The sequence below is a fragment of the Stegastes partitus genome, unplaced genomic scaffold, assembly GCF_000690725.1.
Source record: "Stegastes partitus isolate 25-593 unplaced genomic scaffold, Stegastes_partitus-1.0.2 Scaffold232, whole genome shotgun sequence".
In the NCBI taxonomy this organism is placed as follows: domain Eukaryota; kingdom Metazoa; phylum Chordata; class Actinopteri; family Pomacentridae; genus Stegastes; species Stegastes partitus.
Window position 1 is genome coordinate 564,597 of NW_007577963.1, and position 59,769 is coordinate 624,365.

Below are 59,769 nucleotides of genomic sequence, written 5' to 3' on the forward strand. Positions count from 1 at the left end.
TGTGTGTGTGTGTGTGTGTGTGTGTGTGTGTGTGTGTGTGTGTGTGTTGCTGTGAACAGAGCAGCTGAAGGAGCTGAAGCAGGAGTTCATGAAGCAGGAGGAGCAGCTGAGAGAAGTGAAGAAGAACAGCACTACCTTGGAAAGAAAGCTGGAGTATGAAAGGTATGCCAGCGTCTCCGTCTGCCTCCGTGGGTGCCCCGGGGGAGATGACTTCACCTCCAGCGGCTGTGAAACGATATGCAAACACCTCCCAATGAGGAGCATCCACCTTTAATGCAGTCGCTGAATATTCATATTAATCAGAGTCTACCTGGTCGCTGGTTGTCTTTATGCTCTCGTTCCTTCTCCTTGCTGGGATGTTTTCTTGTCTTCTTTGCACTTTTTAAGGTGTTAACTTCTGTCTGTCTGTGTGCACATGATCCATCTGGAAACCTACAATCAAACTGTGTTCACTAGTTTACAGTGTGGACGACAGATTGCACAACTCAAAGACGAGTATGAAGAAACAAAGAAGACTCTGGAGGAAGAAGCATCCAAGCTGAGACAGGTTGGTTCTGATGGATCTCCACCGACAGACGGGTGGCGCTCTGCTGCACGCTGCATATATTTATCAGTCATTGCTCTGGGAGTTGAACGTAGATCTACTGATAGTAGAAGCTGACTTCATGTCCCCACGTCTGTTCACCTTTCAAAGCTTCTCTGTCATTAAACAGTGTTTTCTCCTCTTTTTTTTTGTTCTTCAGAGTGTCATGGATGGCCAGAAGGGCGTCGGGGCAGGTAGACATGTGGATGGAGCACCTGGTGTGGAGCTGGGCGGAGAGCGCCACACGGTGGCCACTCACCGACATGACAGGCAGTCAGATTTAAAAGGTACAGTGCAGGTCGACACCAGCTTCATGCAGCGCAGCGAGGCGCTAACCTGCTGAGTACACGGTTTGATGACTAGAAGAAATCAGTTTGTACCTGCTCGTAGAGTCACTCAGGAACGTTTTTAATGGTATTAGTGTATCAGGGACCTCAGGAGTTCAGCTACTGGACTGCCGGTCTAAGTCCCACTCACTGTGCTCCGTTACAGAAGAGATGGGGAAGCCTGGCAGTGACGCTGGGATGCCTGGTATTGAAGACAGCGAGGTGGGAAAAATCGATGACATGCAGTTTGGTAAGCAGTGAACCTACGCCGTCAGGAGCAATGTGTTTAGTTTGGCTACCTCAGTGAATTAATTAGTCAGAGGAATCCTACAGAGACATGTGGACTCTGTATGGGCGTCTTCTCTACCAGTGTGGAGGCTGATTCCTGTTGTCTGTGTCGTCTCACGTACACACCTGAACTTTATAAACAGACGATGCTGATGGGATGAACAGACCAGCAGACCACATGTGTGTCTGACGGTCACCTGTGTGATGTGTGCTTCTATAGCCGGGTCACGAAATGACTCGTCCTCATGTCAGGGAATGTGGAGTTAAAACCCTGTTCTGGAGTCACTGCTGTACATTTCTTCTAAATCCTTAACGTTCCCTAACAACACGTCCTCCTCTTTGGCCTTTCTCGCTTTGCCACTCGCCTCCAGCCTTGAAGAAACCAGCCATCACTCAGAAGCACGACGAGGCCCCTGACGCGGTTGTGGGAGCCGGTGCCGGGCCTGGACTCGGGGCAGCAGATGGACCCGGGGGCCAGGGACTGCTGCTGGACCAGCCCAGACTCCAGCAGGACCGAGTGGACGGCCGGGCAGCAGCCATCGCGCCTCCAGGCGTCAAACAGGCAGACAAACCGGTGGTGTTTGAGGAGGACAACAAGGCAGGTATCAAGGCGGACGAGCTGGGAGAGCAGCAGAGGCAGCTCCGAGGTACAGTATGCACCACCCTGGCACCACCCTGGTACCGCTCTGTTGTTCTATTAGTCTGCCTCCTGAGCCTTTAGGCGTTTGATAATGAGGTGTTAGGCTTCACTCATTTTAATTATGTTACTTTCACTGAATCTTAAGCGAAGGAAGCGGCAGAGAGCTGTTATCACGGTACACGAGCTGGTGTCAGTTTCTCTGATTTTAATGAGTTTTCCCACTCGCGTGTAGCAGCCTCTCTCAGCTCCACCGCAGCATCACAGAATACAGATGTAGTGGGTTGATCACACTGTGCTCTGAGAACACCGGGTCAGAATGAGGGATGTTTAAGAGGCAGTCACTGGTCCGTGATCTAGACACAGTCATGCTCTAAGTGTCTCTGTTGTCGTCAGTTCCCGATAACGTTAAAGGTGACGGCGACCTCCTGAAGAGGATTCCTCTGCCGCCCAACCCTGCCCAGGTGCCCAATCCCATCCAGCCTCACCGCGCCAAAGACCCAGCAGAACCAGTGCACCACCGCCAAAGTGAGTCCTTGTTGCGCATTTTGAAAAAGCACATATGGGACATGGAAGAAGAGGCTGTGTGTTTTTTTTATTAGGTGCCGAGTTTTACAGTAGAACCACCTGGGTTCTGGTAGCTCTGTCTTTGTGCCCACAGCTCTCTGATGTGTTTATGCAGACAGTAAAGTCCAGTCTGCTGTGGGCCATCTGTGTGAATGTTGTCCACTGCTAAGTGGACACAGCCCTACCTTCAACATAACACCTCTTCATGACACTTAAAGCTCCTGATGGTGTGAATGTCAGTCATGAGTCTGGTGGGAGTAGTGTCAGGGAGCAGACAGAGGAGGAGACGAATGGCACACACCTGGCTCCCAGATGATCCTTCCTGCTGCCTGGCTTCTGCTCTGCTGCCTCTTCACCCTCCTTCTTCTTCTCTGGTTTTTAAATGTTCTGTTCTTTCATCTCTCTCCTGCATCCACCTCACCATCATGAACACAGCTCGCTCACTCAGTCCACGTCTTCATTTCTTCTTCTTCTCATCTTCTGCCTCTGATTGTTAAATAATTCGTCTTATTATTACCCAGCACCCACCGAATATGTGGTTTTTGCTGGTGCGTGGTGCTCACTAGACGATATCAGATGAGAGACTGGGTGCCTGGTTCAGTGCAGCTCGAGGCCCAGCCAGCCAGAACCAGTCCCGCTTCAGACCTGAACGTAAACCGCCTCAGTCTGGGGTGGAAGAGGTCGCAGCAATGACGAACACAATTTAAGTTAATTAAGTGTTTTTTCTAAATGACAGTTTTAGAAACTTTAATATAAGTAGTTTATTTATCACATTTAGAGCAGCTGTTGCTGTCTTCCATCATTTAAAGTTAAAGTGACTGTTTTCTATAAAGGCCTCTGACCCGGTACTGGACGACTCTGACCCAGTGCTGGACGACTCTGACCCGGTGCTGGATGACTCTGACCCGGTGCTGGACGACTGACTCGGTGCTGGACGACTGACTCGGTGCTGGACGACTCTGACCCGGTGCCGGACGACTCTGACCCGGTGCCGGACGACTCTGACCCGGTGCCGGACGACTCTGACCCGGTGCCGGACGACTCTGACCCGGTGCCGGACGACTGCCCAGCAGGCTAATTGAGTTAACACATATATTTACCATCTCTGGCTGTTAAGAACAGTCCTCCTGCCACAAAACCAAACAGAAGATGGGATGTGGTTTTCCATTTGATTGATTTATCTGATTGATTATCAGATGATGACTTAATTAGTGCTTTTCAGACTTTGGTCCTGGTCACAGAGGAACCCTGCTTATCTCCTCCTGGCTCTCTGCTTTCATGTCCATGATTGACTTTTCTTTCCACTTCAGAAACACTCGTCTTTAAATTAGAAGCTGTCACCTGGTGTTCACTTCGTCCTTTGTCCTCCTCGTCATGCAGTCACTCCCTCCTTCATGCATTCATTATGCAGTGTTTCACCTCCCTGTCTCTTTACAACTGCCTCCGCTTCCCTCCCTCTCCTGATGAGGCCCTTCTCTGCCTCCTGCAGGCCGGTTCTTTGATGAGAACGAGTCCCCAGTAGATCCGCAACACGGCTCTAAGCTGGCGGACTACAATGGGGACGATGGGAACGTGGGTGAGTATGAGGCCGACAAGCAGGCCGAGCTGGCCTACAATGAGGAAGAGGATGGTGATGGTGGGGAGGAAGACGTTCAAGGTGAGCCAGGCCGGGGGGCTGGACTGCCTGTCCAGATGTGTATCCACCATTCCTCCCTTGCTCCCACCCTCCACCCCTGTCCTGCCTCTGCCCCACTGCATTTGTCCTGAGTAGCTCACAGTACCCTGAGTTTGGGCCTTGAAAGCACCACAGATATTCAAGAATTATGATTTAAAAAAGAAAAACTAGCTTCAGGGTCAAAGCGGGACGGCTGCGTTTGCAGTTCAGGATGAGCAGCTGTTATTGTTGGACTTGCTGGGAACAGTAACAGCCTCAGCAGCCTTTGCTCCGTGGATCAGGACAGCTTGACCCGGAACTTACGGTTCTGTGAGAGTAATTCAGTTTCCATCTAGTTTGTTTCTGTCCTGCCTGTGCTTCGTTTAGCTAACCACCTGTCTGTGCCCACCAAGCATCTGACCCACATCTAGACCCGTAGATATATTTAGCTCACTGTGTTCCTCAGTGTGTCTGTGTTCTCCTTGAAATATTAAAATGCATGTTTTCTTGTTGTGGTTGTTTCCTGCCACCAGTTTCCATTGCCTGTTAGACCTGAGTGTGTAATGTTTAATACTTGTGCTGAATTTAGAGGAAAAAATGCAGTTTTAATCCATCAAAGGAAAATAATAACTTCAGTCAGTACAGACCAGTGATCAGAGCACAGCTCCCTTATATATATTTATATATATTTATATATTTATATATTACATCTGTCATATGTGACAGCTTGTATAAAGTGTCAGATTTTAGTTAAAACTACAGGATGTGTTTGTTATTTACAGCTAATCGATGTGGAAACGGTTTTGTCTGATATTGTATTTCTACAGTAATGACGTGTTGCTGAGGCGGGGGGCAGAGGGAAGGCTCTGTGTCACACTGACTGACATAAACACCCCCAGACATCCGTTAAAGCCTGAAGGCAGCATGGAGTCACTGTGTCATTAGTGATCCTGTAAATTGCAGTAAATCCTGAGACTTTCACACTGAGCTGTGTGACCATTTCCTGTGAACCAACAGAACCAGTTTCCTGATGTGATAGCAGCACCGGAGACGCCACCGCTTTCATGATCACTCATGTTTGTGTTGCTTCTCTTCCCAGACGACGACGACCGGGACATGCAGGGCGATCGGGCTGTGGATTACGGGAAGAGACACCAGGCCAATGACATTCTCTGAATGGGAACTCGTAACTGATTAAAAACACTCAGACCTTCCTCTACGATCCAAGTCTTTCTTTGACAGAATAGTTTGAACCATCAGAACTTGTAGGCGCGTCCTCAGTGTCACGGACTGTTCTGAGAAGAGACACTGCAACTAATAAATTAATTCTGAATAATGTAACATAATCGAAGAAACAAACATCCTGTTTTCTGAGCTGCTGTTGGTTTGCTGATGGTTGTAGGAGATGACAGTAGAGCTGATGTACTGTACACTGACTGTTGGGTTTTGTCTTTTGATAACTGCCTCGGTTCGTACCGGGCCGGCCCAGAGGAGGCCTGTCCACTCACATGGGAACTGTTTGTTTGTTTGTTTGTTTGTTTGTTTTTGCTACTTTTCTGTTCACTTTGGTGTTGCTTGATATAAACGGACTCTTGGCCTGGGATGTGGACCAGAGACCAACGCGGCGTTCTGCCTTTCTAACATCATTCTGGGACTCTTACTGGAACTGGGTTTTTGGTTGACAGGAGCGGGAACACATGACAAATGCCAAGGACTCTGCTCACGGCCTATTAAATACCTTCTTTTCTTTGTGACAGACAAAGTGCTCCTCATTCAGTTTGTTTTTTACATGATGCCATTGCATGCATTTGAAACTTTTTATTAATCGAATTCAGCAGAATACTGATGCTTAAGCAATACTTAGAGCAACGTTAGGATCCTCCACGGTGGGATGGACACGCGTGGAGCTGACAGACTGTACACATGCTTCCATTAATGAGCTCTCCTGTACATACTGTAGTTGGACCATTTGTACGAGGACACCTGCCTCCTCACCTTTAGGGAAATCTGTGAACATGAAACCAGTTCTGTTTGTGCAACCAGGAAAATTGATTTCTCATGGAAAGGCACATTGAATGTAATTTAATTTTATTAAAGGTGATGCTTCGTGTCATTTGTCACTTGTTCCGGTGCTTCAGCGCAGATGGTCATAGAGGGGAGTTTGTTCTGGTTATTCAGGCGCCTACAGCCCATAATCATGATGCTTGTCTCTTGTAGCGATGCTAAAACATCTGTTGGGGATATACAGCAAGAGTCATTCATCTTTTGTAAATTCAGTTTTTAACTTAGAGCCGTGAAGAGCCGCGCAGTGGAAGAAAGAGGTGAGCGGCGGCCTGGCGGTGTTGTTGAGAGGTAAGGGGGTGTGTCTGTGTCCCATACGGGTATCTGCCTCGGAGAGACCGAGCAGAGGCGGGAAATGGCGCCTGGTAACACAACGGTGTGTCATTTCGAAGACGGCCCTTGAGTAGATATACAGAAAAAGTCGGGACGGATCACGAAAACAAGCGGTGCCTGTGTTGTGATGGTGAATCGGACCTGAGTCGTTGCCTCCACACACTGCGGATCACTGTAAAGTAAGTCGGCGCCGTTAACCAAACCCCGTCCTGTGCGTTGGTCTTCTCGGGGCTCGCGTTTATGTAATGTTGGCTAACGACAGGATAAATATTTTCCTTCCCCGCCTGTGCACATCTGTTAGCCCGGAGCAGTTTTCAAGAAGGCTAGGTAGGGTCAGCGCTAAGCTAGCCGCGCTAGGCTAAGTCACATAGCTAAGGGCAGCTACAGCACGGCCTACCGCGGACCTGGCTAATTCCTGGTCGGCCCCGACATTTTATTAATTTTATTTTTAGCTTTCTTCTACACGTTGTGCTAAGCAGTCCAATAAAAGCTTGCTAAGATGTTCATCCTACAAAGTGTAACTGTTTACACCTTATTAAATCAATGGACAGTCCAGTACAGTGCCGCCAGGTTGGGTTTGCTAGCTTGCCTTGAGGCTAGCCTCGTCCAAATTTGGCATTCCTCAGCTGAAGTTTGCTAGGTCTGCATTAGCTCGGCTAGCCCCGTCTTTTCCATTTAATATCACTTTAACGGATACTGAGCTTGACATGCTTGTGTGCCCCAGCTAATCGATGAAATCCCATCAGCTGCACTGTTAGCTTAAGATAACGTTGAATGGATTAGCAGATAATTTGGATAGCGTTACTGTGTCGGCTGTTGTGATTAACGATGTTTGACGAGCTTCACTGTCAAATAACACCGACGCTGTTCATAATGCAGGCTGATAATCGAGTCAACTCTTTATCCAGACTTCACACAATCTAGCTAACTAGTGTCCCAAATTTAGCCAACTTGTCATTTTACCGTCATTTCGCTGAACTTACGATGCCGCACTGGCTTGCTAACGGTAAGTTAGCCAGGTTGGGCTTGGCTTGTTGCAATGCTAACGCTACCTTTAGCAAACTGCTCTGTCAGGTCCTATTAACGATGCAACGGTACTTTTAACAACTTGTGAAATGTGGCAGCGTAGAAAGAATGTGCATTAGAGCAAAGTTGTGTTGCACACCGCCATAAACGGCAACACACGACCTGTTGTACTCCGTTTAGTTGGCTAGCCTAACCGGGCTAGCCGCTCGATTAGCTGCAAAGCTCGGCGATCACGATCATTTAGTGCAACTTTCACAAACGTTTGTTTTCGCGTGATTGGGGCGTCTGGACCACATGTGCAATATGCCCACATGCTATGTATATATTGTCGTTTCTGATCTATGCTTTACCAACTTGATGAGCAACTCAGCTAGCCTTAGCCTCGGGGTAAATGTTGCAGCGGACGGGTTGTCGGAGGGGCCTCGCTGGTTTCTCCGCCGTGTTTCCACTGCTAGCCTTTGCTAGCTCGCTCATACAGTCTCGGTTGCATGCATGTTCTTATTTCCCGCTCACTTGCTCGTACCTAGCTATGTGCATGTTCCTTGGTTAGTGGCTGATTGCCTGGAAACGCGGATCTTTAGCAGCTATAGTGTTGCTGTCACTCGAGCTTTGGCGGGGTTTGATCACACAGTAAACATAACGGGCATTTTATTTTTATTCTTATTTAGCGGCGACAAGGAAATCTGGTGTGTTGTTCACACTGACATGTGCGTAAGACGGGCAGAAGGAAGACACGACACATGGTACAGCAACAGAGAACAGATTATAGACATCATGTAAAACGCAGATGAGAAATGTGCACATCAAATAGACTTTGAGTTAATCGCATTACACGAGGAATCCCGTTCAGAGAGAGAGAGCAGGACTGGATGTTTGCATCTGACAGGTTTCACTCCTCACATGATGTTATTGGATGAGAGCACAGAGAAGTGCAGGAGATGTTAGGTTACTTATCAAACATTGCACAAGGACACCATCTGCAGTGCTGATGTCGGGCAACCTGTGGGATCAGGAACTCCTGTGGTGTTAGTGAGGTTCTCCTCTGATCATCTCAACAACAAGCTTCATCTTTACTGGAAGGCTCCTGTGATGCCAAATGTGTTGAGCTGAAGGATTTCCTCTGACTGTGTCGTATCGCATCAACTAATAGACCTGAGAAAGGACAAAGTAGTTTATGGACCACCTCAGGACTGGAGTGAAACCAGCCTCTTATGTGCAATAACATAAAAAATATAAAAGATGTTCTTCCCAGATGTACTTTAAACAGACATAATTTGTTTCTAAAGGTTGTGTCAGTGCCGTGATGTGTGACATGCAAACTGTGAATGGTTTTAGTTGTATGTTGAGGGGAAGCCATGTCTCTGAAGGCAGAGGCTTTAGGAGGTCGTCTCCTCCACTGAAGACGAGGAAACATGATGTACGATATCCCAGAGCTGTTAGTGGGTGTTTAAGAACATTAAAAATGCTTAAAGGCATTCAGCTGATAAATGATTGAGAAAGCAGTTGTTTTCTACACAGTCAAACCAAAGCAAAGCTCATCGAAGCACGTTTAAGTTTCAGAAGTACAAATGATCTGTTCAGATTTTTCTGAATGTGTCAGAAAATTAAATATTGGATTCTGTGAAACTGTATTCCAACGTTTAATTGAGGTTGTGTTCAAACATCTCTCCTCATACATGTACTAGTTTGTCTGACTGTTTTTTTTTTAAAGCACAAACACTAATTGTTGAATGTGTTGATAAGTCAGAGCATCTTTCCAGACGAGTACATTTGACTGATGTAGTTTCACTGTTCGTTATTTGACTCTGAACAGTCGCAGCTTTCAGGCTCGTCCCACTTTCCCTGCTCGCCTCTAACTTTAATTTTCCCGTGTACTCTGACACTGCTGCTGTTTTTTTTCTTCCTCCTGTGCGTGGGATTGGGCAACAGCACGTACACTTGTGCTGTGTTCGTGGATACACCCCTTCTGTAAATGTAAAGCAGATGTAGTGAAGGACACTGACAGTATGTGAGATGTACAGTATGTAATGAGAAGGCGCTGCTGTGCGTTGAGCGCTCCTGACAGGCCGTGGATATGTCCGGACACATTTTTAGTTATGTAAGCGCGAGGGGCTGGCACGCTGCACTGAGGCTTTATGTTCACTGTGAATTGTTTTTAGTTTTCATCGTGAACGCTGAAGCACATGCTGACCAATAAAGGAGCTCATCATCATGAGCTTGTTTCTTCTACAGATATGTTTAGGTTCAGATCAGATTTATCTATTGATTTATCTCAGTCTTTGTCAGTGGCCGACAGTTTTCTGTTTTCTGTTGTTGACCCGACTTAAACTTGGACCGTACTGGACTAGCCAGTGTTTGGGAGTGCTCGGCTGTGTGCGTATAGTGTTCGGTCCGGGGTAATGCTTTTTTTAAAAATGCACGAATGGAAGTAAAGCCAGCTGTGGCTGCTGCCGTGATCCACTGATGTAAGTGAAATGGGATCTTGAATGCATCCAGATGTTGGCAGAAAGTGCACCAGCGTTACTCCTCTACACACAGATACACTCCACGGACTGATCCGTCTTAGAAGCTGTACGTGTGCAGCGGGTCAGAACAACCTGTTGGGCCCGTGTTTGAGTTTATTTCCTTGACTGTACGGTGATGATTGTTTTCCCTTTTCTTCCCCTGCCTGTTTCTCACTGTGTCTGTCCTTATGTCTGGTTCTTGTGGAGCAGCCTTACATGTGACTGCTAAAACAATGAGGCTGAGAATGCGTAAGGCGTCTCAGCAACCGAACCCCACGCTGGCCAGCCGCCCATCCAGAACCAAGCGGAGGCATTCAGAAGTAGAAGAGGACACTCCTACCAGCGGAGGGAGGGGATTGTTCTCAACCATCAAGAAGTTCATCAGAGGAAATGCTGTGAAGGTAACTACCTCTAGTGATCGCATCGCTCCAATATGAGCGTGGTTCCTCCGTTTAGGGAACGTATTGTAGCTGGAGTGGAGGTTCTCCTCCTCCTCCTCCTCCTCCTCCTCCTCCTCTGTGTGTTAGCTTTAACAGTGTTAAACCAAAGCTTTTGGCACTTCTCAGATTTAAAGCTGTACTGAACAATGTGCTGTCCAGGTCTCAGAGTTAAATGCAGTGTTTCTTGGTGCAGAGTGTCATGTTTCCCAAGAAATGTCTGCTGGAATGCAGCAGCTTGTCTGAGAACTCGGACTCTCGTCTAATTTTAGCATCTGGCTCACGGAGCTGGTGTGCAGGGACAGGAGGTAGCAACAAGTGGAAAAGTCAACTCGGCTAAAAGAAGTTTTTCCTGTGGAAAGGCGAGGGGGCTTTTTCACATTTTACATATTGTCATGTCCTTCCTGTATTTTCCTCATTAAGCACCAATGTATGCAAACTGCTTTAAGTTTTAGCGGCATGTGTTTAAATCCTTAATGAGCTTAGTGATGAAGTAATTAGCTAAATGACTTTCTGACTGTTAGCAGCTGATAGTGTCTGTGAGCTGTATGAGACGTGGTCCACAGGTTTGTTTCATGTCACATTATTCAGAACAGGAGTAATAAGATGCTGCAGGCGGTGTGAAGGTGTGGAGCATCAGGTTTAAGGTTATGCAGATGGTGTCTGGTGATACAAACACCATCAACGATTAGTCACATGTAGAAAAACAGTTTTTGACAGTATTGTTAAATGACTAGTTTCTTTTAGGACCACTGTGTTGTCATTTTAAGCTGTTGAATGGTTTGTAGGCAGCGTCCATAGCAGCCCGTCTCTGATCACTACAGTTCTACAGCAGCTACAGGTGTGGATGTGTCTCACAGCGTGGTCCAGTTTGGATTAATGAGCATGATCATCCCTTTACCTTCACTTTGGTCGGAGGACACGAATGCAGCCACCGTTCAGGAGCATTCGTTTTAAACTTCAGTCATTTGAGCCTGTTTTGTTTTTGGTGATTTATTCCGAGTGTTGAATCTGTTTTCAGGTGCAGCAGGAAAGCCCAGCCAAGAAGACACGCCTCCACTGTGATGTGGACAACAACCTGATCACCTCCACCACCCCAAACACCAACACCCCTCGGAAGACCATAAGCAGAGTCGGCAGGAGAGGCTCCGTCAATGGACGTGAGTGAATAAAAAGCCTAATCATTGGTCTCTGCTTCCCCCTCGTCTCTGTTCAACCTGTTAAATCTCACCTGCAGAGGCAACCAATCATGACAGGAGTAAGGAGAAGCCCAACGGTAGTCTGGAGGAGACGACGGCCGTTGAGGTGACCACCAGCCCCCCCAGAACAACCCTTCTTGGGACCATCTTCTCTCCTGTTTTCAACTTCTTCTCACCAGCTAAGAATGGTAAGCAGGCTGTGAGGTGGCCTTTATGCTCTGTTGACTGGAGCTGTTCTCGTATTGTACATCACAAAGTAAAGTCACGACGCCGTTGTTCTGTGGTTTATGACAACAGTATGTCGTCATCCTGCTGCTCCCCCGTGACATAGCGTAGCTCGCTATACGTTTCTGTACGACATAGCGGTGATGTGTGGGCTTTGTGTCAGTTATGTGGACATAGAAAGCGTCTTAAACGCCTCCCTGCTGTGTTTGTTTTTCAGCCTCTTCTGGCTCAGACTCTCCAGACCAGGCGTTGGAGGCCGAGGAGATAGTCAAGCAGCTGGACATGGAGCAAGCTGTTGAGACTCCGACCAGCACGGCGACGTCCACACAGGAAATGTGTGCCACCACTAACTTCTACTCTAGTGTATCCCAGCTGCCACCTCTGCGGCCTCCACACATCCTGGAGGCATCTCCCACGACGGAGGAGGGAGAGCTGGATGCCGATGCTGACCTTCCCCCCCTCACAGGTAGATAACCAACGAAACGTGCTTCTGAAGCTTTAAGGTCTTCATTTAATGTTGATGTAACGATGACGTTTTTGACACCTTTGCTCTTCTGCTTAGTGTTCCTTCGTCTCATCTTGCTTTTTCAAATATTCTTCCTCCAAGCTCCAGGCTCCAGTCCAGACATGGCGTATGTGGACGCTCCTCCCACCGCAGTACCACCGGAGGCATCCTATGAGGAAGACTGGGAGGTCTTTGACCCGTGAGTAGAACACTGCAGTCATAAAACACTCCTCCCTGGAGCCACACCTCACTGCACCGAGCAGATATTTGGAAAACAAGGGAAGCTGCATAGCAAGTAAAAACTAAAGGTTAAGGCAAACGATGTCCAGACCACCGAGCTGGCAGCCGAACCCACCGTTTGCTCAGGTTTCCAGTGTGTAAAACACAAGCAGGACATTGGTCACTGACAGGCTTCTGACTGAGAGCAGAGTCCAGAGGCGACAATTTGATGTGGGTGAAATAAAAATAAAGTTTTCTCATCAACAGCTGTTCTACATTTAACGCGACCTTATTCTGAGCACATGTTGGTTTAAGCTGGAGTACATGTTGGCTAATATTTACCTATTACAAAAAAATAGTTTTATTCTTCATTCAAAAGAACGCGAGTAGATAAAACATCTTGGTTAAATGGTTTTTGACCCTTTTTGACGTTGGTCTCCTCCTTCACAGCTTCATTAATCCACTTTGCTCAGAAAGTTGTTGGTTCAGGTCACGTTTACACGTAGCCGGGCGTTTACAAACAAATAAACGGATCTACGCTTTCAAAAATAGCATCGTTCTCACCAGATCGCTTTCAGAAAACATCTTAATGTCCACAAACCTGCAGAAAGAGCTGCTATGAGCTGCCAGACCTACAGGGGGCAGTGTAACGAGATAAAGCCATGCTAGCCAATCAGAATCCTGGAAAATACACAACAACGAAAACTTCCTGTTACTTTGAATGATAGTGGGGTGGTTTGTTTGGACCTACAGAGAGGTGGAGCTGCTCCTACATGTGCTGTTAGAACCAGCGCCGCTTTACCAGCATCCATCCATCCAGCAGCCAGACTGGAAACATGGTCGCACACATGTGACCTCAGACTCCGCCTCCTCCTGTCTACATGCAAACGTACAGACAGAGTTTTTCCAGATCCCCACTTAGTTTTCAGATGTGATGGTTTTCGGTGACTCGTAGCTTCGTCTGCGTGTAAACCAAAGACCCAGACACGTCGAGGTATCACCGCTTTAGCTGCGTGTAAACGGTGCCTCAGAGTTCTGGTGTTTTAATTAGTTTTGCTTTGCAGGTACTTCTTCATCAAGCACGTCCCTCCGCTGACGGAGGAGCAGCTCACCCGGAAGCCAGCCTTGCCGTTGAAGACGCGCAGCACGCCTGAGTTCTCTCTGGTCCTGGACCTGGTCAGTTACACACTGTTTTATTACATGTGTTTTTTTTAATGATTGAATCTCGGTGGGGATTTTAAAACACGTCCTGATGTTTCCCTGTTCTCTCCTCGTGTTGCTCAGGATGAAACGCTGGTCCACTGCAGTTTGAATGAGCTGGAGGATGCAGCACTTACCTTCCCTGTCCTCTTCCAGGATGTCATTTATCAGGTGAGCTCTACCTACAGGATTGCTTCCCTCCTTTTTCCCATGATGCCACTAGAGGGGGCTAAAGTCATGCTTCTGAAAAGCCTCCTGTGGAAGCAGTTGTACTCGCAAAGACAAACTAATCACTCATACGGAGAACTGTTCAGTCAACACGTACCAGAACTAATGCTGCTTTGATTCAGTGTGTGTTATACATGTCGTGCTCACCGGCGGTCTGTGGTCTTGTGCAGGTGTATGTGCGCTTGAGGCCGTTCTTCAGAGAGTTTCTGGAACGCATGTCTCAAATATACGAGGTAAATATAACCTGGCTGCTCCGGTCAGTTCGTCCTGAGTGCATCCGATGTTAAACACTGACCGTTGTCCATGTCTCTGTCCCAGATCATCCTTTTCACAGCTTCTAAGAAGGTGTATGCAGACAAACTGCTCAACATCTTGGACCCTAAGAAGCAGCTCGTGAGGTACGCCGTGTTTTGTGTCAGTTGGTCATCATTACGCAACAAAACATGAAAGCTGACGCGAGCCTGAATGAAAGCAGCAGCGATGCTGCCGTGCGGTGCTGTTCAGGTGTCAGTGTGGTGTTTTTGTGAATTATTGATTTTGCTGACCTTGTCACTGATTGATTTTTTCTTCTGGCCCCTCTTTCCTTACATCCCCTCCTGTAACCGTAGACACCGGTTGTTTCGGGAGCATTGTGTCTGTGTCCAGGGAAACTACATCAAGGACCTCAACATCTTGGGCAGAGATCTGTCAAAAACCATCATCATCGACAATTCACCACAAGCCTTTGCATATCAGGTACTGGGACTAAATGAACAGGACACACGCTGAAGTTTACAGAAACACAATCATGTATGAGTGTGTGTGACCAGGTTCATCCTGGAAATGCAGAGCTGGCCCCAGGATGAGGCCAAACCCATGTTAAACACTCCATGTTTCTGGTTCTTTGATGTGAACAACGTGGAGCTTCTGTACAGCTGGTCTCTGTTAAACTAAACATCAGCCTGGTTCCTGAACAGAAACACTGGAGCCCGTTTCTACTTTTCCTGTTACTACAACTACAGCTATTGTCTGATTAATTACTGCAAAGCAACTCAAAGATGTGATTGATCAATTATTGTGAGCTGCTGAGCTGAATCTAACAGACACCTAGAGCGTCCTATTTTTATTTTATTTATTTTTTGGGTATGTAGACATTTGCTTCCTCAGTGATGCTCTCTTCACTGACTACAGATGTTGTAGACCAGGGATCTCCAGCTGTGGTCCTCGTGAGCTGCTGTCCTGCAGGTTTTAGATGTGACTGCAACACACCTGACTCACATTAACGGATCTCCAGCAGCTTGTTGTCAAGTTCTACACAAGTCTGTTACTGATCCATTAGTTTGAGTCAGGTGTGTTGCCGTAACATCTAGAACAGTAGCTCATGAGGACCACAGCTGGAGATCCCTGCCTGAGACCGATGGGGATATCTGACATGTGACTTCTTGGCCTGTTTTTATTTTTCCTTCATACGTTCTTTTGTTAAACTGCAGCAGCCTTTTCCAGACATCAGTGGGAGCGTTTTTCTTTCTGTTTGTGCCAAAGGTGTCCCTCATGCCGTCACAATCAGCCTGTTTCTGTGTCTTGACAGCTGTCCAATGGGATTCCCATAGAGAGCTGGTTCATGGACAAGAATGACAATGAGCTGCTGAAGCTGGTGCCCTTCCTGGAGAAGCTGGTGGAGATGGTAAGGTGTCCTCCTGTCAGGGCAGCAGAGCCATACTGGACCGTTTCAGTGCCTGTAGTCTGACATGTTCTTTGTTTCCTCCTCTGGTGGCTCGTCGACCTGCTGAACCCGTCAGAACGAGGATGTGCGGCCGCACGTTCGGGAGCGGTTCCGGCTTCACGACCTGTTGCCTCCTGATTGAACTGGACCGCCGGTCTCAGAACGGGACGACGTGAAAAGACTGAAAACGACACGCGTGTAAAAAGCCTCTCTTTGGATTACAAACTACAACATTGCCATTACTTTTAAAACTTTAGCCTTTTTTTTCCTCCTCGTTTTGTTTTTAAGTACACCATTGCTTTTTAAAAACTTCAAAAGAAAAACATTTTTAAAGATCTGGGTGAAATTTTCTAAAAAAAAAAAAAAATCTCTGAATGCATAGCTGAAGTCACACGTCCTGTGTACCGGCCCAGGTCGACCCGTCTCTCTGAGCGACTCTCCAGCTGTGGAGCCACTCGGCGGCTCCACGCTGCATTCTGAAGTCTTGGTGCTGGTTTAGTGGATGTGAAAACGCCACCTGGTAAAGAGGAACTCGGCCCGACAGAGTCCCTGAACCCAAACCGACCCCTGGTGCTCACGCTGTTGACACTCTGGCTACAGACCCGTTGCAGCAGGACCGACCGGCCCGGCGACCCATCTGTGCATGTGTGTATGTTTACTCCTAGCCACACACACACTCACCGATGTGGGCGAGCCACAGTCTGTAGCCGTTCAACCATATGCATTCCTCTGTAGCTCTGTCCACTTTCTATCGTCGGTTGCAGTTTTTTCTGGTAAAACTGGTGTTTCATTGTTTTTAAGAAAAAAAGACAAAAAAAGCTAGAATGTTTTATTCTGTTTGTAAGATATTTTAAAAGGGGTCATGTCCTTCTGTTGTGAGCCTTTTCCCCGTGACGAGAACGTGGGCGCGTTCACGACGGTCCACCGCAAACGAAGAGGAGCTAAATCCACGACTTAGTTTGTTCTAACAACTCGAGGTTTGAATCAGCGTGTTGGCTTCACTGTGGACACATCATGGCTCCTTAATTAACGTTAGGATTAAGATCTTCTTACCTGTAAATCTGACATATTGTAATGGTTGGAGGGCATTCGTTGACATTAACCTTTCTTTATTACTAGTATTTGATTTGTCATTCATGTGTAATCAGTATTGTCTCTTACTCCTAATCAAGTATTCTGGCTGAGCTGTTTCTTTGAGCTGTGATCCGATGGCTATGTCAGTAGCATTACCGCTAATGTAGCACATCTCTAGCAGTGTGTCCTGAAGTCCACGGCCAGAGCCTGAACCAGCCATACATGTGGAACCAGCAGCGTCCTGTTACCGTCAGCCCCTCTAGCCGTCTGTCTCATACGTTTTTAGTGCTTTTAAACATTCGTTCTTTCTTTTAGCACAGTTTAAGGTGTCGTGTTTCAGGAATGGTAACTATATGAATGTGTTGCTGCCCAGCTGCAGGCGGGACTTTTACTCCTCTGTTGTTTCAGCTTAATTTATTTAACAGTGAGACACACAGCAGGTGGAAATGTAGATGTTGGCGACTTCACCGGCCTGAAGCCGGGAGGTCCATCATGTTAGTCCGATGTTACCAGTCAGCTCCCAGGCCCTCTAGAGGGAACCTCTGTGACAACTTGGCATGCGTTGTTTCTCTTCAGTTCTTGTTTGAAAGTGCATTTTAAAGCAGAAGTGGGAGTTTGGGTTGCCTGTACAGTGCCATACGAGCCCTCTCCTCTCCACCTCCCCCCCGTGGCATCTCCCTGCTCTCACCCTCAAAACGCTTCGATGGAAAGAGACAATCAGACCTCACAGCTCTGCACAGGCAGAACCACGGAGACGCCCATCCTCCCTGTGTGTTAGCTTCTTTTTTCCAGTGTTCAGTGTGTGTTGTGTAGTGTGACTCCCATGCCCCTCCCCAGGTGTAATTATCCAGGTGAGTCCTGCCCCAACGATCCCTGCTGCTCCCTTCAGCACAGGTTCTGTTCAGAGGTGGTTCCCATCTGCTCAGTGCTGGCCCGTCTTCTGCCTTTTCTCACCAGAAGTTAGTAGCTCTCCTGAAATCAGAATTTGTTTTTATTCAAGTGAAATCGTTAAAGGGCACAATGGTGTGAACTCGTCCCGGCGAGCGCACATGTCCAGACTATGAATGTAAATTGTACATGGGGTGAAGGCTCCGGCGTCGTCCCAGAGTCCACGTTGTGTTCTGTCTTCAGCTAGAACAGACCGATGATGGATGGCAGCTCATACCTGCCGTCCAGACGTCTAACAGAAGGCAAAGAGAACACCTGTGGACCTGGGACGGCGCCTTGAGGTCCCACCATGGTAGCCCCCTCCCAGTCCCACCACCTCCACCATCCTGACTGCCATCTCCGCGTATGCGAGCCTCGCCCTGAGCGCGTCCTCGGTGGGCCGTGATGACGTAAAATGATCGGTCACGGCGTTTTGCTGAAGGATCAGCGGGAGGCGTTCCATACTGCTCATCCTGCTCATCTTTATGTGCATTACCAGTTTATTGTACACCGAGTGTTGTACAATACATGCAGCTTCATGTTAAAAAAATCCTTAAAGTAAGGAAAATCTTTTGTATTTTTGATTTCAAAAGGCATGTCATATCTACTTTTTAAATGTATTAATGAAGATTTAACTTTACATCAGATGGAGTGTTTTGTTTTTTTCTTACAAATATCTGTATGTTTAGTTTAGCGCTATGTCACTGAACTGTTAAACTTAGCATGTAGACAATACAGCTTGCTTTGTGGGAAAGTCCTGAATTAAATTTTAATCATGGAACTTTTTCTGCAGAAAAAAAAAACAAAAAAAAAAGCAGTCGTGTTAATGACTTTTATTTTTTTCTTCCCGATACCCGTTAAGCCATTTTACTTGCAAGAATTGCTATTTGTGCTGAAGATGTATTTAAAAAGCTGTTTTAAGACATCTTTGTTATCTGTCAGGCTGTATGCTATTGTAAAGTGTATATACAGTTACATTGAATTTCTGAAACAAAGTTTTAAAGTTAAAAACATCCTGCATGCCCGTCTGTTTTTGTTCCTTCCTGGCTGTCTGAGCTGATGCTGAATATGTGGAGCAGGTTCTCTTCAGGGTTCATAGGAGACCTACAGCCTGCAGGTCTTTACTGGTAGCTGCTGGGTTTTATTTCACCAGAGTTACAGCTCGTTATATTACCTCCTATAACGATTGATGATTAATAATGGTTTTTAAAGAGAGATTTTACAGTGAAGGGGTTTCATTTGAGGCCTTTAAAGCAAGAAAACCTCGGCTTTGGTCAGATTACCTTAAAGCCAATTAGTCACTTAAAGAGGCCTTTGTTTATCATTATTCTAAAGCTTTAGTGTGTTTCCTCTGTTAGACCCTCTGGAAGTGAAGCAGAAGCAAATGTATGAAGGCCAGTAACTATAATGTGCCATCACTTATCTCCTCACATTAATGATGAGTTCCTAAACATGTCATTTTAGGCATCAGGTTTCTTTGTGTGTGTGTTTTAATAACTCCCCCATCAGCAGTCTCAGACATCCTTCAGGCTGTATGCGGGTGTTAAAAGCTGTCTGCCGGAATATTTGAAGCACAAGTCATGTAAATCCTCCAGCAGTCGGCCTGGTGTCTGGTGTCTCCTCTGACAGGACTCGGGTTTCAGGCGGAGGAGTTAATCAACACAGCCCGTTAATAATGCAGCGCCGTGGCCGTGCTTGGTGCTGAAATCCCTTCTGCCTTTCACAGCCCTCGTTTCGCACCTACTGGTTCTTTTCTTCCTCCTTTACCGGTGTCCTTAATTACGCTGCTTTCAGACCAGGTGTAGAGTTGCAGGTCGGCACCGAGGTGAGCACAGTGGCATGTAAGAGGGATCAGCACCTCGGCCAGAGATGAAGGATGACTGGTGCTGTCAGAGAGCTGAGGTGGTGACAAACATGAAGCCTGGTCTGAGTCCGGTTCGTCTGCCTCAGCTGGACTTCTCCTCCACAGCGACGGGATAAAGTGGATCTCTGTGGAAAAAGATTTAAACATATCTGGAGCGGTCGCCTGCTCGTGTTTAAGGATGCTTACAATGAGTTTGGCTGTTTTCACGGCGTGCCTCTGCTTTGGTGAGTACAGGTTTCTGATACCAAAGGTTAACATATTTGTACAAGAGAAATCTGTGTTTTACCATAAAATATGATGTTTCTAGATGAATGAATTCATTTCACCACTTTATAAACTTTGGTTCAGGTCAGTTCGTAGCATCATAATCTTGAAGTTCACCGTATGACTGAGTTGTTGCTGGACTTAAGTCTACAAGAAAAGAAAGTGATCTCTGGAAAAACAGCTCTGTTCGAAGCTTTGGGAGATTTACCTGCTAACCCTTGAGGTTTTTAAATCAAATCGTGATTATTTATGTTGAGCATCGTGTTCTCAGCCGATTAAGGAGCACTAAGCATTTCAATTTACTGGAGAAACTGAATTATAGATCACTACATTTGGAGATGGATAGTTTTTACTGGATAGGAAGGAACAGAGAGCTGTCAGACGGATGGAGTGGAGCTGAAGCACCATCCCTCCATCCATCCGTCTATCCATCCATCCATCCATCATCTATCATCTATACACCACTAAATCCTCATTGGGGTCAATGCTGCACAAAATAGAGAAAGTGAAGTAAAATTCTTCAAACTTGTAGTTTGTGCAGGAAGTAGGACAGCAGAGTAAATGCACAGAGTTACTAACATGACTTCAGAAAACTCAATCTTACCTAAAAATCGATTCAGTGTTACTAAACATTTCCACTGAGGAGCCAGTATCAAGATTTCAATATTTATTAAATAAAAGTTTAATTTATTAGAATCCACTGTTGATTGAGTCTCATTAACTTGAAGAAAATAACCTGCAGAATGAAAACAAAGAAAAAACAGACAAGTGTGCTTGGTTGTCTGTCTCTAAGTGTAGCCCTGTGATAGACTGGTTACCTGTCCAGGTGAACCTGCCTTCACCCTGAGGCAGCTGGGATAGGCTTTTTTTTTGGTGTAACAAAAACAGGTTTTTCAAACATGATTTTCTCAACATCTACAGGGATCATATGTGATGTCCAGCAGGTGTCTTCACAGCCCAGATCAATACACAGAAAGACGACGCAGGCTCCTGACGAGGTCTCCAAGTTAGAGGACGACATCCACCAAGTCATCGATCGGATCCACTCTCTGTCTGGAGGAGGCCCACGGAGCTCCACAGCGGAGGGTCACAACCTGAACGCATACTATGATGTTCTGAACCGCTTGTATGGCGTCTTCCAGCCGCTGCTGAGAGAGAGATTCATAGACGACCTTCCCAAGACGTTAGTGTGCATCCTGTCTGGCAGACAGGACTGTGGGCTGGAGGCTGAGCTGACCAAGACGGTGTCTCTGGAGTTGGGGAAGCCTCTGCTGGCGTTCCTGTCGTCCGCCAGGTCCCAGACCTGCGGCCCGCCGAGCCCTGACGAAGAGGCCAACAGCTTCTTCAGCGCCTACCTCAGGACGGGGGAGTCGATGACGGCAGCGTTCAGCAGCTTCCAGCAGATGTATATAAGTCTCCTGTCCAGTCTGTCGCTTTCTGAGAACGTCATGAACGCTGCCAGCGGCATCATGGATGGAGCCGTGAAGTTCGGCCTTCAGCTCATGGCAACGCTGCTGGAGCTGCCCATGGACTACATCAGAATCGCTCTGCAGCTGGGAATCAGAGTCCCGGCGTTAGATGAAGGAGGCATCTGTGAACAAGGTGGAGCGTTAGTTTTCTTTATCTGATCAAGTGAAAACTAAACATGATCTGATACAACATACAGCTGATTACAAATCCTTTATTCTCTGAGCTAATTATTTTTCCCACTTGTTCTGCAGGAGATCTCAAGCAGCTCATCATGTGGTGAGTCATTAGTCAGATTCATTGTAAAGCTGCCCTGTGGAGGTTTCATCGGTGTTATCACCACGTGTAGAAGACAGCCGGCTAACAGCCAGTGCATCAGGCTGCAAAAGGACTCGTTCCTGATGCAGTTTGTTTTTTAATCCTACCTCTGGTTTCATTCAGTGCATGACAGTTTGAACACGACTATGGTTCTGAGACAAACAACTGGCAAACATGTTGGGTAATAAGAAGCCTGTGCACTTCTAAACGTCAGGGGGGAAGTTAGCTCCAAGCCTTTGGAGGGTGAAATCCTGTTCATGGTGAGTGGAAGCTGAAGATGCTGATTTAGTGCAGCCTGAATCAGGATCCCTGTTGGATCTCTGTCTGGATGCATTCAGCTGATCTGGTTCTGTATCACGTTCACACCTGAAACGATAAAGCATTTTATCTTCACTGGGCCCAAACCAGAGAGGAAATGTGATTCCTATTAAATACTGTCCAGGAGAGCAACAGTATGGAAGATACTGAGAATTAAGAGTCAGTAGAAGAAACAGCAGTCTGCCAACAATAACCTGAACAAACAGATGAACAAACAGTAGCTGTGAGCGATGCAGGGCTGTTAAAGATCTGCTTTCTCAGCACTGTTTGACAGCAGAAACACAGTTAATGATGCTGTTAGACATACAGGACGTGTTTATAACAAACAGAGAATGTGAACATGACTTCATGTGTTTGCAGACTGCACAGGGCAGCTTTAGTGAACATCACACAGCAGCTGCTCTTCATGTTGCTGCAGTAACTCTGTGGTTCTGTTCTGTGGTTCTGTTCTGTGCAGGGGGATAAAGCACAACGTGAGCTGGTCTTTAAGCGTCCCGCTCATTGACATCTTCCTCGGACTCTTCCTGCCTCCAGAGGAGTCCTCCTACACACATCCAGGCCCGAAGTGTCCGGATCTTCACAACATCCACTTCCAACGCAGCGGCTCAGAACCCAAGAACCACACGGACATCGGCTCTGAGCTGCAGTGTGACCGCCGGGAGCTGGCCACGCTCAATGACACCATGTGTGCCGACATCCTGGCGGGTTCAGGAGAAGGATTCTCTACGTCTGTGTTCACGCTGTGCCAGGCGCTGAACTCCCTCAGCCCCGGCCAGGTGGACAAGGTGTGGAGCAACACGTGCTATGTTGTCCAAGCTCTGGCCTCTCCACTCATGAGCAGGTCACCTGACTGCAGCCAGGAGGACACGCAGGCTTTCAGTCCCGTCCCCCCTCCGTCTGAAGCTCCTTCTCTGTCTCGGTCTGCGCGCCACCGGGGAGCCAGAGATGTGTCCAACCTCCAGCAGCTCGCCTGCGACTACGACAGCTGGCTGGAGAAGGCGGTGGAGCCCGTCCTCGTGTCCCTGTGCAGCGACAATGAGCGCGAGCAGTTCGTGAGGCAGGTGTGCAGCAACGCTCCTCTGATGAGGAAGCTGCTGTCAGACCAGATGAACTCCTGGATGTATGGACACTGTGCCAACTCCTCTGCAGATCCTGCCTACATGGTCAGTCAGTTCTGTCTCTATGAGCAGTGGCTCACGCAGCCCGAGGTGCCTTTGGACCACCACCTGCTGGAGTTCTGCATGAACCTGGACGGGCCCAGACTGACCAAACTCATCTGTGAGCACACTGGATTCTTAATGCTTTTGATCTCCAACCCTGACAACTTCCCGCTCATGCCGAACTGCACCAACGCGCCCGCTCCACCGTCTCCCTTTGACCCGAACCCCTTGGAGCTGGACGCGTGTCGGTACTCGGAGTGGGCCGATGTGATGCAGGTCACCACGGAGCTTCTGTCTCGCTGCATCCGCTTCGATCAGGGCGGTTTTACTCGGGACGTTTGTTCGAACCAAACCTTCCTGAGCAGCCTTCTGCACAACCCTGAGAACGGCTGGCTGAAGGAGCACTGCGACAGCTCTCTCAACTTCCGGCCCACGCAGCCCACGCAGCCCACGCCGGCCTTCAACATCGCGGGCTGGTGTGACTACCACACGTGGGAGGAGCGGCAGGTGGACGACTCGGTGGTCGGCCTCTGCTGGCAGCACGATCAGCTGGCCTTTCAGAAAAATGTCTGCTGCAAAGCGTCCGTGTTTGAAAAGCTGCTGGAAAACCCAAAGAACCAGTGGCTCACGTCGGTGTGCACAGACATCGAGGACATCACGGTGATGCCACAGGTGGGGAGCTCACCTGGACATCAGTCTGTGAATACAAAGTCTGATTAACAAACACCAAACACACTCATGAATGTTATTTTAAGCTCCATTTGGTAGAAAAATGCTAAAAGAATGAATTTATTCTAGGATCTGAAGGTAACGCTGTGGTTGTGTGTTGATCTCTTTATCTGCTCAGAACAACCTGCTGGACGACAGCAAAGTGTGACAGGAATCAAACTGAAAGTTAAAACAGCTCCGTAGTCCTGATTCTGTATCCTGATGCTATGTTCACCATCCTCTGTGCTTCAGGTGTGCAGGTACTCTGAGTGGACCCGTCCCATCGTGGTGGACATGACTGAGCTGGCTCTCTGCGCCGAGATCGACTCGCTGAACTTCACCTCCAAAGTCTGCGCCAACCAGACGGTCCTCCACAACCTGCTGACCAACCAGGACAACACCTGGTTAATACAGCACTGCTCCAACCACTCTGGTCCTGGGGTGTCTCCTGGTGGAGGAGGTGGAGGAGGTGGAGGAGGTGGAGGTGGAGAAGGAGGCCCGACTGGGTTTATACCTGCTGAGCAGTGTCAGTACTCCACCTGGACCATATCTCCTCCAGATGCAGCGCTCCTGACGCTGTGCTGGGAGTACGACCAAAGCAGTTTCGTCTCATCCGTCTGCCCTGATGCTGCTCTGGTTCTGTTTCTCTCCGGGGAGCCGTCTAGCACCTGGGTGGGCAGCATGTGCACCACCTACACCAACTACACCATAACCAGCCCTACCAACGAGACCACCACAGACCCAGATACCTGCCCTGCAAGAACTCTGATGAAGCAGCTCAACTGGAACTGCTCTTCCTACTTCGCCTCAGTCTGCAAACCTTGTGCCACTCAGAACATGGTCATGCAGATGATCGTGCGCTGCTGGGTGGAGAATCTGAGGCTCAGGGTGGAGGACCTGCTGAGTGTACCTGCAGCTACAGTGCTGGACCAGGCAGTTAGCACTGCTGTGGTGGTCCTGCTGGCCCTGGAGGAGGTGCAGAGTACCTCGTGGCATGTCTCTGAGACCATCAGAGAGAGTGTGCTGAAGTCTATCGTCGAGTTTTTCAAGAAGGAGGTCGACGCTGACAAGAAGAGGGTCCTGCTGCAGTGCTTTGGGGTCGGTTGCTTAGTTGTGCTGCTATTAAAAGATGTCTTACTGTAGGTGGTGGAGCAAGCGTTCAGATTCTTTACTTATCCCTGTTCAGGACCTTCATGTTTCATATGTAGAAGGTGTTTCTGGTCCACTGGACCCCAAGAAAGAATCTGTGCACAATACTTGTTGGTATTCATTATAGACTTTATGTTAAATATATTTTCTGATAAGTTGACGTATGTTTGGTTCCACATGCACGACACACGTCCCTCTTCTTAGATTTAAAATAATAAAAAAACCAACACCTGTCACCTGAACCACATGGCCTGGGGTCCAAAAGAGCCCAACAGTCCTGAACAGGGTTCAGTAAAAGTGCCAGTACTCCCATATGAACATGTTCTATGACGAGTGAATGTCTTGCATTAAAGAACTACGAGAGTGAAAGCGTTTCAGGAAACGTGCTGCAATGACCAACAGCAGCATTATAATGACTCAGAAAACGGCCTTTTGGAGGGTCGTACTGAAGTGCACAAGAACAGGCTTGTTATTATTATTATTATTATTATTATTATTATTATTATTATTATTATTATTATTATTATTATTATTATATTAGCATGAGCAGATATTTAAAGGAGCGCCCGTTTCAGGATGACGTCTGTTGTTATTTTGTGAAATTCATGCATCAGTGCAGAACTCTGAAGGTGGAGATCCTTTCAGCTGCTTCATTTCTTGAGCTGGTTTTATGTTGTAGGATGAACCTGTGAGGAACCTGAAGCTGGTCACTGGATGGAGCTGAACTAAAGCTGGTTTAAATGGTTAAAATACAAGAACAACAAACCCGTCCTTCAGCAGCTCTTCACTGCTTTCTCGTGACTGATTCAGTGTATTTGGAGCGTTTTGTTGTTTCCTTGGCTGAGGTTCAGGATGTGACTGAACCAGAACCTGCTGGTCAGAGAACATTTCAGCACCTTTCCTGGACATAATTCTTTACATTCATCACAGCTTAGTGCGAGCAGAGATTCTTCCTCATGTTTTATTCGGATACACTCAGTCTGTTCCTGTGTAGAACAATCCATTGACTTTATAATTGATCTAATTATCCGTCCCATCAGTTAGCATTAGCCTCAGTGTATAGCTGCTGACCTCCAGTGTACATCCCGCCTACAGCGGCTCTCCGGTTACACTCCTGTCATCGATAGCGACCTGATGAATCTCTTCCTGTGGGTGTGGTCCCCACCGGCTCACACCTGATTTAATGATGACAGCAATGAGTGAAAAGAGACACCCAGATTATATGCTGCTGGTAATCCCTCTATAAATAGAGTTACAACTTTCTGTTTCCCGTCTGCAGACTGCCCTCACCAGCCTGTTGCCGTCATCAAGGGAAGCCACTAACGATGAACTGCCGCTCATTAAGGTCAGATATATCCCACCCAGAGGCTAATGAAGCATTGCAAAACGCAGGACTGTGTTTTTGACATGTGTTTGCGCTGCAGGCCTTGGTGCAGGAGTACTACAGCATCCAGCTGAGCAGCCTGAGGCCAGTGCTGAGTGCAGCTCACATCAGCACCATCCGGCTGATCCTCCGCTACTACAGCAGCATCAAAGATACGGTTCAGGTAAGTCCGCTCATCGTCACACGTCCATCTGAAACCTGTACATGGACCACATTAACAGCCTTTCATCCTGGAACTCTCTGTCTTCTGTTTCACTGATGCCTGCTGACTCCTGGTTGACAGCAGCACACAGTCTGTGTCCTGCTGACACCATGTACTTGTGTTTTCCAGCTGTCCGATCAGTACCTGTCCACCATGGTGTCAGAGCTGCTGCAGACCCACCTGGTTCAGGATGTGAGCCTCTTCTCTGAGCTGGTTCCCCTGCTGACTGCAGCCAGCCCAGCGGACATCCAAGCTCTGCCCACCCTGCAGAACAACATCAATGTGTGAGTGATGAGGACAGCTCCTTGTTTCTGTTCTCCGTCAGTGCGAAGTGCATTTAACAATCATTATTATCTCACTTATTCTAACGGCGGTGTGAAGGATGAAAGCTGCTTGTTTGGTTTCTGAAATGTTGCTCTTTTCAATTTGTGGTGATTGTTTAGTTTTTCCTCCAGAATGATTCGTTTGGTTTCATCATCAGGGCGACACGATTCACTGGCCACTAAATAAATGTGTTAAATGAGTTTTCATCTCCAGGGTTTTCCACACGTCCACATCAAATCCAGGATCAGCTGTTAGATACAATCCTTTATTCATCCAAATGGGAAATAAGATGCTTTCAATGCACAGCTTTACAAACAGCTTTGCATTTGCTTTGTGTTTTCTATATTTTCACGTCTAAGATCTTCTGACTGCGGTAGCTTTGGGACAGTTTGAACTCTGCTGGAGCTGCAGAACAGATTCTGCTAACATGTAGAGAACACCAGTGTTTATTTAAAGGGTGCACAGTCGCACCTTCTCACCGTCTTCTGCACGTCGTGCTTCCAGCTGAATCCACCTTTGGCGTCAGATTTGTGAGAAGTGATGTGTCATTGCATCACTGGCTGCCAGGAGCATTCATTATACATAGAAAGCAAAGGAGACTCGTTCACAGACTGGATTTCAATCTGGAAAGGGCTTCAATTCCTTCCCACAGCAAACTTAGAGTCAGAAGTTCATACTTTGGAAAACAGGTTTATTTGCTGTTTTCCTGCCAGTTCGATGACACCACCGTACATCTGTAAACATGTAGTGAAGGAGGAAGAGCTGGTTGTGTCCACAGGTGGAAAAGATGCACTGCAGACGCTTCACACCACAAAACTCATCCAGCAGCTCACTTTGGTTTGTTCAGCATGTCGAGTGTTAATGAGTGAGTTTCAGGCCGACTCAGGAGGCTGATCTTCATTTTATTTTAAACCTGTTTTTATGCTCGGCTGCGTTTATTCATTCATGTTTAATCGACACACAGAGATTGTTATGAAGCATCTTTTCTAACTCTTAACCAGAAAACAACTTATAAGTATTATTCCCAAGATGTCAAACCATTCAGTTGAAGATTTAATTTGTCTCTAACGTCTGGATTTATTCTGGTCGACTGGAATCTTTCAAAGTGGGACACACACAATGTTTTACAGATACTCAGTCAAACTGTTCACATAAACATGTGACTGTTTCACTGAATCATTGCCAGGATTACTTTTCTTTTTTCTGTTCTGGTTTTAACTCTTTTTTAAGTATTGTGTCGTACTTGGATCGTGTTGCTTTTCCGTGAGGCGCTGCATTTACTCTCATGTTATGTAATTCATTCATGAACAATATCTGGCACAAGGATTTCCTTTGGGATTAATGAAACTCTACCTTGTCTCATCTGATTTCTAGACGAGAGACTATTAATGAAAACTTGGGCAGGATGACTTTTGCCCAGCAGCAGGCGTTTGGCGTGTGGTACAGCAGAGTCCTGCCCCCCTCCCAAATCACCAGAGGTCATCAGTCGCTCATTAGGGACACCGGCAACCTGATCGCCTACCTGCCCTTCCAAAACTTCCAACACCTCTCGGCTGCTCAGGTAACAGCCCTCTGAGCCCTGACACCTGGCTGGGACACCCGAGAAGCCTGGACTCAGTTCGATTAGCGCCGGAGCACAGCAGCGCTACCTGTCACACACTGGTCAAAAGAAAACACACACTCCTCTTTCTCTGTCACCACCAATGTGTGTCATACGCATGTGGCCGATGTTCAATAAGTAAAGATAGGAACACATGAATTAGGAATGACCACAAGATACACGCTGCTGGCCTTCGAGCACTCAACTATGAAATGAAGGCTTCAAAGGAATAGTTTCATATTTTGGGGAACACGCTGTCGGCTCAGTAGCTAGCTTGCTAGTTAGCTTTGTGCAAATGTCCTGAAAAAAGAAAATCAGCATCTTGACATTGCTTTCCCCAAATGTCTGACTGTAGGGATTTCATCTGTACCTGAATAAGGGTTTGCACATGCACGTCAATATTATTTTCTTTCATTGAGTCCAAACTGACAAATATGAACACAGAGGAAAAATATTCATTTAAATCAAAGCTCTGCCTTTTACAGACTGCAGTGTGGACGAGCTAAACTCAGCCAAATGTGCATATTCAGTCTGACACTGCTCTGTTTGTGTCTTCATGTTTGTTTGCAGCTGCTAGACGGCCTTGATGTGCTGCAGAGGAACACCCTGACGTCTCTGAAGCAGGAGTTTATAGCTCGCAGCCTCATCGGCACCTACAGGAACCTCACCGCGCAGGACTTTGCCAGGTTTGGACTGAATAAATCTTTCTGTCCATGTAAAGACATCACCTCAGTAGGAACAACTTTAAATGAACATCCTGAAAAAACACAATGATGTTTAGTTTTGATCTCTTTTTGTGCTGTATGCTGCCATTACAGTGCCTGTAAAAGTGTTCACGAGCCGTCAACACTGAATCATGATCAGTTTAATTTCGCTTTTTTTTCAGACAAGAATTTACCAAAGAATGGCTCTTTGATGTCAAAGTGAAAACAGATTTCTATCAAGTAAAGTCAGTTAATAAAGACATAAAATCATAAAATGGGTGCAGAAGTATTCACCCCTGAAGATGCACCTTTGGCTGCTGTTGCTGCACTGAGCCTGTGTGGATCGGCCTTAAACATCGCTGCACATCTGGACCATTTTATTCCATTTTGTCTTTCAAACCTCTCCAGCGTCGTCAGGTTGCGTGGAGCTTTAGTGAACAACCCTTTGTTAAGTGATCACGTAGCTCACTTTGCTGCATTCGTTTGACCTCCTACATCTACAAGCCTTCCAGGACCCGCCTGAGGAGCATCCTGAAGTCATGATGCTGCCACCGCCATGCTCGATGGTGGAGATGGCTGTCGGCCAAACACACGGTCTCGTTTCATGAGACCAGGATTAAGCTTTTTGGTCTCATCAGCCCAAAGAACCTTCTTCCAGTTGACTTCAGAGTCTCTCATATACCTGATGGCAAAGTCTCGTGTAGAATCAACAGTGGCTTTCTGTTTGTCATCAGGCTTCGGCTGCTAAAGAACCTGGACAGCAGCTGGTTTATGTGCATTGTCTCCCATCTCTGCTGCTGAAGCTTGTACCTCCTTCAGAGGAGTCATAGGAGTCCTGGTGGCCTCCCTCTCTAGTCTCCTTCTAGTACCTCCTTCAGAGGAGTCATAGGAGTCCTGGTGGCCTCCCTCTCTAGTCTCCTTCTTGCAGGGTCACTTAGCATTTGAGGACAGTGTGTTTTGGGAGGACTGCTGCATGTGCCATGCTCCTTTCATCTGCTGCTGATGGACTGAACTGTCCTCTTAAACTGATGTTCAGTGACTGAATACTTTTCATTTGAATAAAACAACACTATGCTCAGTGTTAACATTTGAGGAGCCGTGTTGTTAAAGCAGTGTTTGTAATTGCAGGCTGGGTAACATCTCGTGTCTGGCAGAACCTGAGGACCTCCTTGTGTACAGAAACACTGAGGCCTTCAGCGTCATCCGCAACACCATCATCAACTGCACACACAACGGACTCCACCTGCCCAGCCACCTGGTAGGAACACAGACGCTGATGTGGGATTTCTTCATTGGTTTTCAGATGTTTGCTTCCATGGATGATGAACGTTTGAGGAGCATTGATGATGCTGCTTCTGTATTTGTTCTGAACCTTGTTTCCAGGTGTCCAACTTGTTGCTGAACAGCGGAGAGCTACGCGTCCCGTCCTCGCTCTCCACTGAGCGACTGACAGAACTCGTCCCGGTGCTGCCTGCACTCGGTGTCACTTTCCTGCAGAACCTCACGACGCCACAGTTTCTTGCAGTCCTCCCTGCCCTCAACTCTGTCTCCTTCAGTTCTGCACAGGTAGCTGAGTGATTTCAACCTGTGATGTACAACAGTGGGCTGCAGGTGTCTCGGTGGTTAGCACCGTTAGCGCCTCACAGCTAGAAGGTCCGCCGGGATAGACTCCGCCCCCCATGGCCCTAGTGAGGATTAAGGTGTAGAGATGATGGATGTACAGTAGAAGATGGCAAACACAGCCGTCATCTACAACTAGATCCTGATCTATTGTCATGAACACAGTTCTTTGTCTCAGTAATGAACCGATTCTTTGGTAGAGAGCTCGGGTGTGGCTGAGTGGGGGTTTAGTCGGTCCATTTCACCGCACAGTCCTCTGTTATGTGTAGATGGTTGGTCTCCCAGCAGCTGGTGGGCCTTGTATGTCTGAGGAACAGCTGACAGGCAGTCTGTCTTCAGCCCACTGACCCCTGGTGAGGGGATCACCAGACAGAGACCTGAGCTCAACTCCACCATCTGAACTGGAGCCTTTTACTTTGCCTCAGCCTCACAGCTGTTGTCTCGGTTTTATGTCATCAGGAGTCTTGAGCATCTTCAAACCCACAGATAGTCTGGTTGGTCCAGCACAGCCAACGTGTTTTATACTTTAGTGAATGTTGAAGGAGTGATGAAGACAGGCTATATGATGAGACACTACGTCCAACAGCATACAGGTGATAACAGTTCTGCTTTTTGTTTTTCAGGCTTCCATCATTGTAGACAAGCTGTCTTCAAGTGGCAAAGTGAGTGATTCACTGAACACATCACAGTGTGAAGCTAATAAAAAGAGGCGTTCAGTCGTCTGACCTTCACGCCTTCCTCCCCTCCAGCTGAACCCGGCCCAGCTGCAGCAGCTCGGTTCCCTCACCGTGGGCCTGAAGGCGGAGCACCTGCTGAGCCTCACCTCCGACAGGCTGCTGTCGTCTCTGCGAGCCGTCGCCCACCACACGCCGCTCATCTGCCCGCCACACAAACAAGGCCTCCGGCCGGCTCAGGCCAACGCTGTCGCCAACAAACTCTGGGTACAGCACGCTGTCAGAGCTGCAGACTGGAAGGATAGATCTGAATTTTTCTGCAATTGTTTCAGCAATTTAAGTGGCTCTGGGTCAAAGTAAAGATGTGAAATAACCCCTCAAGACCTGAGCTCTTGTTTGATATGCATCTGTTCCTCTTTGCTATTTGATCTGATCAAACAGCAAAGAGGAATACAAAATAAAACAAATAAAAAATATATATTTTTTAAATATATAAAAATATTTTTAAAAACAAAACAAAAATGAACAACAATAATAAAATAATAAAAACTAAAAATTAAAATATATTTTAAAAAAGTAACTCGTGCATAATATAACTCATCATGTGATGTCCATGCGTATGGACGCCAGGTCCTAACAGGATAAAATTATAATAATAATAATAATAATAATAATAAATCTAAATCTTGTTACTTTCACTTGCTTTAAACCCTGAATTCTTTATATAACGCAATTTACCAAAGTAAAGCTTTTCATCATGGAGGACCGCTGCAGCACTCTTTCCTTTGTTGTCTTTCCTCTGATTGGACCAGGGGTTCCCAGATGTGGTGAACTGGAGCGATGTGGAGCCTCTGCTGGAGTGCACACCTCTACTCAGCGTCCTGCCCAGGATCCAGCTGCTTGTCAACACTTCAAAACTTTCCAGCACTTGCACAAAGGCCTGGAACACGCAGCAGGTATCACGCAGCCCGAAGCACACGGTCGTGTTGTTCACAAAGAACGTCCTCAGTCAGGATAAAGTACGTCTGACGTCGTGTTTGCAGACCTGCTGCGTAACATTAACGGTCAGGTTTGGGAATTTAAGGACATTTAATGAGCAGAAAAAGGGAGGAAGTGTAAATATGCTGTGATCAGGTAACATGTGATAGCCTCTCACACTAAGACTTTTACTTTGTACTTTGATCTGTTTGTGCTTCCTCTCATTAGATATGCTTCCTTTCTCTGTCATGTGAAGGTGTGTATGACAATATCTCCATTAGCTGCTCAATTATTAAGCGGAGAAACAAAAGCAAAGGCGTCATCATAACAGACACGATGAGCGGACCGGCCCAGAGACAAACCCGTCCTGACATCAGATCGCCTTTGTGATGAACTGGGGATGAAAGCAGAACTACTGGTAACACATCACAACGTTTTTCCATTTTCGTCTCCAGGCTAAAGCGATTTTCGACGCGGTGCTCGACAGAAACCCAAACCTGAGCCAACAAGACTTTCTGTGAGTATGATTCCCTCCTCTGATCAGCTGATGCTTTGATTTTCTCACTCTTTGGAACTGAATGGGTTAATTTTAGCATCATTTTTGCAGCTTCATTAATGAGTTTTTGTGTGAGCAGGGGACTGGGAACCCTGGGTCAGGGCGTGAGCTGCCAGTTCTTACAGAAACAGTTTAAGAAAGACGGCTCGCCCGACTCGGTGAGAGAAATCCTGGCCTTCCTCAGACAGCAGCCCGGCCGGCTTCACACCTCACTGGTGAGTTTAACTGATGCAGAGGAAGAGCTTCTGCAGGTCATTAATATACATGTGTGCAACCTCTGTCACGTGTTTTCTGTTTTCCTCGGACAGAAAAAGTGTGTCATCGAGGAGCTGTATAAGTTCGAGTTCTTCTCTGAGCTGCTTGAAGATCTGGGAGCTGAGATCGCTCTGTCCATGCCGTAAGTCTGAATGTGACATCGTACGCTAACGGTCAGCTCAGAGCTACATGTCAGGAACCTTCACGTCTCCACGTAGAACCAGAACACGTATGAGTCAGGATGAGAGACTGATGTTGTTTGATTCATGCTTTCATGTGGTTTCTGAGCTGTATTGACTTTAGGATGATATTGAGTTCCTGCATGTTTCTGTCCTCGCCTGCAGGGTGAGCATGATCAAGAAGTTCTCTCCTGAGATGATGGACATTCTGAGGAAGATGATTTACGAGGACCTGCATCACTTCCTGTGGCTGTCTCGACCGAAGCAGCAGCTGCTGGTGGACAAGATAGTGCAGAGAATCGTAAGAACAGCTTCACTTCTCCTCTGTGCTTTTCTATTGATTAACAAGAAACCAGAAGAAGATTGAAATCCACAGTCAGCAGTGTGGATCTTTGTTATTATCTTATTATTGGTTATTGATTACTGATACCCCCTGTGACAGCACTTGCCCGGTGGTTGGTTCAGACCAACATCAGCGGCGCTGGTTCTTCACCTGCTCCAGCTGTGTTCTAACATGTTGTGTCGATCTTTCTGTATCGTTTCTAAAGCGTCACAATGCGACTGTGGAGCCGTGACGTGTGCATCAGACAGACGGAGCTCATTCAGCCACTCTGGCTTTTACAGCTCATTTTATGACCATGTTCATGCAGCGAGGCTAAAAATCACAGCTGCTCCTAATTTCAGTGATCACAGGTTTCCTCACGTCCACGTCAGCGTTCACCAGCGGACTCACTTTAATGACTTCTACTGTGCTGCCTGTGTTTTAACGTAGGAAACACTCACTGAACTCCCTCCTGCTCCCTCTCTGCAGAACATGTACACCGGCGTGTTCACCGAGGACGAGTTCCGCTCGCTGGGCATCATGGCGCCGTTTGTGGCGGACACGGTTTTCATTCAGGTCGACCGCAGATTCTTCACTGAGAATCTGGATTTGCTCAAAGAGCTCTGCTACAGCAGCGACAAGATGAAACTCCTGGCTCGTATCCTGGAGGAGCCCGCTGTCTTTGGGTAACGTTATCACAAACCTGAGCTGTGGCAGGAAAAGCCCGTTTTTTTCACATTTTATTCAACAATGAGTTTACACATAAGCAGGCAGTAGAACCATGCACATGCTCTCTGACGTTCCTCTGTCAGATACGCAGATCTGATCATTACATCATCAGGCTGATGATCGCCAGGTCCCAACCCAACAGCCACTGGTTTTATGCTGGTGCCTTTTTATAGTGCCGTTTGTTTGACTCAAACAATTTAACTTTAGTTCCAAAAGTCCACAATGAATTTCCACAGTAGTGCTGTTCAGTGTCGAGGCGCTCTTTGGGCCCACAGTGATGCTTTACATGATTTGTTTGTGGTAGATGTTCACCAGTGACCACAACGTTAACCAGCACCAGTGAGTCCTTCATGAGTAGATGAATGACCAGTTCTTCACTGTGAGCCTTCTGAGATCTTTTGTTAGAGACTCACATGAGCAGATACTTTCCGTAGCCTACAACCCGTGTTTCAGTGGTTTTTCTTGTAAGTCAAACAGTTCAGTAAACTTTGCCAACTTTTCGCTCCAACTATCTCTTGCTGACGTCGGCAGCCTCGAGGTTCACACAGTCGCTCCAGCCGACACAGAACCATGACAACCATGTGTTAACAGCTGGAACATCTGGTGTTTGTCCATAATTCCATGAAGATCTGACCATCTTCAGGACAACTTTACACACTGGAAGGCGTCACCAGTTTTTCTTTGCACATCTCAACATGACATGTTCAGCTTTTTAACTCAGACATTGCAGGTATTTGCAACGCAGCCAGAACTCTCCATAAACATTAGGAAGGCTTCCCGTGCAGATGGTCTTCATGCGTGTGATGGCTTTCCATTATGAGAACTGAATTATTTAGCACATTTTTTTTCACATATCAGCATTTTAAAGATGTGCATTGTGGAGTTTTGTGGCGTTTGTGACACGTACATTTACAGTGAAAAGAAAAACACATGAAAATGATTCCAGTTATTTGGAAGAAGCCTCATGTGACAGCAGCTCTGTGCAGCCAGCCATGCTCACAACTGGAAACTGTGGAAAGATGATGAAGTGCTCTAATGTTTCCTCACAGCCCCGTCCAGAGCTGGAGCCAGACAACACTCAGTCAGGTGGGCCGCTTTCTCTTCTTCCTGCCCCAGAACAGGCTGCAGGAGATTTCCAGGGTGAGTCTGTTTTTCATTCATTCAGCATTGTGTCTTCGTTGTCCCTGAAACTGGACAGTTTTCTCCCCAGATTGAGGAAAAGGTCGAATTTGTTATTGTACCGGCCGTAGTGGGGCTTTGTGATTGGAACTTGATCCCATGACACGTTTGGCCAACGAGGGTTGTAAAGAAATCCCCGAGGTGTCACATCTCCAGCAGGTGTCAGGATCAGGTGGTGAGCTACCTGTTTTCCTGTAAACCGTGGTTCTATGTGTGCTGCTGTTGTTCCCACAGCCGCTGATGACAGTGGGCCGCATAGAGAAGCTGTTCATGAGCCAGCACCAGTGGGAGAGCGGCGACGTGGGGCAGCACTGTTTAAACGACCAGGAGAGGAAGATGATCTTTGAAAACGAGCAGTTTGTTCTGCAGTTCTTCCTGGGCTTCCTCAAAATCTTCCTCCACTCACGTAAGCATCACTTTGGTTCCGACAGTCTCTGACATAACATCACGCTGTGATGAGACTTCACACATCCTTTAAGGAAAAACAAGACATGAACCAAACTGAAGGAAGACTTTGGCTATTTTAGGATACAGGCTTATTCTCCTTTTTTGCCAAGAGTTAGGTGAGAAGATTGATATCAGATAACATCTCGTCTGGCTCCGTCCGAAACGTAACAGAATCTACAGACAGAAACTCATCAGTTAACACATTCTGACTCTTTCCTTCATGATAAGGTGCAAAAACAACCCACTGTGGTTCTTTGTAAAGCTACATGTACAGAACGGTTTCTTGGACGGGTGCAGGCACTAAATGGAGGCCGTGAGGTTGCCTGGCAACCAATGGATGTCCGATGTCAAACCAGTCCTGTAATGTCAGGCGATCGTGCCAAAAATGCTGTTTAAATACCGTGTATGAAATAAAAAGGTGGTGCAGTCGTGTGCAGGTGTGAGTGAGTGAATGAAAACACATAATAAAGAGTTCTGCAGAACCTTGCTGCTGCTAAGAGGTCCGATACAGGAGCAAACCATCTGCAGCTTCATCATATGGTCTGCTCTTTATTGACATGCTGGACGGCAGTGGCAGGCAAATGGCTCTCCAGCAAAGTGTTCTTCTCATGTTTTCTCATAGTTCATAGTTTGCTCCAAAGCTTTTGCATAATTGCTGAAAAATCAAGTCTTTGTGCAAATCCCAATGAATCCCATTTCACTTTGTAGCACCAAATAAAGTCAGAAATACAAATATCTGGCAGTCCAGACACACTGCATGCTGATTAAACAAATAGAGCTTAATCATGAATTGAATAGGTTACTGTTTATTGAGTGTTAATTACCTCTAATTACAACCAAATACATACGTCTGAGTTTATTGTTGTTTTGTTTGCACTCACTAGACAATGTGGAAAATGGCATCTGCTCAGTGCAACCCTTAAACAGATTAGATTGATCTGTTTTATTCATGAAAGAAAGAAAATTTGCAAAAATAAATGAAGGAACAAAAGAAAGTGTCGGCCTGCGTCTTCATCGGGCCCGTTGCCTCCAGCTGCTGGCCATCACCGGATAACTGATCTGAGATCTGTGCCTGTGTCCTCTGCCAGCGACTCCTATGGTTCCTACCTGTGAGATTCTGCACACCACAGCTCCGTCTGCCTGGACCTCCGACAGCCTGATGGACATGCCTTCGTCGGCCTTCTCCAGCTGTCTGGAGCTGATCGGTCAGGACCCGTTCTTCACACGCTACCAACGCGGGGAGGTGCTCAAGAGGGTCAAAGAGGTGGGATTCACTTGTTATCTCCTGCATTTTCTTTAACAGCCTCTCAGATGTGTTTAATTTGAGGCAGTACGTAGAAGTTGACCTCCTCAGTTCAGGTCTTCATCGTTTGTCTGCTCTGTTTCTGCTGCGTGTCTGCAGATCTACGGCCCGGCTTCCTCCTTCTCCCAGTCTCTGTTGTCTCAGCTGGGTGCCGTAGTGACAGAGATGTCGCTGGAGGAGCTGGGTGCCGTTGTCCTGACTGAGCGAAGGAGCATCGCCACTATGGGCGCCGTCAGCACCTGGAGCAGTGGACAGGTAGCTGCAACCGACACATCACGTGCACTTACGACTCTGAATGCATTTGACGTGTTTGGTCGATATTGAGATTAGAATCTCACTTTGCATTTTTGGTTGGATGCTTTCCTCTTTTCTTTCACACTGTTTTATTCCATCCCAGTGAGAGCAGACTCAACATGACGAAGCACTTCCCAGTATGACCTCATGCATTCCTACAGAACCACAAACTGCAGCTTTAAAAATAACCACAGCATTGTGTTTAAGAAATGTGTTCATGTTAGCTGTGTGTTTGTCATAAACTGAGTGCAGAAGCTCATATCTAAATCCTAACGTTTGCTGTCGTCCCAGCTGGCTGTCCTGTTTTTCAACGTGTTGAACTCCACCAAGCAGAGTCCGAGCCAGCTGGACTCCAGCTCGCTGGTGGCGATGGGACACATCGTGTGTGGAGCTACAACTGCAGAGATAAAGTCTTTCAATAATGTGGAGTTCAGGTGAGCAAAATGACCACAGAAACTTTTGAAGATGCTTCCTTCCCAGCCCAGCTTGACGTTTGGATTTGCTCTCTCCCGGTGCTGTGTCTCCCCCTGGTGGCTGCAGCAAGGCGGTGCAGTGGCTGGGTCGGCTCCGGCTGTCCTGCTCAGAGGAGCAGCTGCTGGCTCTTGTTGAACTGCTGACCCACAGCCTTGCCTTTGGAGGCATGAGTTCATGGGGCACTGATGTGTTTATTGAGATCGGAGTCCTGGCAGGTATTGCTTGTTTTGTGTCTTCACCACGTGGCCGTTAAGTCACACTGATGTTCATTGTGTAGCTTCATGCATCGTAGAGAACCAAATGACACGAAACTAGAAAAGTCTGGATTCTCAGTGGAGTTAATGGGACGTCTGATTTATTATCTGTCACAGATCTTTTATTTTGTGCTGCTTAGCCGATTTGTTGGTCTGCAGCGACCTTCATGCTGGAGCTCAGTGTAACTGTTGCTCTGCTTGTTCTCCAGCTGGTCTTCCAGACATGGCCATGTCAGCGCTGGTCAGAGGGCAGATCGAAGGAATCTCCCCTTTGGCTATAGCAATGATGCCACATAAAAAGTTTGCTGTAAGTCAGCAGGACTCCGTTTCACACTTTTCATAACCGGTTTGGACTTTAGAATTATTTATGACATTTTTTCCCACTTTGTCACGTCCTGAACTTGCCTCTCTGTTTCTCTGTTTTCTTCTCCATTTCACCATTTTCTCAAGGTGACATTTGACCCTGAAGCGATCGCCATGTTGTCCTATGATCAGGCCGTGGCAGTAACGAAGGAGCAGCTCGCCGAGCTGTCCGAGGTCCAGAGGACAGCGCTCGCCCTGGTGCTGACTCCCTGGGAGGATCGGCCCATAGACTTCAGAGGTAAACCGTGGAAGCTTTTGAAACTCATTTGTCCACAGATGAGCGTAAAGACGGGCAATTTTCAGAGTTACAAATCCTGTTTATCTGCTAAACATAAACTCATCCATACCTGAGCTCTGACTGAGGCCGGCTCCGTCTTCAGTGCTCACATCAAACAGCAGCATCGGCTCAGAAGTTATCACACAAGACAAAAAGCATTTATTTTTAGTCTACAGCTGTTGCAGCCCATCTATTGATTTCAGCACTTTGTTCTCACAGCACCTCCAGAAGTTTCCAAATCCAGGTCTTGTCATATCTTTTCAAACACATAATTAAAGGTATATTGAGGAGCCTGGTAGCGTAGCCTGCGGTGTGGACTCTTGCTTTAATTCATTTATCTCAGTTACTTCTGTTTTAAAAACTGAGTTTGTGAAATTAGTTTTATTTCAAAGCAGGTTCTGAGTAATGAACGACACTCATCTTGAGGTGAATCCTTTTTGTCTTCTTGGACTTCATCATTGCTGATTTAATAAAAAGACAACAGAAGCAAAGGAAGCACCTCGTCGGCTCCATCCCTGTCGGCACTGCCACAGCCAGTGCACTGAAATGGTTTTTACAGTGTTGCTGTGATGATAATCCACAGCAGTCATATTTTGCATGGCTCTCCATTGGTACTGTTTGGCTGTGTCCCTGCAGGGAGGTCCCTGGGCCTGGCGCCGAGCCACAGTCCCGGCTGCCTCACAGTGGGCCTGCTGATGCTGCTGCTGACCGTCCTGCTCTGCCCTGACACATGACCCCACTCACCCCAGCTGGATCAGGACGCCTCCTCATCCACACAACCTAAACCGTCTCATTTATCTGTGCAATACCAACCTTCCCTTTTTTTTTGGAAATCAGCAGCTCTTCAGGTTTTCTATGTGGTGTATTTAATGTGATGGTGATTTATGTTGTGCAGCGTCCACTTTGATGTCAACAATCAGCACTGAAGAAACCACAAATAGTTCAACTCAAGAAAGAAGAAAAACTGTTGGTTATATTTTAATCTAATACCAGCAGAATTGGTTTCATTGCACTTATTGTATTTATTTTTTTTATAAACCTGTGTGAACCCTACTGTCCTGATTCTCAGGGATGTGAAGCCATATCCAGACAAGCAGTCCAACATGTAAAGGTGTAAACCTGACCGTGAACATAAAGGTATTATTACAAACCCACAAAGCTGTAGACTTCTGTGAAATGACATTTCTTTATCTGTTGTGAGTTCTCTTATGTAACAGGGACACACAGCTCCGTCAGACCTGATGCTATCAGTGTTGATCAACTTCAGTTTTTTTGTTGCTGTGAATTTTGTATTGTTGTGCACACTCTCCAGTGTGATTAATATGGACCTAAATTAATAAATTAAACAAATCTGGCGGTTATCGGCTCTTGATTTATTTCTTAGCAATATTGTGGAGCCTTTCCTCTAGAATCGAGCCTTGTTCTGTATTCTACCTGTTCACCTTTTCACTCAGTATGATATACCTGTTCCTGTTCTATGTTCTATCTATCTATCTATCTATCTATCTATCTATCTATCTATCTATCTATCTGTCTGTCTGTGAGCAGAGGGGAATATTTCAAAATTGCTATAAAAAAGTAATTTCCATTTATTTTACTTCATGTTATGTGATGTCAGCAAAACGAGTCACGATTAAGACATAAATTCAAAGTTTTGACTTTTAAAAATAATAATAACAATAAAAAGACAAATGTCTTCACTGTGCTGTGATTTGATCCAAACTGCTAAACATGTGGTCCAGTGAAGTTGTTCAGTGAGTTCTGTGATGGCAGGTCAGATTAGATCAGATGAGATGAGATATAACTTTATTGATTTCTAATCTAACGTGTCGCTGTCCTCCTGCTGTTTACTACTGACATGAATAAAAGATAGGAGCAGGATCGGTGTCGTGCTGCGCGCCGGGGACATTAGATAAGCCCGGAATGACGTCCAGAAGGTGGGAGCAGCTTCTGAACGTGGCCAACGGGCTGCAGCACTGACTCCACCGCGAGCCTGTCAAACACAAGCAACACAGCCAACATGGCGGACTGGGGTGAGAAACTAAGTTGGAAGGAGAGCTTTCTGTAGACCATCCGCTCGTCGCTGCTTTTGTTTTACGAGCCTAGCTCTCCGTTATTGCCAGACTCGGCCTGTAGATGTGGATCGGTCTAACGAATTTCATGTTGTCGTTTTTACAGACGCTGACAACTTCGAGCCGGAGGAGCCGATTAAAAAGGCGGCAGGGCTGGACAAGTGGGAAGGCGAAGACGAAGATGAAGACGTTAAGGTGGGTTCTCGTGGCTGCCGCCGCTACAGTGCTAGCTGTCGCCGTTTGTGAGCTTTGAGCCGGCAGGTTTCGAGCTAACTGTCGGGCTGAAACGTTGTCGGCTCGGCTGCCGTGCCATGCTTCACCGCGGTTTCTGGCTGCCTGTCAACCGCCGACACCGTGTTAGCTTCGAGCTAGCTGCCGGCTAACTCATGTGGCTCCGTTGGGCAGCCTGTAGTAACTCCAGCGCGGCTAACGGGAGGCTACTATTCCGGTTTCAACAGTCGCGACGTACCGTTCATACAGTAACTGTTAACGTGCCATCTGATTGTTGTGGATTAAAAATAATTTCTGGACGCGAATTGTGTTTCTTGTTATTGGGGAGTTAAAATGTTGGCGACGTATTTCACGGACAGTCGGGCTAAATTTTCACAGCGTAGCATGAAGCTAACCTCTCGCCGGGCCACTTAGCTAGCGAGCGTGCTAGCTCCGGTGTCAGCTTACGTCTGAAAATGGGCTTTAATGTTAGGTAACCTCGATGATAGCGTCGTTAAGTGGCTTGGAAGTGTGTGGTTAATGTGGACTGCAGTCTATCCCGTCGTTGCCCAAAGTTGGCTGCATTAAATGATTACAGGAGATTAGCATTTGTGTCTAGCCTCGAGTTCCCTCAGCTCGAGTCACATTCAACATGAGGCGGCGTTAGCATGCTAACCAACTTTAGCCCCAGTCAGATGAAATCATCATCTGCGTTGATGACTCAACTCAGCCAAGAACCAGGCCTAGAACTTTCCGACTTTACAACAGGCGTGTAGGAATCTGCTGCTCAGTTGATATCGCAATACAAGTGGCCAGTACGTGACTGTCGGCCGGTTTCTGTCCAGAAACCTCCGATAATTGAGCCGTGGAAAGTGCTGGCAGAGGCCTCGTCGATTGTCCGGCTTTCTGTCACATATGGTGCTTTAACCACAGACAGGCTGGTTTCACGTCCTCTTTCTAAACCACGTCTCATGTAGAGGTCAGGGTTCGTGTGTTGATGCCAATCAGGGACTAACACAATGAGCTAGTGCCCAGAATAACTGAATGTGTAATCCCCAGTGGTTTGTATTGAGTTCTTGTTGATTATAAAGCAGGATGAACACACAGCTGGCTGCTAATCAGAGCTCATTGAGGAGGTTAGTTTTAACCTTTACTTATTCCATGTACAGTTTAAGCAGTGGATTTAACAGAACTAGTGTGTGGGAAGGTTTTAGTTAAATGAATGGAAAGTATTGTATTTACAGTGTTATCAGTGACTGAGTGGATTATATCAGTGGCTACTGGGCAGGCCTTGGTCTACGTGTCTGAACTTGTTTTTGGGTCAGACCCAGGTACTAGTGGTGTGTTTTTTTGTGTGTTAGTTCTTTACTAAAGCAGTATGTAGTCGGCAGGTGTTGTTGAACTGATTCTCTCTGGATCAATGTTAATATTTCACTGAAACAACACACAGCAGATCAGAACATGGGAGATGAATGCAGGACACACAGAATGAAAGTGATGTCCCAGACCGTAAAGAACTGCAGTTTATGTACTTTATTTTAAGTACATCTTGATCTGATTCATTTATTTCAGAACAAGCATTTACAGAGCAGCGTAATATAGACACACCGTTTGCTTCCACCAGAATCTGATGAATGAACTAATGAGTTATTGGCATTACAGAGTATTAGTGTGGATGGACACACCCGGCGCTGCCCACATGTAGTGACTGTGTTGGTCTGGAGACGTCTCCAAGAGCTGTTAGGACTAGAAATGACACAATTAGAAGTTGGTTGTCCAAAAGTTAATTAACAACTTTATTTATAATATTGTTTTCAAATTAAAAAACAAAAAAAATTGTCCAGCTTGTCAATTCACTGAGTTTATTGTATTTTTTAAACGTGTAAGGTTGTTTATAGGATGTGGTAGAGTTCTGATCAGTCTAAGACATGTAGGGATGTTGTCCTGGATGCTGGGAGTCCACATTATGCATTTTTAATTAGTTTGTCCAGCAGGTAGTCGCTTCATAGAGGTGTGTGTGTGTGTGTGTCTGTGTCTGTGTCTGTGTCTGTGTGTCCTGCATAATATAATGCCAACTTTTAAATCTTTTTTTTCATTCACAGGACAACTGGGATGATGAGGATGAAGAGGATGAGAAAAAAACAGAGGTGAAGAAAGCAGGTGTGTATTCACTGTGGATTCTAAACCAGAATGCATTGTGGGTGATTAGTGGCTGCAAATTCAAATACTTTCTTATTTCTATATTTTTTTCAGAGATGAAAGTTTCTGAAAAGAAGAAGTTGAGTGAAAAGATCAAAGAGAAGGAAAACCGGCTAAAGAAAAAACAGCAGGAGCTAAAAGAGATGGAGACACAGGTGAGCTGTTTTCTTTATTCCTGTGTGTCTTTAACTGTTTTCTAATACTGGAGATTGTTCTTATCAGTAATCATGATGTAATTCTGACATCTGTTATCACAGGAAGAAGATCTCACTCCTGAAGACCAACTCGCAGAAAAGTTAAGAGTGAAGAAATTACAGGAAGACGCAGACCTGGAACTAGCAAAAGATGCATTTGGTAAGATGTGAACAGCTTGCAAAGTCAGAAACCTTCAAATGTAAAACTCCAGTTTTCCCAGCAGTCTTCCATAACTGCACTTTTTCTTTACATAAAACTAAACAACTGTAGAGTTTAACAGGTTGCTGCTGTTCATAGTTAATGTTTAGTCAGGGCTTGACCTGAACTGTCCAAAGACTCTGCTTCACTGCTGCCTGCTTCCTTTTACGTCCCAGAGACACCTGAACACACAGCACTGCTATCGTAGCCAGAACCACACACATCACAGGTTATGTGTGGTTCTGAGAGTTACCACTAAAAAAAGATGTCATTAGTGAAGTGTGTTGAATTAAACAGCTTTAAACATGATGTCAGCAAGCAGTGATGTAGAGAGTGTTTCCCTCATATCTGGTGAGCACAATATGTACATACAAATTAATTTTTATTTTACTCTTAAAAATACTACTCAGTTCTATCTATCTATCTATCTATCTATCTATCTATCTATCTATCTATCTATCTATCTATCTATCTATCTATCTTATAATTAATTTTATTTTTTTAAGTACTGTCTGCCTGATAAGTATTAGGATCACCACATTCTTTGGCTTGAGGATTAGTACCATGTGGTCTGTAGTCCAGGTGATGCTGGATGAGTTCTGATCCCAGTGTTTTATTGTGCAGCTTGTCAGTGCTCTCTGGTGGACAAACCATGTAAAGCTGACACAGTTTTTAAAAGAACCTCAAACCTGTTTTGACATGTCTAGGTACCTGTTAGCTGACGTAGACATCAGTGTGAGTTTTTATACTCATCTGTAATAAGTTAATGAGGCACTCAGATTTAATGCCAGGTTTCCACCAGAGAGCTGCTTCACTCAACAGCACCACCCTGGAGGTGAGCTGTACCCAGCACTGGACACTGCACGTCACCAGACTGCCTTTCTTTCTGTTTTTCAGGCGTCAGCAGCACCTCAAACAGTGTCACTGGGATTGATGCCATGTGTCCATCTTCCAAAGAAGACTTCACAGAGTTCGAAAAAGTGCTGAAAGAAAAGATAACCCAGTTTGAAAAATCTGTGCATTATTCAAGTTTCTTGGATTCGTTGTTTCGGGAACTTTGTATTTCATGTAAGCGTCTTTTACAGCTTCTACTGAACAGTATTACTGCCTGAGATTGTTATTCGTAGCTTAAATTTGCAATCAGAGGCTTGGCTAACAGCTCATCTTCTCCTTATTTGCAGTGGAAGTAGATGACTTGAAGAAAATCAGTAATTCCCTGTCAGTTCTACTTAGTGAAAAACAGAAACAAGAAAAAGTAAGTTGTGCTTTTATTTTCTCATGGATGGATGAGTAGTTTGTATGCAGTAGGGGCTCTCTTCTCCTGATCCCGGTGCCCAGTGTGTGTTCCATGTACACATTTATTGTTCAAGTCTCATGATTGATGTCATATATTTATAATGTGCTGGGAAAACACTGGTTTGTCACGTAGTTCAACCAGAGGGTTGACATCAAATCAGAGAGCTGTAGTCATATATGATGTGTTGTCATATAGTTTAAAGTGACTTATTTGCCTTTACAGCAAAACAAAGGAAAGAAGAAGAAGAAAGGTGTTGTACCTGGAGGCGGTTTGAAAGCACAGATGAGAGATGACCTTGACTATGCAGAGTTTGACGGCGGCTACGCCCAAGACTATGAGGACTTCATGTGACACTGGCTCCATCGCCACGGCCCTTTCCCCCTCCCCACCCTCAGAAATGCAGCTGTACATTCTAATGCTGTCCAGTGCCATCCTGGAGAATCTGAACTATATGTTGCCCCCTTCATTTTGCTTCAGTGACCAGAGGGACTCTACCAGGAAGCATCCAGTCTCACCACTCTATGTTCTTACATATGGAATTGCCTTTTCTCTGTCTCATTCAGCCTCGACTCTCTCTCACACACACACACACACACACACACACACACACACACACACACACACACACACACACACACACACACACACACTCACACTCGTGACACCTGTTGGGTAACCCAGCTTCAATGGAAAATACACGGTAACTGCTGTTGTTGGAGTTTTGCGGGGCTAATTTTTTTATTAAATGCTGCTCCTGTCAAAATGCCAGATACAGTATTGCAGTTATAAGTGTAGTGACATAGAAACATGAGGTTCTATGCAAATTCTCTAACCAGAATGTCATGTATATATATTATAGGTCTCACTGACCTGTGGAGGCTTCCCTCACAGGAAAGTGTATATAGTATCTATAACTTTGGTTGCCAAATGCAGAACAATTATTCAGTACATCCTTCATCTTTATCTCTGGAAAGGTTGCATTTTAGGTGATTTGAGACTGACTCATCATGTAAGTAGTAGTTATAATTTTACAGAGAGCACATGACATTCACTGTAAGATAAAAGGGATAGACAAGTATAATAAATGTGACTTTAAAACCTCACAGCCATTCTCTGATACATCTCTGGAATATCCTTGAAAATACAGAGCAAAGAGTGCTTATAGGTATTTTTTGTGCATGACAAAAATGTAATTTACTAATTTGATTTCTACTAATGCAGAAAACGTACGGATCAGGCAAGTGGACTAACTTGCTCTAACTGGTCTCCTAATCATTGCTTCTGCAGGCTTGTATCAAGTGTGATGAGGAGCGGGGGCTTCTGGGCTTCACCCCACCATGTCTTCATATGGGCTACAGGTAGTCGAAAGGGGCCTGTTTCTCCTTTTCTTCTCCAGCAATTGACCAGTTTCAATGTTACATGGACAATTGGATACATTCAATGTGGGGACAGCATCTGCAGTGTTTTATAAGCATCTAATTTAATAAATCACTGGTCAAAAGGACACGTTGTGTTTGTTCTTGTTTACAACATTGATGAAAGCAACCAGTAGAAGAGCTCACTGCTTTGTAAGACCTGTGTAATAAATACTCTATTTACAGTTTCAAGTAAGTATTTACCACAGTAAAGTTGAAAATGTAAAGTGGGAGAAAAACATTAACTGGGAAGAAGCAAGAAATGGACCTAACTTTGTTATGTATTCACTTAGTTTGAACAAAAAAGAAAAGTCAATATAAAATGTTTGAACCTAGATGTTGGGGGAACACCGTTCAGTCCCGTCTCCGCTGTAGGTGTTCCTTTTGTCTCCTTCAGTGCTGTTTAGCTCCTGGCCTCTGCACGTCTCCCTGCAGGATTTCTGGTGCTGCGTTTACGGCTGCTGCGGGGTGTGTTGGCCCGCTGCCGGCGCCGGTTCTGCCTGCCTTCTCCTCTCACCACGCTCGTTACTGTCTGACCTGGAGAACCTTGCACGGCCTGGAAGACGCTCTGGCGGGTCACCTCACGGTCTCCACAGGTGAACGTCAGCGCTATGCCCTCGTTGCTCTTCATGACTCGAGATGTACCGTCAGAAGTGCCATCAAAGCAGCGCCCAAGTGCAATTTCCTTTGCTGTGCGGGGATCCTGGTCCGTCACCGTGTAAATTCCGTAGTTATGACCCAGCGGGTCAAGAGGCGCCAGCATGGTGAACTCATTGGTGTCATTGTTGACTGCTAGAGGCAGGTGATTGACCAGGTACTCCTGGAGCATTGCATTGACACTGTCTCTCTTACAGCTTCCTTGTGGGATGACCTTCACCAGGGTACGATCTACACGTTCCTGATCATACAACATCCCGCTGCACTTGAACTCCAGGCACACAGCTGAAACAGTTGCCTGGTCCATGTCACGGATGCTGCGAGTGTCTCGGAGGCCGTACAGCTGGCCGACTGTCTTGGGATGGGTGCCACCCATGTTGCGGGACCGCACATTGATCTCGTGTGGGCTAGTGATTTTGACCTTGATATAGCACGCCCGGTACTCCATGGGCTTAGGCCACCAACTCAGGTAATCCTCTGTCCAGCTCATTGGATCGTCTTCATTGAATGGCACCGTGTTGTAATCGTAGCGGTCGCCTTCCACTCTTGAGAAGCGGAAGTGTGCTGCACTGAATGGGGCCTCCTCGCATTCTTTCAAGTTCTCAAACGTGTACACTGGTCCGTTGCCTTCGTCGGCCGCGTTGGAACTCGGTTTTGCCACATTGATGCTGAATGCTGTCTTCTTCACTCTGGGGTCCTCGTGGTCAGTGCGCCTGTAGTTCAGTTTACCCAGATAAGGCTGAGGAACTCCAACGAGGTTGGGATTGAGTTTGGGAGCAGAAGGGACGGCTTCCAGTTCCTCCCCTCCGAGGTTGGCCATAACGTAGGCAGAGTAGGCATCAGGTTTCTGTTCATCGCAGAAGGCAGGAAGACAGGCTCCATTGGGGCCCGTGATGACACTATCGAACCGGCCCCAGGCACGTGGGTTTGAGGAGTAGCCAGCTGTGGGCTCCATGTTTATGAGACTCACCACAACGCCCTCCACCTGCTCACTGGGCATGAAGCGCTCACTACGGAAGGCCCTCACTTTCACATAACACCGGCGGTTCTCCGGGACATCCAGGTTAAACAGACGTCGCTCTCTGATCTCCATGTTACCAATCAAAAAGGTTCTCTCCTCCCTTTTGCCTCTTCTTTTCTTCTCCACTTGCAGACTTCCCTCCTCCTCCCACAGGCCAGTTTCAGGGTTCAGAGACCAAAGCTTCATGGTGTTGAGGTGCTCAGACATCCTCACCTGAGCAGAATCCAAGAACACTTTTACTTCCCCTGCGTTCAGGGGCTCGTTGTTTTCCTCCCCTCTGAAGTCGACTGAAAACATGCCGTATGTTCTCAGTGGCAGAGTATCACCTTCATCTCCAACAAAGTTCAGATCACTTTGTGCTGCAGCAGCTGTGGAGACGTCTCTGGGGTCAAGAAATGTTACACTAGCGTTGACGTTACCTGTGAAGACTTCTCCATTCTCCTTATAGAAGGAATGGGGAGGAATCTCGATCTGAACCATTGCCTCCTGGTCTTCTACCTCGCCGAGCTCCAGAGTGTTGGTTTCTGCTGAGCTGATGGTCACGGGAGCTTTCTTTCTTAGAAGTTTGATCTCATGGTAAACAGCTCCTCCTTTGGTGTTAAATGGAAGCACCTTTGTGGTGTTGACAAACTTCTGCATGTTGTCCACAAACGTTAGAACAAGCCTCTCAGTGTCTGGAGGGACCTGGATGGAAAAAGTACCTTTGTAGCCTGTGCGGCTGATTCTGACTCCATTCATGAAGACATGGCCAAACCTCATTGGCTCACCATTGTCTGCAGCAATGGCCCTACCGTGCACAATGGCCTTGGTCTCCACACATTTCTGGCAGCCACATTCGGTCACCACCATGGCGGGCAGCTGGTAGCCCTGGCATGTTAGCTGTCTCTCCTCCATCTTTGCCACACCACAGCAGTAGGCCACTTTGTCTTTGCACCTGATGCCACTGTCCAGCTGTCCGGCACATGTGCTTGAGGGACACTTGCCCACATCGTAGTAGTATGAGCCTGTGCTGTTTTGATAGCAGTCATGTGGAAGACGGATGGGGTGGGATTCAGGCTTGGGGTTGCAAGAAGGCTCATCCTTACCTGTGGTTGAGATGTAGAAATAAAATGTAGTTTCAGCATTTATTAAAGCAAAATATAGGATGAACCCCACTGACAACACTCAGCGCTCTGTGTCAGCATGCGTTATCAAGAACACACCTAAGATTCTGAGGGTGGCTGGTTTGGTCTTAATAGCCCCAGATGGACCACTTGCTCTGCAGTGGTACTCCCCAGCCTGCTCAGGACGCAGATGTTTTAGGACCAATGTGCTCTCAGACTGCTTCTCCATGAGACTGTCGTTGTGAAACCTGTTGGTTCCCACACAAGAACACACACATGGCAGATTCAGAGGCGTGAAGCATGAAATGACTCTACGGGATTCTACAGTGGTATCATCTGTGAGTTAGAACTTCAACATAACAAGTCCTACCACTGGTACTTGTCTGGCGGTGGCGTTCCTGCCACTTTGCAGCAGAAGGCAGCACTTTTTCCTTCCCTCCTGGCCTTGCTCTCAGGGTTGCTCAACACATGAAGCTTCTCTAACAACAGAAACAGAACAACAGATTACCTCTGAGCTTCTCTGCATGTTCAACAATCTCCTGTCTGTAAATATGAGACTCAAAGCCTGATGCAGATATTTACTGTACCAGTTCTTTTCAGCTGGACACTGAGGACTGAGGTGCGTTCAGCGCTGTTGGGCACAACCACATTCAGGGGGGTGTGACCCTGCAGGTGGATGCTCAAGGTTGTGTTGCCATCAGGGCAGATACCAGGGATGCGGAAATGTCCGTTGTGGTCTGTGAGGGTAAGGAGTTTGCCTGAACGAAGGATGGTGGCCCCTTCAGCAATGAGACCTCCAGCGCTGCGTACTGAACCCAGCAGGATGTGCTCTTCACACATACAAGCATCACAGTCAGCGTTCACTTTCCCCATCACGCAGTGCAGGGAGCAATCTAAAGAGTTGGACAAAACAGACAAACTTGTGTGGCTTATGGGATAGCAGTTCCTTTTTGCAAAATGACAAGTCTATGCTAATTCAGGGCCCGAATGAAAAGAACTGCAGAAGAGCCCGTCCAGCTAAACCAAAGCTAGCTTACCTGTCTTTGGGCACTCAGGTCCATTGCACGCTTTCCCTTCTACCTTTGGCCCACTGCAAGGCGTCGAGCGGGATTGACAGTTTCGATGCCGAAGCTGCACTCCCACCTGACCACAGAGGGCGGGGCAGGGACTCCAGTCTGACCATGGACCCCAGGTACCCTGAATGATCACACTGGTATCTGATGGAGAAAAGAACACCGATCATATTCAAACCATCACTCAGAGAAGAAAGATTATTTAATATGAGTTGCATGTGAATTACAGCATAAAGTCAACCTTTAACTAAACACTCGTGTGTTTGGTATCGGAATGAACAGTAAAGATGGTGGTCACCAGACCTTTGGGACAGAGGAAACGGACTGCGTAGTTGGAACAGTTGCGTCCGGGACTTTGCTCCTCATTGAGGCACCAGAAGCCCACAGTGGGGTCGGCATGGACGGTCTCCCCAGTCTCACGAGCTGGGACCCACTCGGTGGTTCTGGCTTCGATTGCCCGTGGAGTCTCACACACTCGGGCACGGTAATAGAAGCGGATGGCATCGAGCTGCTCGTAGTCTCCACGGCCTCCAGGGTGGTCAACGTTGAACCATGTGGTCCACTCGTAGTTGTCTGGACACACGAGGCACAGAAACAGACATGGCAGCTCAGACGTACTGTGTTCAACATATCGACCATCATTCAGGATTACAACTAAACCAACATGAGGCTTTATGCACGTTATACTTGGTTTATAGTGGTAGTTACCGTCAGAGTGGTAGACAGCAGGACCAGACTCTTTGTTGTCTCGTCTCCATGGTCCTACAACAGATAAATCTCACTGAGCGACTGTATCTCAGATGACTTGTGCATTAATATTCATATGCATGCATTCATGTCTGTAAAATGCATTTTACTTCATCAAACACTGGTGACCGGCCAACTTTTTCTAGATACGTGACGTCTACAGTAATCATTGCCCCACTGTGTACTGGTGGAATGGGACGGCTGTGGTTTTCAAGCCATGAAGTAGCTCAAGAAAGATTTTTAAAAATCTAATTTAGCTGTTCCTGTGATGCTGCCAGCTTAGAGTGTAAAAGTTATCTTAGCACCGTGAAAAGGGAAAAACTACAGCAGTGGCTAGCAATGATTTAGAAACCATGAGCCAGAGGCAGAAGGTTAGTTCAGGTGAAGAATAACTACACGAATAGGAACATGAGCTCATCTGATGTGTAGAAGAAAAACAATTAAATCATGTGTTTATATCACACGTTGTTTGACTTTGTTCTCTAAATGTTGAGATTTCAGCGTTCTATCAGCCGGCCGCTGGCTTTATTTACCGACTGACTTGTTTACTTTAGTTGCTGTATGCAGGTGACGCCATGACGTCTCTGTTTGACAGAGTGTCGATGTCGCCGTAGGAAAGGTCCAGTGTTTCTCAGTACACATGACCCACTACAACTCTCAGAGTGTCGGCGTCTTTGTGAGAGACCCACCTTGAGCTGTAACAGCCGTGATTCCCAGGAACAGGACAAGAGGCCTCAGTGACATTCTCACACTCTGGCGCCTCGTCTGACCCCCGAACCTTCACCTCTGCTAGTGTGTCTCACACCGGGAACGCCAAACAAGATGGAGTCTAACAGCAGAAACTTCTGGTGGGAAGATGAAGTTGTTCCACGTTACCGACGTTCAACACATACCACACACAAGCCAAAAAAAACAAGAATGTGACACTTAGAAGTGACTTGTAGAGTAAATAAAACAACAGTTTGTATCTAGAACACAGGATGTGCTTTTAGGTGTGTGTTCCATGATTTTTGGGGGGATTTTTTTTTGGTTTTAGGGTGAAAAAAACATGGCTGGACAGAGCCCCCCACTCAGATTACACATCTGTGTTTGCTATCACCATTTGTCAGGGGAACGCTCAAACATTTCTGCATCCACTGTCGAAGCGCTGGCCACACAATCCAAACACCCACACACACGGTTTGCATTTGTACAGTTTATAAAAGAAAAGAAACACAAACTCCAGCAGTATGGTACACAACAGACAGATTTTGTTTTCAAGCTGACAGAACAGGAGGGATACTGATCAAATAATTGGATTTAGGATCGAGCAGGATGTGTTCAGGGAAATAAATGACAGAAAACTGTGAGCAGGGATGCACCACCAACATGAATCTGACATCAGGACTCATGCAGGGAGCATGTGAGAGTTTTAAATGACAAATATTCAAATTAAAAGTACTGGCATTAGATGAAACTGTTTACTGTCTGTAGCATAGTTTGGCTTAAACCACTGAGGCGACTGGATATTTTACAGATATGTTTCAGTCATTACTGTCCAGTTCCACTCTGTACAATCTTAACAACACAGTTTGCAGATTTTTAAGGACGCATGAACTTGTGTAATAATCTCTTCTTTTCTTACCTCCTTGTTGAGCAAACTCTCTCAGTTCTGAGCTCCTGCCTTTATGTTTTCTGCAAAGGACCGTCCTCCTGTCTCACATTCCCCCTCTGCCTCTGGTCTTCACTCTGGGTCTACACAGTCCTTCACGTCTCTTTTATACCTCCATGCAGCCCTCCCTCCTCTCTCGGCAGCGTGCCACATTGTCATTTGATTACGCTATTATCTTTGTACTTTGTCACCTCCCTTGTACAAGCATGACACCCAATGGGTATTAGATGGTGCTACATATGCAGGCGGGACAGTCGGGGGTCTGACTAACAAATGCTGGTGTTCATGAATCGACCCGCGTCTGCAGGATCGATGCTGATCGAGTCACATTGGATATTTGTCCTCCGCTCTGCCTGCACGTTTCTGTTGCATCGCTCTGCATGCAGAGTGGACATGCTGGAGACAGAAGAAGGTCCTGATACTGCACACTGGGTTTCCATCCATCCATCCATCCATCCATCCATCCATCCATCCATCCATCCGTCCATCCATCCGTCCGTCCCTCTGTCCGTCCGTCCGTCCGTCCGTCCATCCATCCATCCATCCATCCATCCGTCCATCCATCCATCCATCCATCCATCATCTATACACCCTCCTAATTCTCACTGCCGTGTTTTAAATAAAGCACCATAAAAACACAAAACATTTGTAGCAGAAGGGATCATGACTTCTACCTTAAATCACTTGAAGACGGCAAATTTATTCAAATGTAAATCATTTAAAAATATTCCCCTACGTACACCCTGAGTTAGTTTTTTTTTACGATCGTCAAACGTAGAACAGTTCAGAGCCCATGTCCTTCACATGATCTAATAACTTTCTGTATCTGGTTCTTACATCTCCGACATGTCTACGTTTTGTTATGCAACGACCAGATGGTTTGATCAGAGGCCGTTCTTTACCTCAGTCAGACTGGGTTTAAAGAAATGAATTTAAAATGTCAGATTTCAGAAAAAACATATGATGGGAAACATTTCAGTGGAAGCATGAAGTCAGTTCCCAAACAGTCATTCAGTGTTCGTCCTTACAAGGGCCACAGTCATACTTTATGTTGTTGTTGTTTTTAAAGTTTTTTTTATTTCCTGAGGGAAATATCTTGATTGTGTTTGTCAGTTTTATCTGGTGTTGAGTAAATTGGGTATGGCTGGTTTTTGGAGCGTTTATACTCTGCAGCAGGTTAATGTGAGCGTGAACAAAATCAAAACAAAGCACCAATAAACTGAGCTAAAAGACGGCGTGATGCTCTGCAGAGCTGCAGATCCTCTCATCAGTGTGAGCGATCACTGATTACAGCCACTTTTAGCGTTGGTTTCTTTCCTCAGCGTCTTTAATCCAGACAGAGTCACAGACAGAGAGAGGATGTGGAACACTGTCAGTAACGTCTGTTGGAGATCCTGTAAAGTCGCCAGAATCTGTTGTTCTTTCCACACAACATTCATTAGCTGACCTCATCGTGTGTCAATTACAAGGCAAAGAACACCCATAAGGAAAGCAAATAATGTGGTGCCAGGACAGGTAGAGGGAAAAATGACTGGTGTGGATGGCACAGTCTGGTCACCTATTACATAAATAAAATGCTCACACTTGTGGTGCATCTACCGCTGAGCATGAAGACATGATTCTCCACTGAGGAAAAACAATCCTCATCATGACGGCGTTTTCCCAGCCGAGGCTGTTTGGTTCGGTGTGAGGGAACAAATGTCAGTTAGGTAAAGTTCAAAGGCAGTTCAAGAAGGACCAGAGCAACGCTCCATGGAAATCATCCTCCGTTTCTTTTCAGCCTCGTGGTGGAAAAAACGGCGTCCGACTGTGTGGTTGTGTAGGAGGCACACAGGCCTTCATTAATATAACCACAAAACCAAAACCAAGTCAAATCCTTTTTATTAAAACAGATTTATGTTCTACTTCAAGTGGATGATTTGTGGAAATTCATTAATTACATTCACCAAAACATTTATCCACTAGCCTTAATTACACCAAATGTCAGGTTCCTCTTGTCAGGTCCAGTAACGTCCGTCCAGGCCGGACAGCAGGTCCTGAAAACAGCTTTATGGCCTCCAAGGACTTTATGTCTTTGTAAACAAGGAGGACAGAGGTTGATGGTCATGATGTCAGAGGAGGAAAGTGAGAGAAGTGAGAGACACACAAAGTTTGGTTTCCAGGCAACAGAGGACGACACGCCCACGTTCAGCCCGACAACATGCAGAACTGGAGCCCAAACACTTCAGTCATGTTGCCAAAGCTTGTGGAGCTACATCAAATAAAGCCGGCAGGTTTTATGAAAATGAACGTGATGCTGATCCCAACATGATGCATCACGTCATGCAGCAGGTTCGCTGCCCATCAGCCTTTTAATCACTCAACCTCTGGCAACATCTGCCAGCAACAGCCAATTAAATACCTGCTGCTCTTAATAGCAAACAAATGGAGAGTTTGTTTGGAAAACCTTTGGATGTATTGTGTGAGTTTGTGCCGACACCGTGAATCCGTTTCAGTCTGGGATCATCGTTTGGTTCATTTTAGACACTAAACTGTAAAATAAGAACATTTATTGGAGGATTTCCTGTTTCTGATGCTTAACGTGTCGCCACCAGAGAGTTCAGCCTCAGTCCTCAGATTTCAGAAGATTGTGCACATAAACCATGATCATTATATAAACCATGATCATTATATAAAACATGATCATTATATGAAACATGATCATTATATAAAACATGATCATTATATAAAACATGATGCACTGTCACACATTAAACTACCCCAAATCATAAACAAACAACAACAACACCGTGTTGCACTATGTGGTGACGTTGGCCCTTTTGCTTTTATTTTGTATGTCTCTGCTGACACAGTGTGTTTATGTGACTGTCTGGTAGAACGATCAGGATCTGAATACTGTGCTTTGTCCTCTAACCCTGTCGCTTGTTGGACTTTAGTGATCAGTGTACAGCATGTAGATGATCAGTTGTCTTATACGTCTGAATACATAAAATACTGAAATATATGGTCACACAGCAAACTGCACGCTGACAATCATTAATCTTACAAGTGCAGTTTGGTGAATTCCTGCCATGTTTGTGGTTCACGGAGGACGATGTTTCACCACATGGAGGATACCTGCCAATCAGAGTGACGGGGAGGCGGGCTGCATTCCTTCATGATGATAAATATTTAGGTTCTCATAAGCAGCTCTTCATCATCGTTATATGAGCTCAGAACATCCTGTTCGACACCATCAATTACCAAACTGGAGTTGATTTCAGGACAGAGGCTGTGCAGCCAGAAACTGAGACTAAACAACAGGATGCTGGAGGTTTAACTCGACAGTCCAGTGATAAGAGAACAACGTGGAGCTCAGGCTGGAGGAGGTGACCGGTCAGACTACGACCATCCAGGTGAGCACAAAGGCTTCAGGTAACGTTTTCAGCCTTGTCATCCTGATTACTGAAGCACATGATGGAAGCAACATTAATGTGAACTGTATGTCAGATACAGCTTCATCTGTTTAGCTCAATAGGACTGGTTACCTGTCCAGGTGAACCTGCCTTCACCCTGAGTCAGCTGGGATAGACTCCGCCCCCCATGACCCTGGTGAGGATGAAGGTGTAGAGATGATGGATGGATGGATTATTGTTAATATAACAAATACACAAGCACACTGAAATGTTTCCTAAATTAATGTATCACTGATTATAATTTATGTTTTACTGACACTGACCATCAGGTCACTCTTTATTATTTGTTATTATTTTCTTTATTATTTTAAAAATCTATTTAAAAAATGTCAGAATAAAATTCCTGATTATTAATCACATTACTTTAACCTGTCATTTGGATCCTTGGCTTGTCCTGAACAACAAGATCTTCCCTCACAATCAGCATCAAGCTGGAGCTCCAGGTTTAACCCGACCGTGGAAACATGCTGTATTCACAACATGATGAATGAGGCGATCTGATTTATCTCAGTCTCATCTTAGCAGCGATCCGGCAGCGCTGGGATGCTTCATTCGAACCATTTCCTGCCTCCATGAGAAAACCAATCCGTCCCATAGAAGTTCATCTTCATCAGGTGGACGTCTGAGCTCCGAACGATGGAAGTTCATTGTGTTGACTTGACAATTTCCTCAAATCTGAATCTCTCTGTTCTTTCCCTGAGCAGAGCTGAAGGCAGCAGAGCTGAAGGCAGCAGAGCTGAAGGCAGCAGAGCGGGCCCCTAATGACAGAAGCAGAAGCTGCTCTGCATACTTTCACTGGTAGAGTCATCAACGGGACCAACAGCAGCTTCTCCTCCGTCTCCTCGCTGTCCTGTCTGCAGTTAACCAGCAGCACACTGAAACACTGAACTGCCTTTTCTCTGGTCTGTCCTAAAACAGTCCTCACATGCACAGTCTGGCTTTGAAGAGCTGCACAAAACCCACAGTTCTCTGTTTGTGTTCAAGACACTTTGAAGTTCAGCTGAAATGATGCTTCAGCAGTCTGAAAATGAAAAAGTGCCTCTTCACAGACTCACTTAAAACAGCTAACGCAGAAATAATGAAGCTTTACGTTAATCTCACTAAACTTTGGGACATATTTCTGTAAAAAAAAGAAAAGAAAAGAGGTCTGTGGATTTTGTCTTGTGTCTCTTACAATAGCGATGAGGAGAGGAGGAGCAGCAACAAACTGCTCTTTGTGCTGAACTGAAGGCCGACTGTGTGCAGCAGCTAATTATTATTTTCATTATCAAATAATCTGGCAATCATTTTCTCAATTAATGGCCCATTTACTTAAACATAATGAAGCATGCAGCGTATCATTTCCTGAAGGGAAGCAACCGACAGTCCAAAACCAGAAGATAAATAATGTGGCAGCCGGAGAAAGCACCAAATAATTGACATGATTAATTGGGTTATTTTGTTTGTAGAAATGCGGCGTTATCGGCCGACAACAGAAGGTTTGAGGTTTTCTTCGAGTGTGTTCTTGTTTAAATGATCAAACTCCCTCACATGCAGCACGAAAGGGTGTCGTCTGGATAAAACAAGTCCTAGACCCCAGCCTGGAGTATGTTTAGATGTAATGGATTACTGTGAGGCTGGGACGCATTACTCACAGTCACAAGCCAATAAAATAAAAACGGTTGTGTCTCCGTCTCAGTGGTGGGAATGTTAGTGCAGATTAAAGATGGCGGTGATCCGTGTTTGGGAGCGAGGTGCTTATTTAAAGCATGAGTAGGTAAACCACAGAGGAAGTCAGCAGCACACACGTCTGATGGTTTAAACATCTCAGGCTGTGTTTTACTGGAGCGCCCGACAACAGCTTAATGTGGACAATTTATCATCAGAGAGGAAACAAGGTTGTGAGTGAAGGCGTGAGCTGCAGACAGCTTCTTCACTGGAGCGATCTGGTCCACTTTACTGACCGCCGTAAAAGTTGGACACCAGGGTTCTGATGGCAGACCTAAAACATTTAGTCTCTCCATCAGGACAGATCAGCTTCCTGAAGAATCACCAGCAGCTCAACTATGCAGCTCCCATGTAAGAAAAAGTAGGACGTTGTTCGGTAAACGCTGGACTTCAGCTTCTCTGTTCAGTAAATAACAAAAACACATTTAATATGTAAGACTAGAAGGTGAGTTATGACTTGTAATCTAAGAAAACACGAGCATAGACTCTGTTTCATGCTGCTGCTGTTTAACTCCTTTAATGAGACTCTAACAGCCTTGGATGGAAAATGTGTGTTTGTCTCACACATAACTGATCTGGTGTTTGTGCACAATCGTAACACAGCTGATCGGACTCAGATCATCAGCTCAGCGAGTCACGGGGAGAAGATCGCTCAGAGGCCCAACACCTGCAGGACGTTAGGACCGACCCATTACCAACGCATTCCCACTTACACGACTGTAAAGACACGTTAACCTGCACACAGGCAGAGGAGAGGACATGTGTTTTCTGCTGACACATTATGAAGAGCACATGTGAAGGTTATGGCGCCTCCTTCATGTTTTGTGGCCGGCTCCGGCTCACTAAAGCATGAAGACATGCAGAATTAGGGCTGGATTAGAAACATGTGGGGCTGACCTGGAAGACGGATGATATGTGCTCCACGAGGTCGTCCATCTCCCTCTCAGACTGTAGGTCTGGAGACCTCTGGAGACCCGCGGTGCTAAAGGTCTGCAGGAGGACGAGGATCATGTTTGACTTCAGAGAAGAAAAACACAGAAATCTCCACATGACTGTAGAACTACATTTACTCCACTCAGGGAAGTCACTTCTCAGTTTGCAAACAGATCAGTGTTAGTTGAGCAGACCTCAGCTCCTCTGTGGGCCTCATTCTACAGACCTGACCCTCCAGAAGCTGCTCCACTCATAGCTCAGAGATGTTGTCGCTGCTGCTGCTTTTATTCTCTGATGTGTTTCTGTGTTCCCACGTTTCCGGGAGGTGACTGAAGGCAAAACAAGACTCAACACCAAAGGAACAAAACAAGGTTTACTTGATTTAAGGCAGAGAAACATGAAGATGAGCAGAGAGGCAGGAGAGACAGAGCAGGAGGAGGTGTATCCATCCAGAAGGGCAGATTAAAGGAGACGAGGGGCAGGTGTGCTGGCAGGTAAAGTCTGCTGACTGAGGACTGCTGTTGGACAGTCTGACATGACAGCTCAGATAAAACATGGTGCACATGGACGAGGAGGATCACGAGGCCTTTAAACTGTTTGGAAGGCCGCTGAGTCAGCTGAAGGCTGTTTGGGAGCAGATGTTGAGGAGAAACATGCCACAGAGGAACCGTTAAGTCCCCCGTTGTCCAGACTGAACAAACCAAACCCTGGTCATGATACTTCTGGCTACCGAGACCTCTCAGACATCACTGATCCCAAAGAGACATGGTTTGGC

General features: G+C 46.3%; 5 protein-coding genes across 7 annotated transcripts in view; 4 read left to right on the forward strand and 1 right to left on the reverse strand.

The window, feature by feature from the left end:
- golm2 (golgi membrane protein 2) overlaps nucleotides 1-6,168 on the forward strand; it is an 11,524-nt gene extending 5,356 nt beyond the window's left edge. The window contains exons 3-10 of one of the 2 annotated variants that reach the window (XM_008281376.1): nucleotides 60-162; nucleotides 457-547; nucleotides 744-870; nucleotides 1,076-1,159; nucleotides 1,569-1,844; nucleotides 2,231-2,362; nucleotides 3,891-4,058; nucleotides 5,155-6,168. In XM_008281376.1, the coding sequence (XP_008279598.1) occupies nucleotides 60-162; nucleotides 457-547; nucleotides 744-870; nucleotides 1,076-1,159; nucleotides 1,569-1,844; nucleotides 2,231-2,362; nucleotides 3,891-4,058; nucleotides 5,155-5,231 (1,058 nt within the window). In that variant the 3' untranslated portion in view covers nucleotides 5,232-6,168. The remainder of the gene's footprint in view (nucleotides 1-59; nucleotides 163-456; nucleotides 548-743; nucleotides 871-1,075; nucleotides 1,160-1,568; nucleotides 1,845-2,230; nucleotides 2,363-3,890; nucleotides 4,059-5,154) is intronic. The other variant, XM_008281377.1, reaches the window with a different exon arrangement.
- Nucleotides 6,169-6,456: 288 nt separating this feature from the next.
- Nucleotides 6,457-18,708, forward strand: ctdspl2b (CTD (carboxy-terminal domain, RNA polymerase II, polypeptide A) small phosphatase like 2b). 2 transcript variants are annotated; one of them, XM_008281379.1, is made up of 13 exons: nucleotides 6,457-6,628; nucleotides 10,190-10,380; nucleotides 11,438-11,576; nucleotides 11,654-11,803; nucleotides 12,058-12,306; nucleotides 12,448-12,544; nucleotides 13,629-13,740; nucleotides 13,849-13,935; nucleotides 14,163-14,225; nucleotides 14,311-14,390; nucleotides 14,601-14,727; nucleotides 15,560-15,655; nucleotides 15,771-18,708. In XM_008281379.1, the coding sequence occupies exons 2-13, from the start codon at nucleotides 10,213-10,215 to the stop codon at nucleotides 15,834-15,836; spliced, it is 1,434 nt and encodes a 477-aa protein (XP_008279601.1). In that variant the 5' UTR covers nucleotides 6,457-6,628; nucleotides 10,190-10,212; the 3' UTR covers nucleotides 15,837-18,708. The 2 variants fall into 2 exon arrangements, with proteins under 2 accessions (XP_008279601.1, XP_008279600.1); XM_008281378.1 differs by lacking the exon at nucleotides 6,457-6,628 and adding an exon at nucleotides 6,839-7,455.
- A 19,980-nt stretch (nucleotides 18,709-38,688) lies between these two features.
- Nucleotides 38,689-40,422, forward strand: strc1 (stereocilin 1). Its single transcript, XM_008281380.1, has 3 exons — nucleotides 38,689-38,728; nucleotides 38,872-39,022; nucleotides 39,698-40,422. Exons 1-3 carry the CDS (start codon nucleotides 38,705-38,707, stop codon nucleotides 39,793-39,795), a joined length of 273 nt encoding a protein of 90 aa, XP_008279602.1. The 5' UTR covers nucleotides 38,689-38,704; the 3' UTR covers nucleotides 39,796-40,422.
- Nucleotides 40,423-40,997: 575 nt separating this feature from the next.
- eif3jb (eukaryotic translation initiation factor 3, subunit Jb) lies at nucleotides 40,998-46,736 on the forward strand. Its single transcript, XM_008281383.1, has 7 exons — nucleotides 40,998-41,094; nucleotides 41,240-41,328; nucleotides 43,446-43,697; nucleotides 43,800-43,896; nucleotides 44,833-45,003; nucleotides 45,117-45,190; nucleotides 45,455-46,736. The coding sequence occupies exons 1-7, from the start codon at nucleotides 41,082-41,084 to the stop codon at nucleotides 45,581-45,583; spliced, it is 825 nt and encodes a 274-aa protein (XP_008279605.1). The 5' UTR covers nucleotides 40,998-41,081; the 3' UTR covers nucleotides 45,584-46,736.
- On the reverse strand, nucleotides 46,689-52,965 carry cilp (cartilage intermediate layer protein, nucleotide pyrophosphohydrolase). Its single transcript, XM_008281381.1, has 9 exons — nucleotides 52,873-52,965; nucleotides 51,938-52,093; nucleotides 51,210-51,263; nucleotides 50,805-51,074; nucleotides 50,466-50,645; nucleotides 50,016-50,321; nucleotides 49,799-49,907; nucleotides 49,528-49,676; nucleotides 46,689-49,410 (listed from the first exon to the last, which is right to left on the reverse strand). Exons 2-9 carry the CDS (start codon nucleotides 51,990-51,992, stop codon nucleotides 47,051-47,053), a joined length of 3,483 nt encoding a protein of 1,160 aa, XP_008279603.1. The 5' UTR covers nucleotides 51,993-52,093; nucleotides 52,873-52,965; the 3' UTR covers nucleotides 46,689-47,050.
- Nucleotides 52,966-59,769: the final 6,804 nt, after the last annotated feature.

Bases quoted from the DNA above. Each gene is read 5' to 3' on its own strand.
- ctdspl2b (XM_008281378.1), top strand. From the start codon at position 7,434: ATGCCGCACTGGCTTGCTAACG. The intron at 12,307-12,447 runs GTAGATAACCAA...TCTTCCTCCAAG, and splicing joins TGACCTTCCCCCCCTCACAG to CTCCAGGCTCCAGTCCAGAC. The intron at 14,226-14,310 runs GTAAATATAACC...TCTCTGTCCCAG, and splicing joins GCATGTCTCAAATATACGAG to ATCATCCTTTTCACAGCTTC.
- strc1 (XM_008281380.1), top strand. From the start codon at position 38,705: ATGATGCCACATAAAAAGTTTGCT. The intron at 38,729-38,871 runs GTAAGTCAGCAG...CATTTTCTCAAG, and splicing joins TGCCACATAAAAAGTTTGCT to GTGACATTTGACCCTGAAGC. The intron at 39,023-39,697 runs GTAAACCGTGGA...GTGTCCCTGCAG, and splicing joins TCGGCCCATAGACTTCAGAG to GGAGGTCCCTGGGCCTGGCG.
- eif3jb (XM_008281383.1), top strand. The intron at 43,698-43,799 runs GTGAGCTGTTTT...CTGTTATCACAG, and splicing joins TAAAAGAGATGGAGACACAG to GAAGAAGATCTCACTCCTGA. The intron at 45,004-45,116 runs GTAAGCGTCTTT...CCTTATTTGCAG, and splicing joins TCGGGAACTTTGTATTTCAT to TGGAAGTAGATGACTTGAAG.
- cilp (XM_008281381.1), bottom strand. From the start codon at position 51,992: ATGTCACTGAGGCCTCTTGTCCTGTTCCTGGGAATCACGGCTGTTACA. The intron at 51,075-51,209 runs GTAACTACCACT...TCGTGTGTCCAG, and splicing joins TGCTGTCTACCACTCTGACG to ACAACTACGAGTGGACCACA. The intron at 50,646-50,804 runs GTCTGGTGACCA...TTTCTCCATCAG, and splicing joins CCGTTTCCTCTGTCCCAAAG to ATACCAGTGTGATCATTCAG.